Source organism: Aquarana catesbeiana, linkage group LG07 (assembly GCF_042186555.1).
Source record: "Aquarana catesbeiana isolate 2022-GZ linkage group LG07, ASM4218655v1, whole genome shotgun sequence".
Classification (NCBI taxonomy): Eukaryota; Metazoa; Chordata; class Amphibia; order Anura; family Ranidae; genus Aquarana; species Aquarana catesbeiana.
The window spans coordinates 341,345,166-341,417,254 of record NC_133330.1 but is presented as its reverse complement, the minus strand read 5'-3'; the positions used below and the strand labels follow the sequence as shown (position 1 = coordinate 341,417,254).

The window sequence follows — 72,089 nt, the reverse complement described above, 5'->3', positions numbered from 1 at the left end:
TACTCCTGAACTCCACCTGCACTGATCCCGGCTTGCCTCTGATCTCGCTTCTGCCTGTGCCCCTTGCTGCTGCTCCACAGAACTGCTACCAACTCGGCCTGCATCCTGACTTCGCTCCTGCCTACGCATCTGCACTTGATCTCTCTACCCGTGTATGACCCGGTTTGTCTGACTTTGCCTCTGTCTCCATCGCTGCTGGTCTACCTGCTGCGAGCCTCTGGCTATATTTCTCTGGCGCCTGCTCATTGCCTGTCCACTTTAAGCCTGTAGCTGTCTGCTAACGCCAGTGCCAACCTGCTTCTGTCTCCTGCTCATTGTTATCGATCCGGCACTCCGCTGTGGTCTGCTGATGGTCTTCCCCTGCTTAATTCAGAGAGTCTGTCCAGTCCTGCTGCTAACAAGACCAACAGGCACTCATGCCACTCTGTGCTCCTGTGCCTCCTGTCTGCTCTATCTGGGGCCCGATTCAGAGGTGTAAGAGAGGCCTTCCTCATCGTGTCAGGCTCTTCTACCAGGTACGTGACACTGTACCATAAATGAGATGAAAGTGGCCATGGCGCTGTCAATCAGCAGCCAACCACCTGCAATCGCTGATCAGTGTACTCTGATAGTGTTGGGTCGTGCTGTCAGAGTACAATCCCCAGTGGGGATTCCGCTGTGAGGAGTGTCACTTTGGGCGGGGGGCTTGTGGAACCCAGGTTACCTTGGAGACCACTGGAAGCTCCTTGTCCAGCTTCCCTGGCCCCTCCTATGTGTAAGGCGCCCTGTGTCTATTGGGGGCACAGGGTGACTGAGAACCCCAGTCTGACCTCAAGAATATATGAAGATAAAGTCCACAGTTCATCAGAGACCATTGCTAGATGGCTTGAGGTGGGGTGGGGGTAGCTATGTGTTTGTTAGGTGTGGCTGTATCCCATTGTTCTATTGTGTCTTTCTGTCTTGGGATCAACCTATTATGGGATGTATATGTCTATGTGAATTAGCTGTGAGAGGGGAGGGCAGCTCTCCCTGCTGATTGGACAGTCTACCGATGAGAAGTTTGAATATCTCTGTGTGCCTGTGTTCAAAAACAGCTCCATGTTCAAGCTGTGTAACTGAGCTAGTCTCGTCTGGTTCTTAGTTACAATAGATGGGCTGTAATCTGTGATATCTGAAGGTCCAGACTGGAGGAAGAAGTGTGCTGACTGAAGCACTTAAGCGGAGTGCGATGGGGATTCCATGAAATTGGTGGCAAGCAGTGGGAGGCTCCCTGCAGATTGGGACATCCAAACCTCCACCTGAATCCAAGGTCGGGATAGCAGACTTCGGTCGTCCCAGCGGAGATATGTATCTGGCATCAGAGTTGCAAGGGCTGCTGCGGAGCACCCTTTCAGCAATCCCCAGGTCTGCGTCTGCGGATCAGTACCTGGAGATCAGGCAGCAGATTCGGGTGTAGATCTGGATTGGAGCCCCCCAGGTCACAGTTAGGCACCAGGGCAAGTGCTTTCCAACCCCAGAGCAACAAGCCAGTGACCAACGGGAGTTACGGATGCCATTCCTGGGAGAGCGGCCCCAGAACCAATGGGCGTCTGAGTTGGACAGGCTGGTCCAGCAGAATATAGAGCTGGACAATCGATATTGGGCTCTGCAATGGCACGCAGGGCAGGGATATTTAGGGGAGACAACAGAATGCTCTCCGGAGGGATATGACTTTGGCGGCCCTGGATTGCTGTGGGAGAGCGTTACAGATAGTTTTGTGTTTGGCGATGAAGGAGAACCTACCCTTGAGGACCTGTGAGATTATAGAGAGGCTATGCTCGGTCTTGCAGGGGTCTCAGAGCTTAACCACTTCAGCCCCGGAAGAATTGGCAGCTCAATGACCAGGCCATTATTTTTTGCGATACGGCAACTCCATTGCTTTAACTGACAATTGCACGGTCGTGTGACGCTGTACCCAAACAAAATTAACATCCTTTTTTTCCCATAAATAGAGCTTTCTTTTGGTGGTATTTGATAATTTCTGCGGTTTTTATTTTTTGGAAAAAAAACACAATATTTTGTACTATTTACTGTAATAAATAGCCCCAATTTCTTTTTTAAAAAGCTAATTTTTTTCCTCAGTTTAGGCCGATATGTATTCTTCTACATATTTTTGGTAATAGAAATCGCAAAAAGCGTATAAAAATGCACTGATTACTGTATAAATGGTACTGGCAGAGAAGGGGTTAACAATAGGGGGCGATCAAGGGGATAGGACTGACTATAGGAGATGAGAGATAGGAGATGAGAGATGGGAGGAGGCTAGATTCTCTTACCATGGGGGGGGGGGGGGGATAGATTCTCCTACCATAGAGGGAGAGGAGGATAGATTATTCTACCATAGAGGGGGAGGAGACTAGATTCTTCTACCATAGAGGGGGAGGAGATTAGATTCTTCTACCATAGAGGGAGAGGAGGATAGATTATTCTACCATAGAGGGGGAGGAGACTAGATTCTTCTACCATAGAGGGGGAGGAGATTAGATTCTTCTACCATAGAGGGAGAGGAGGATAGATTATTCTACCATAGAGGGGGAGGAGACTAGATTCTTCTACCACAGAGGGGGAGGAGGACAGATTATTCTACCATAGAGGGGGAGGAGATTAGATTCTTCTACCATAGAGGGGGAGGAGGATAGATTCTTCTACCATAGAGGGGGAGGAGACTAGATTCTTCTACCACAGAGGGGGAGGAGGACAGATTATTCTACCATAGAGGGGGAGGAGATTAGATTCTTCTACCATAGAGGGGGAGGAGGATAGATTCTCCTACCATAGAGGGGGGGGAGACTAGATTCTTCTATCATAGAGGGGGAGGAGGACAGATTATTCTACTATAGAGGGAGAGGAGGATAGATTATTCTACCACAGAGGGGGGGGGGGAAAGAATAGACTCTTCTATCATAGAGGGGGAGGAGACTAGATTCTTCTACCACAGGGGGGGGGGAGAATAGATTCTTCTATCATAGAGGGGGAGGAGGATAGATTATTCTACCATAGAGGGGGAGGAGGATAGATTATTCTACCATAGAAGGGGAGGAGATTGGATTCTTCTACCATAGAGGGGGAGGAGGATAGATTCTTCTACCATAGAGGGGGAGGAGGATAGATTATTCTACCATAGAAGGGGAGGAGATTAGATTCTTCTACCATAGAGGGGGAGGAGATTAGATTCTTCTACCATAGAGGGGGAGGAGATTAGATTCTTCTACCATAGAGGGAGAGGAGGATAGATTCTTCTACCATAAAGGAGGGGGGGGGATAGATTCTCCTACCATAGTGGGGGAGGAGGATAGATTATTCTACCATAGAGGGGGAGGAGGATAGATTATTCTACAATAGAGGGGGGGGGAGGATAGATTATTCTACCATAGAGGGGGAGGAGATTAGATTCTTCTACCATAGAAGGGGAGGAGGATAGATTATTCTACCATAGAAGGGGAGAAGGATAGATTATTCTACCATAAAAGGGGAGGAGGATAGATTATTCTACCATAGAGGGGGAGGAGGATAGATTATTCTACAATAGAGGGGGGATAGATTATTCTACTATAGAGGGGGGGGGGATAGATTATTCTACCATAGAGGGGGAGGAGGATAGATTATTCTACAATAGAGGGGGGGGGGGATAGATTATTCTACTATAGAGGGGGGGGGGATAGATTATTCTACCATAGAAGGGGAGGAGGATTGATTCTTCTGCCATAGAAGGGGCACTTTTACTGCATGACATTCATGGGATCCTTATATCATTATATGTTTTCTTATATAACTAAAAATACAAATCACTTATATTTATGCATATTTATATCTTACTCTGACACTCAGTGGAGAGCTAAAAAATTGGAAATTCTAGTTGCTGAAATGAGCAATTGGAAAAATAAAGATGAGGTCTTTTTGTACAGAATAATCTTCATTACTTTGCCACTTAGAGATCTAACTACAAATGTCAATGTGCTTTATATAAGGCCATTGCCAACAAGCAGTAAAATCTCCAGGGTTTGAATAGTTTCTATGGTGCTATGGAGGCCCCGGAAGATTTCTGATCGGAAGTCTTCCAGTCATCAAACTGGGGCAGCCATCGTTCCCGGCTGATGTCCACGTCCCGGGTGATGTGTTTCCTCACAGAAGAAGCAAACATTGCATGACAGGAGTCACAGATTCAGATCTACAATGGTTCGCATCCTTCTTAGGAAATCGCTCTCAGATAGTGAAACTAGGAGCATTCACCTCTGAAACCCGCCCAGTCTCTTGTGGAGTCCCTCAAGGTTCACCCTTGTCACCAGTGCTCTTCAACATCTACATCCGCCCACTCCTCAAAATCATCAGAAAATCGGACCTCTGCTTCCACTCATACGCTGATGATACCCAACTCTACTTTCGCATCACCGGAGAACAAGACCATCATCAGCGACTAGAAAAATGCCTCACTTTGATAGACGACTGGATGACCTCTAGCTCTCTCAAACTCAATGGATCAAAAACAGAGCTTCTTCTCTTACACGCAAACCAAAATTCCAAAACTAAGACCCCATGGACACCGCCCACCATCTTTGGACAGACCATCTCTCCAAGCACCAAAGCCAAGAGTCTTGGAGTCATTTTTGACTCAGAAATGTCAATGGATGCACAAATAGGATCAGTAGTCAGCGGATCTCACCATCTCCTCCACCTGCTATGTAGATTCATCCCCTTCGTCCCAGAAGAGGACAAAGCAGCAGTAGTTGGAACAATCATCAATTCCAGACTCGACTACTCAAACTCCCTCTACATAGGACTACCCCAATATCAGCTTGCGCGCTTACAACTCATCCAAAACACGGCGGCAAGACTGTTAACAGGAAAAAACCCTGGGAATCCATCTCCCCTTCCCTGAGGAGCCTACATTGGCTAACCGTAAAGAATTGGATCACTTTCAAGACCCTCACCCACAACTGTATACAAGGAAACGCTCCTCAATACCTATGCGAGAGATTAAAAAACGCTACAGACCCAATCGCAGACTTCGATCTTCTAACCAAAGCCTCCTCCTTATTCCAAAACCCCACTACAAAACAAAGGGAGAACGAAGATTCGCAGTCCAAGGACCACGGCTATGGAACGCTCTACCTACTCTCATTCGCATTGAAAAAAGAAGACATCAGGCCTTCAGAAAGAAACTCAAGACTTACCGCTTCTAAGAAGCTGGACAACACAGGACAGATCTAGCGCCTTGAGGTGATTCAGTTCACATTTGCAGTGCTATACAAATCATTCATTCATTCATTCATGACTATTACGACAGCATTGGTCTATCACTCAAGACCAAACTGGAAGGCCCAGGGCAAGGAACATTTTTTATGTCCCGGAGTTCAGTACTGAAAGGTCAAATTTAAGAGCTGAGAAGAGATATTAGAGGAATTTGCATTGTAACTTCTAACACTTGTTACATCGGCCAGGAAATAAAACAGGAATAAAAAAAACAGAACAAGGGTCCTACCTGGACTAGAGTTGTAACTTCTAACACTTGACAGAACAAGGATCCTACCTAGAGTTGTAAATACACCAAACAGCTAAAACATTCTGACCACTGACAGGTGAAGTGAATAACACTGATTATCTCATTACAATGGGTGGGATATATTAGGCAGCAAGTGAACATGTTGTCCCTGAAGTTGATGTGTTGAAAGCAAAAAAAAGGGCTTTGAGGGACTTTGTAAGGATTTGAGGGACTTTGACAAGCATCAAATTGTAATATGCAAAAAATGTAGCACTAAAACCAATAATACAATAGTGATGCATATAAAGTACTAAACAATCTAATATCCAAAAACTGAAAAATGAATATTGAAGTCCAACGTGATGAAATAAATGAAATAAATATGTGGAACTGAAATTGTTATTTCAGTCCTATAACATAAATCCAATCCTGTAAAGAAGAAAGTGTAGAAGTCCACAAGAGTGAAGTGATGATCTTCCAATATAAGATGTAATTCAAAACTGGTGAATCCTTAAAGTGAGTAAGAGTAAACACTCTTACCGGAACAGGTGGATCCAGATGTCAGCGACACCGAATCAAACAAGCCTGGATACCCAGATAAGTGGCTCTCCTGAATGAAGGCAGGGACCCCGGATCTCCAATGGTATCTCCTCTTGGCTGGAACGACCTCGTAGATATCGACCAAACTGGAGGGGCGACTATCCAATGGGAACACCACAAAAACTCTCATCCAACCATGATGTATGGGAGAAAAAAGAGAACGCTTGCTCCGATAGTGCAGGTCAAAAAGAGTAGGTTTATTGAAACCAACAAGCATAAAATCGTTAATATTGTTGTCACGATAAAAGATGCCCCTGTGGATGTCCTATTAGGACGAAACGCATCAGGCAAGGCTCATCGCTCCCCACATTGCTTTTATTTTTATCGTGATCACAATTTTAACCATTTTATGCTTTCATTTATTTCATCACGTTGGACTTCAATATTCATTTTTCACTTTTTGGGTATTAGATTGTTTAGTACTTTATATGCATCACTATTGTATTATTGGTTTTAGCGCTACATTTTTTGCACATTACAATTTGATGCTTGTCAAAGTCCCTCAAATCCTTACAATTGCCCTTTTTTTTTGCTTTCAACACATCAACTTCAGTGATAACATATTCACTTGCTGCCTAATATATCCCACCCACTTTCAGGTGCCATTATAATGAGATAATCAATGTTATTCACTTCACCTGTCAGTGGTCAGAATGTTTTAGCTGTTTGGTGTATTTACAACTCTAGTCCAGGTAGGACCCTTGTTCTGTTTTTTTTTTTTTTATTTCCTGGCCGATGTAACAAGTACTAGAAGTTACAATACAAATTCCTCTAATATCTCTTCTCAGCTCTTAAATTTGACCTTTCAGTACTGAACTCCAGGAAATAAAAATTGTTCCTTGCCGTGGGCCTTCCAGTTTGGTCTTGAGTGATAGACCAATGCTGTCGTATCAGTCATGCAATGTTTGCTTCTTCTGTGAGGAAACACATCAGCCGGGACATGGACATCAGCCGGGAACGATGACTGGAAGACTTCCAATCAGAAATCTTCCGGGGCCTCCATAGCACCATAGAAACTATTCAAACCCCGGAGATTTTACTGCTTGTTGGCAATGGCCTTATATAAAGCACATTGACATTTGTAGTTAGATCTCTAAGTGGCAAAGTAATGAAGATTATTCTGTACAAAAAGACCTCATCTTTATTTTTCCAATTGCTCATTTCAGCAACTAGAATTTCCAATTTTTTAGCTCTCCGCAGAGTGTCAGAGTAAGATATAAATATGTGTAAATATAAGTGATTTGTACTTTCAGGGTTTTAGATTGTTTAGTACTTTGGGTACTTTGGGTATCTTTTTGGGTATTAGATTGTTTAGTACTTTATATGCATCACTATTGTATTATTGGTTTTAGCGCTACATTTTTTGCACTTTCCTTTTTGAATATTTGTCACATTCCTGTGTAGCTGCTGTTTAGTTTGCTTTTTATTGGTTTGCGCAGTATTATTACACTTTCCATCAAATTGTAATGTCTAGACGACTGGGTCAGAGCAACTCCAAAACTGCAGCTCTTGTGGGATGTTCCCGACCTGCAGTGGTCAGGACCAACCAGAAGTGGTCCAAGGAAGGATAACTGACCAACCGGTGGCAGGGTCATGGATAGCCAAGGTTCACTGATAGAGGTGGGGAAGGGAGGCTCATTGATGGAGGTGGGGAGGGAAGGCTCATTGATGGAGGTGGGGAAGGAAGGCTCATCGATGAAGGTGGGGAGGGGGGAATGCTCATTGATGGAGGTGGGGAGGGAAGGCCCACTGATGGCGGTGGGGAGGGAAGGCTCATTGATGCAGTTGGGGAGGGAAGGCTCATTGATATAGGTGGGAGAGAAGGCTCATTGATGGCGGTGGGGAGGGAGGGCTCATTGACGGAGGTGGGGAGGGGAAGGCTCATTGATGGAAGTGGGGAAGGAGGGATGGCTCATTGATGGAGGTGAGGAGGGAAGGCTCATTGATGGAGGTGGGGAGGGAAGGCTCATTGATGGAGGTGAGGAGGGAAGGCTCAATGATGGAGTTGGGGAGGGAAGGCTCATTGATGGAGGTGGGGAGGGAAGGCTCAATGATGGAGGTGGGGAGGGAAAGCTCATTAATGGAGGTGGGGAGGGAAGGCTCATTGATGGAGGTGGGGAAGGAAGGCTCATCAATGGAGGTGGGGAGGGAAGGCTCATTGATGGAGGTGGGGAGGGAAGGCTCATCGATGAAGGTGGGGAGGGGGGAAGGCTCATTGATGGAGGTGGGGAGGGAAGGCCCACTGATGGCTGTGGGGAGGGAAGGCTCATTGATGGAGTTGGGGAGGGAAGGCTCATTGATATAGGTGGGAGAGAAGGCTCATTGATGGCGGTGGGGAGGGAGGGCTCATTGACGGAGGTGAGGAGGGAAGGCTCATTGATGGAGGTGGGGAAGGAGGGATGGCTCATTGATGGAGGTGAGGAGGGAAGGCTCATTGATGGAGGTGGGGAGGGAAGGCTCATTGATGGAGGAGGGGAGGGAAGGCTCATTGATGGAGGTGGGGAGGGAAGGCTCAATGATGGAGTTGGGGAGGGAAGGCTCATTGATGGAGGTGGGGAGGGAAGGCTCAATGATGGAGGTGGGGAGGGAAAGCTCATTAATGGAGGTGGGGAGGGAAGGCTCATTGATGGAGGTGGGGAAGGAAGGCTCATCAATGGAGGTGGGGAGGGAAGGCTCATTGATGGACAGACGTGCGGGAGGTAAGGCTCATTGATCTCATCTGACCACAGCACTTTCTCTCAATCCTTCTCTGAATCATTTAGATGTTCATTGGCAAACTTCAGAAGGACCTGTACATGTGCCTTCTTGGGGGGGGGGGGGGGGACCTTGCGGGCGCCGTGGGATTTCAATCCATGGCGACGTATTGTGTTACCAATGGTTTATTTGGTGACTGGAGTCCTAAAAGCGCCAGTTTTAAAAAAATTACAGTATTCATAATCGCCGATCTTGGCGTTTTGAATGCTTTTAAGTGCAAAGGAGGGATTTGCAGTCTTATAGACCCCAGATCCCTCCCTAATAATACCTGACACGTGCCTATTGCTGTCTCAAGAGACATTCTTTGTAAGAGCAAAAAAAGTGATACAATTTTTTTTTCATGGTATGACAGATACTCTTAGAACTGTATGGCTGGGGTATGACAGGTCCTCCTATCACTGTACAGTCATGGTATGACAAGTACTCTTAGAAATGTATGGCTGGGGTATGAAAGGGTCTCAAAGTACTGTACAGTCATGGTATAACAGGTCCTCCTAGCACTGTACAGTCATGGTATGACAGATCATCCTCGCATTGTACAGTAATGGTATGACAGGTAGTCTTAGAACTGTATAACTGAGGTATGATAGGTCTTCCTAGCACTGTACAGTCATGGTATTACAGGTCCTCCTAGCACTGCACTGTCATGGTATGACAGGTCCTCCTAGCACTGTACAGTCATGGTATGACAGGTACTCTTAGAACTGTATGACAGGTCCTCCTAGCACTGAACAATCATGGTATGACAGGTCCTCCTAGCACTGTACAGTCATGGTGTGACAGGTCCTCCTAGCACTGTACAGTCCTGGTGTGACAGGTCCTCCTAGCACTGTACAGTCATGGTATGACAGGTACCCTTAGAACTGTATGACAGGTCCTCCTAGCACTGAACAGTCATGGTATGACAGGTCCTCCTAGCACTGTACAGTCATGGTGTGACAGGTCCTCCTAGCACTGTACAGTCATGGTGTGACAGGTCCTCCTAGCACTGTACAGTCATGGTGTGACAGGTCCTCCTAGCACTGTACTGTCATGGTATGACAGGTCCTCCTAGCATTGTACAGTAATGGTATGACAGGTAGTCTTAGAACTGTATAACTGAGGTATGATAGGTCCTCCTAGCACTGTACAGTCATGGTATGACAGGTCCTCCTAGCACTGCACTGTCATGGTATGACAGGTCCACCTAGCACTGTACAGTCATGGTATGACAGGTACTCTTAGAACTGTATCACAGGTCCTCCTAGCACTGAACAGTCATGGTATGACAGGTCCTCCTAGCACTGAACAGTCATGGTATGACGGGTCCTCCTAGCACTGTACAGTCATTGTGTGACAGGTCCTCCTAGCACTGTACAGTCCTCGTGTGACAGGTCCTCCTAGCACTGTACAGTCATGGTATGACAGGTCCTCCTAGCACTGTACAGTCATGGTGTGACAGGTCCTCCTAGCACTGTACAGTCATGGTGTGACAGGTCCTCCTAGCACTGTACTGTCATGGTATGACAGTTCCTCCTAGCACTGTACAGTCATGGTATGACAGGTACTCTTAGAACTGTATGACAGGTCCTCCTAGCACTGAACAGTCATGGTATGACAGGTCCTCCTAGCACTGTACAGTCATGGTGTGACAGGTCCTCCTAGCACTGTACAGTCATGGTATGACAGGTACTCTTAGAACTGTATGACAGGTCATCCTAGCACTGAACAGTCATGGTATGACAGGTCCTCCTAGCACTGTACAGTCATGGTATGACAGGTCTTCCTAGCACTGTACAGTCATGGTATGACAGGTCTTCCTAGCACTGTACAGTCATGATGTGACAGGTCCTCCTAGCACTGTACAGACATGGTGTGACAGGTCCTCCTAGCACGGTACAGTCATGGTATGACAGGTCCTCCTAGCATTGTACAGTAATGGTATGACAGGTAGTCTTAGAACTGTATAACTGAGGTATGATAGGTCCTCCTAGCACTGTACAGTCATGGTATGACAGGTCCTCCTAGCACTGCACTGTCATGGTATGACAGGTCCTCCTAGCACTGCACAGTCATGGTATGACAGGTACTCTTAGAACTGTATGACAGGTCCTCCTAGCACTGAACAGTCATGGTATGACAGGTCCTCCTAGCACTGTACAGTCATTGTGTGACAGGTCCTCCTAGCACTGTACAGTCCTGGTGTGACAGGTCCTCCTAGCACTGTACAGTCATGGTATGACAGGTCCTCCTAGCACTGTACAGTCATGGTATGACAGGTACTCTTAGAACTGTATGACAGGTCCTCCTAGCACTGAACAGTCATGGTATGACAGGTCCTCCTAGCACTGTACAGTCATGGTGTGACAGGTCCTCCTAGCACTGTACAGTCATGGTGTGACAGGTCCTCTTAGCACTGTACTGTCATGGTATGACAGGTCCTCCTAGCACTGTACAGTCATGGTATGACAAGTACTCTTAGAACTGTATGACAGGTCCTCCTAGCACTGAACAGTCATGGTATGACAGGTCCTCCTAGCACTGTACAGTCATGGTATGACAGGTCCTCCTAGCACTGTACAGTCATGGTATGACAGGTACTCTTAGAACTGTATGACAGGTCATCCTAGCACTGAACAGTCATGGTATGACAGGTCCTCCTAGCACTGTACAGTCATGGTATGACAGGTCTTCCTAGCACTGTACAGTCATGATGTGACAGGTCCTCCTAGCACTGTACAGACATGGTGTGACAGGTCCTCCTAGCACGGTACAGTCATGGTGTGACAGGTCCTCCTAGCACGGTACAGTCATGGTATGACAGGTCCTCTTAGCACTGTACAGTCGTGGTGTGACAGGTCCTCCTAGCACTGTACAGTCATGGTGTGGCAGATCTTCCTAACACTGTACAGTCATGATGTGACAGGTCCTCCTAGCACTGTACAGACATGGTGTGACAGGTCCTCCTAGCACGGTACAGTCATGGTGTGACAGGTCCTCTTAGCACTGTACAGTCGTGGTGTGACAGGTCCTCCTAGCACTGTACAGTCATGGTGTGACAGGTCCTCTCAGCACTGTACAGTCATGGTGTGACAGGTCCTCCCAGCACTGTACAGTCATGGTGTGACAGGTCCTCCTAGCACTGTACAGTCATGGTGTGACAGGTCCTCTTAGCACGGTACAGTCATGGTGTGACAGGTCTTCCTAGCACTGTACAGTCATGGTGTGACAGGTCCTCTTAGCACTGTACAGTCATGGTGTGACAGGTCCTCTTAGCACTGTACAGTCATGGTGTGACAGGTCCTCTTAGCACTGTACAGTCATGGTGTGACAGGCATAGCTCCCAACTGTCCCTGATTTCGAGCTAAAATACTCCTATGATAAAAGTTATAGACTGATCCTTTCTTTGTAAGTGGGCAAACTTTCAAAATCTGCAGGGGATCAAATAATACATTTTCCCCGCTGTATACATTCTATACACCTGTATCCAGAGAAGTGGGGGATGGGCCATGTTTTGGGGCTCCCATCTGCTCTGTACAGTCAGCTCCAAGCAATGATATCTGCTGATATTTTCCACGTGACGAGCTGAGGGTTAAAGGTTGTTGGGAGGGGCTGGGATTTGTGTGGCAGATGTCGCTGTATGGCAGTGTCGCAGTACAGTCCAGAGGACACTGACACTCCTACATTCTATGATTATGGCTTTGCTGAGTGGAGAGGTGCTGTAAGCAGTCACCATGCTCCTGGCACTGTGGAAGGGTCTGCACTTTTCCTGGCTGTCAGTGCAAATTGTGGGGCTGCTGTGTGCTGGGCTGCTGCTGCTGAAAGCCACTTCCCTCCTCTACAGATGGAAGAAGCTGCGATCAGCTGTGAGGGACTTCCCGGGACCTCCCAGTCACTGGCTCTATGGCCATGTCAACCAGGTGAGGATGTCTGCTGTCATTGTATCTGGAGGGTGAGAAGGAGCTCAGACAGTCCATGCTTCAGGTGTCAGTTCTGGACTTATTAAGGTAGGTGCACCACACAGGTTATCTCTCCCAGAATAAATCTCCTACTGGATTGGGAAAAGTGGATGGAGATGTTTTATCATAGGCTCCAGGACAGCTAATGGTGGAGACATGTTGTCAAGGAAAAGACGGGGTATGACAGGTCCTCCTAGCATAGCTCCCAACTGTCCCTGATTTCGAGGGACTGTCCCTCATTTCGGAGCAAAGTCCCTCTGTCCCTCTTTCTCCCTCATTTGTCCCTCATTCTGGTCTGATCTCTATAGTTGTATATAAAATGCACTTTTTATCTTTCAAAAAGTGTTTCCCAGAGCTAAACATTTCATCCAAATTCTAAATTTCTGCATTTGTACACTTTAAAAGCCAATATAAATGAATAGTAGTGGTAAAAAAAACCCTTGTGGATTTAATTAACCTTTTTTTTTTGGTTAATTCTCCTTTAAGGGTGGCGTGACAGGGGGCGTGTCCTATGCCTTGCTAGTAGGTGTCCCTCATTCCCATCTCAAAATGTTGGGAGGTATGTGACAGGTACTCCTAGAACTGTACAGTAGGGTTGCCACCTGTACGGGTTTCTCCCGGACAGTCCGGTTTTTGAATGATGTGTTCGAGTTTTCATCTGCTCCAGACCCGGACACATCATTCAGACCGGACAGTACCGGGATAGACATGTCTACACGATCATCTGTTGCATGTCTCCCCTCCCCGCCGTCCCTGCAGCCTGTCTCACTCACACACACAGCAGAAGGAAGCTGCCTCCTCCTCCTCCTCCTCCTCCTCCTTCTCATTCAGCTCTGTATATACACACAGGAGGAGGGGGGAGCAGGAACACACACTGATATCAGATCTGTACAGAGTTTTCTATGCTTTGTAGATGGACAGGGAGGAGGGGGAGAGAGTGGCTGGGAAGGAGGAAACTAAAAGGATGTACATTTGGTGGAGTGATATAGGTGGTTACGTCGATATGTGTTGGGGGGGCGCTTTGGTATAAGAAAGGACATATACCAGACGCAGTGTGGTATGAATTTGAAACCTGACAGCCCCTTCCAGCACTAGCCCTCTCCCCCCCAGCACATATCCAACCCTCCCTTCCAGCACTAGCCCTCTCCCCCCCAGCACATATCCAACCCCCCCAGCACTAGCCCTCTCCCCCCCCCAGCACATATCCAACCCTCCCTTCCAGCACTAGCCCTCTCCCCCCCCAGCACATATCCAACCCTCCCTTCCAGCACTAGCCCTCTCCCCCACGGAACATATCCAACCCCCCAGCACTAGCCCCCCCCCTCCATCACATATCCAACCCCCCTTTCAGCGCTAGCCCTCTCCCCCAGAACATATCCAACCCCACCTTCCAGCACTAGTCCTCTCCCTCAAAGAGTGCCCCCCTGCACATATCCCCCCCCCCTCCAGCACTAGCCCTCTCCCTCCAGCACATATCCAGACCCCCCCATTTCCAGCACTGACCCTCTCCCCCCAGCACATATCCAACTTCTCACAGAGGGGATGATCATGGCATCTGGGACCCCCGAGAGATGGAGGACATTTGCCCTGGATGCCCACACTAGCTCCTGCTTGGCAAGTTAGTGGAGCCAAGTGCCAGAATTTGTTCCAGCACTGGGCTCCAAGACTCAGCAAAGATTCATGGGACGCTGGGATTTAGTTCAAATCTCAGGAAAGGCCCATTAAAACTGGAACAGTTGGGAGGTTTGGATGTGTATTAGAAGGGGGGAAAGGATTTGTGTTTGTGGGGGAAAAGTTTGTACGGGCAGGGGGGATTTAGGTGGGAGGATATGTGATGGAACTGGGGAGAGGACTTATGTAGGAGGGGCTTGGAGGAAAGAGGATTTATTTACGCTGGAGAGGATGAGGGGAGAGGAATTGTCCCAGGATGGGGAGCATGCTGTGCTGGAAGGGGGGATTTGGGGGAGAGAATGTGTACTGGGAGGAGGATTTATGCTTAGGGGGATGTTGGGGTGGGGTATTTGAGCTGGGATGGGGAGCTGTGTTGGGATAGGGATTTGTGAGTTGGAAGGAGATTTGTGCTGGGAAGGGGGATATTTTTTTTAGGGAGAGGTGTGTGCTAGAAGTGGGATTTTTTTTTTCGTGATTGGGGGGGGGGGGGGGGGGGGAGGAGAAAGATTTACACTGCTAGAGAGATTTTTATTTTTTTGGAGGGGGGGGGGGGGGGGGGGGGAGTGTTCTACTGGAATGGGAGGCTGTGCTGGGAGGTAGGATTTTGTGGTGGCAGAGGATTTATTCCGTGAGGGGTATTGGGGGAAGGAGGGTTTGTACAGGTTGGGGGAAGAGGATTTCTATTAGGAGGGGGGAATTGAGGGGGGCAGGGATAAGTGCTGGGATGGGGAAGAAGGTGGGGGCTAGGACTGGGGATTTTGGGGATAGTGGAGGAGGACTTGTGCTGAAGAAGGGGGAAGAGGATTAGTTTTTGAGGGGGGGTTGTTCTGGGAGGGGGAGAAATAATTTTTGTTGGTGGGGTGAGCATAAAGATTAGTGCTGGCTTTTTTATTTATTTTTTTGCAGAAAGAGGGAGTTTTGATATTTGATTAGAGGGTAACATGGAGGAGAGTATTGCTTGCGGGGGGGGGATTTTAGCTCTTCTTACTGCTACACTGTGTGTTACACACCCCTGACTTCTGTACTCTTTTTGTTTTGTACTCATGACTCCTACTATGCGTTCCACACTCCTGTCCCCTGCATTTTTCACAGTAAATATTGCTGACCCCTGTATTCCATGCATAACACTCACAATTCGGCCACACCCACTGCGCTACGCATTACTGTTCTCCTTGTGGCAACCAAGTGTCCCAAAAAATTTTTTTAAAAATGTTGTGCGCCACTAAAGTGTTCGGGTTTGGCTTGAAGAAAAGGTGGCAACCCTACTCCAACTGCATAGACAGTCCAAAATGTAGGCTATCCTATAGCCTCGTACACACGATCGGACTTTCGGACAACAAAACCATCGAATTTTGACCGAAGGGCGTTGGCTCCAACTTGTCTTGCATACATACAGTCACACAAATGTTGGCCAGCAATTACGAACATAGTGACGTACTTTGTGTTTTTTCAGCTCTTTAGCACCACCCTTTGGGCTCCTTCTGAAATTCCGTGTCAGTAGAAGTTTGGTGAGTGTTGATTCGCGCTTTCGTTTTCGCGTTTTTCATTTAGCGCTTTTCAGTTCGTTTCTGAACGGCCGTTCGTCAACCAGACATGTTTCGGAATCGGAGGAGTTAACATGTTATTTATTATTGGCCTTGGAGTTATTGCTTTGACATTATTTTTTGATTGAAAAATAATGATTTGATTTGATATATTTTCTATATTTTTGGATGCATAGAATGCACTGTTTAGTTAAGTTCTATTGGCAGATAGCATGTCTAATTTTATTTGTTTTCTTTTTTTAATGCACAATAAATAAATTGTGGAGAATAATACTTGGCTTTGTGTTTTACTCCAAATGACAGTTTGGGAGTCGGCAGTTACATTTACAAAAATACAATGTAAAATTGACAAGGGACACCAACATAGTTGTATCTTTGATATAAAAAACTATGGGATAATTGTGTTGTGGTAACTTGCCCAAAACAAATAAAATAAAGCATAATAATATTATTCTTGATATCACTAGAAAAAAAAGCCCTTGGAAAATTTGTTTGCAATAACTTCATCAGTATCACCAGCAAAGCAGCTTCATTATTATCCCATTAAAGAAGAAGAGAATTGTGCTCTGCATTTCCAGATTTCATCATTTGCCGCGTCATGAATGTTAATTCTCCATTATGATCGCCAGTTTACACGACCGACCGCTTCTGCTTCTGAGCATGCCTGTTTGTAATTTGGACTTTTTGTCCGACGGACTTGTGTACACACGCTCAGAAAATCCGACAACACAAATGTGTTGGCGGAAAATTTGAGAACCTGCCATCCAACATTTGTTGGCGGAAAGTCCGACAACAATTGTCCGATGGAGTGTACACACGGTCGGATTTTCCGCCAAACAGCCTGACATCCAACATTTCCCGTCGGAAAGTCCGATCGTGTGTACGCGGCATAAGGGTTATAGTTCACACCATTGCAGCGCAGGGCAGAAAAGTACAGCATGCTGCTTTTTCCCGCACCACAAACGCATCACAGTGCACATAGAAGCCCAAAGAAAGAAAGAAGAGGGAATTGACCTCACAGGATGAATGTAGATAGAAAAATGCACGTAAAAGGGGCATCAAACGCATGCAGAGGTACAAGGAAAAAAACACGCAGTTACTTGCAGTTTCTGGTCGAAAGAGGCCAAAAAACAACAAACAGTTCCCGGTGCTCACAGTCCCTATGAAGTAAAAGTCCAGCATTGGAATAGTGAAGTGGCAACTAAAAGGGAAAAGGCGATCCACTAAAAAGCAAAAAAAACCAAAGTAAGCGTCTTATTGCTTGCAGTACTTTGACTGGTAGAGGTGATGAAAGTCACTGTGGATGGATGGATGGATGGATGGATGGATGGATGGTACATGAAGTGGAGGTGATGAGAAGCTGCAGCTCCCAGGCACAGTGGATCGGGGGAAGGATCCGCAGTAATGTAGAAAAAAATTGGAATTGTCAGAGCGGAGGAGTAATGAAATTGAAGAGCACCCAGACCAGTGGCAGACCGTGCACTGTGGGAGCACAGGCGCCGCCCCACCCATCCATGCGCCCGGCCCCTTTCAGGATGCCGAACGCATGGATTCCTATGGCGGGAGGGGGTAATAGGCAATGGCCAGAGGCTCTAATAGGATTCAAAATTCAAAATAGGGTGGGCTTGGAGCGCAGAGAGTGCGCCCTGATCCCACCCAATTGTGTGACGATAGCAAATACATTTTCACTATTTTGACACTAACCTTCGCCCCCCGCCAATCAGGAGGAAGGGTGTCAGACCTGTTTCCTGATTGGCCAAAGCGCCAGGCCAACCTGTTGGATGCCTGGCGATTAAGAAGAGGAGCAGAGGACTCGGAGACACATGCTGGAGCCTGGAGCGGTGGTCGCGGTAAGTGTCAGAGCCACGGGGGAGGGGGGGGGTTGGATTGTGCAGCCAGAGCCTTGAGCCCCATGGGCACAGTGGCTGCATATGATGGTCTCAAGTGGCTGCATTTGATGGCGTTTGATGGGCACAGTGGCTGCGTTTGATGGGCACAAGTGGCTGCATTTGATGGGCACAAGTGGCTGCATTTGATGGGCACAAGTGGCTGCATTTGATCGGCACAGTGGCTGCGTTTGATGGGCACAAGTGGCTGCATTTGATGGGCACAAGTGGCTGCATTTGATGGGCACAGTGGCTGCATTTGATGGGCACAGTGGCTGCGTTTGATGGCGTTTGATGGGCACAGTGGCTGCGTTTGATGGGCACAAGTGGCTGCATTTGATGGGCACAAGTGGCTGCATTTGATGGGCACAGTGGCTGCGTTTGATGGCGTTTGATGGGCACAGTGGCTGCGTTTGATGGGCACAAGTGGCTGCATTTGATGGGCACAAGTGGCTGCATTTGATGGGCACAAGTGGCTGCATTTGATGGGCACAGTGGCTGCGTTTGATGGCATTTGATGGGCACAGTGGCTGCATTTGATGGGCACAAGTGGCTGCATTTGATGGGCACAAGTGGCTGCATTTGATGGGCACAGTGGCTGCCTTTGACGGGCACAAGTGGCTGCGTTTGATGGGCACAGTGGCTGCGTTTGATGGGCACAGTGGCTGCATTTGATGGACACAATGGCTGCCTTTGATGGGCACAGTGAGGCTGCAATTGAGGGGGTTCAGTATTTTTCAGTTAGTTTGCACCCTCCCAAAAATTTTGAGCACCAGCCGCCACTGATCCAGACTTTCATACAAACAGAAGATGTGCATCCTGAGCGCAGAGGGAGATCTCCTGCAAAAAAAAAAATAAAAGGAAAGCCGGTAGCCGCTGGGCCCGACGCAAACATGGAGGACGGCTGCAGACGCCGCTGTTTGCTGTTGTTTGTGGCGGCCCTCTTGTGTTTCGGCTGCCGGCTTTCCTTATATTTTTTTGCACGAGATCTCCCTCTGGCACTCCGGAAGACAAACGACCTTCTTAGGGGAACAGAACATCAATAACCCAGACAGGAGTATGCAGGCCTTATCTAATAATGCACCTCAGGGAAGCTCACTCTAATAGAAAACAAAGCAGAAAAGAAGGCGCTTCCAAGTGCAGTACTAAAAGGCTTTCATTACCCAAAGCAGTTATAGCGTTTGTTAACCCAAAAAAAAAAAAAATTGAGATTCTGGCCCCTTAAAGCAGATTACACAGCACAGCGCTTGTGCTATGTAATCTGCCCCCCTCTAAAGTGTAAAAGAAACCCCCCTAAACCTACCACTTCCTGTATGCCCAGTCTAAACAGACCACGATAACTAGGGCAGCTCCTCCCTGATCACCGTGGTCTAAGTGCCTCCCTCTGTGATAGGTTCCCTGCTCTCTGCTCTCCCCCCCTCACCCCCTTCCTTCCTCCCTGTCAGCGCCCTCTCTGTCTGTCTCCGGCCCCTGATCCCAGACCCAATATCATTTATAAAGATATTAAAAAGTAAGGGTCCCAGCACTGAACCTTGGGGTACACCACTGATAACCCTAGACCATTCAGAGTAAGGCTACTTTCACACTGAGGGCGCTTTACAGGCGTTCTAGCACTAAAAATAGCACCTGCATAGCGCCTGTAAAGCGCCTCTCCTGTCACTCCAGCGTGAAAGCCCGAGTGCTTTCACACTGGAGCGGTGCACTTGCGGGACATTAAAAAAAGTCCCCCAAGCCGTATCTTTGGGGCGGTTTAGGAGCACCGTATACACGGCTCCTAAAACGCCCCTGCCCATTGAAATGAATGGGCACCACTGCTGATGCCCCTGCAAAGCGCTTTGGCAGCGGCGCTTTTTCGGGTGCTATTAACCCCTTCTTCGGCCGCTAGCGGGGGTTAAAAGCGCCCTGCTAATGGGCAAAAAGCGCCGCTAAAATGGCGGTAAAGTGTCGCTAAAACTAGCGGCGCTTTACCGCCGTCGTTCTCACTGCCCCAGTGTGAAAGTGCCCTCAGACTCATTAACCACTACTCTCTTCGATCTTTTAGCCAGTTTTCTATCCATTTACAAACTGATATTTCCAAGCCTGTAGACTTTACCTTACACATGAGCCGTGTGTGGCAAACTGTGTCGAACGCTTTTGCAAAATCCAAGTATACCACATCCACAGCCACCCCTCTGTCCAAGTATATGAAGTCCACAGCCACCCCTCTGTCCAAGTATATGAAGTCCACAGCCACCCCTCTGTCCAAGTATACCACATCCACAGCCACCCCTCTGTCCAAGTATATGAAGTCCACAGCCACCCCTCTGTCCAAGTATACCACATCCACAGCCACCCCTCTGTCCAAGTATACCACGTCCACAGCCACCCCTCTGTCCAAGTATATGAAGTCCACAGCCACCCCTCTGTCCAAGTATACCACAGCCACACCTCTGTCCAAGTATACTACGTCCACAGCCACCCCTCTGTCCAAGTATACGAAGTCCACAGCCACCCCTCTGTCCAAGTATACCACGTCCACAGCCACCCCTCTGTCCAAGTATACGAAGTCCACAGCCACCCCTCTGTCCAAGTATACCACGTCCACAGCCACCCCTCTATCCAAGTATACCATATCCACAGCCACCCCTCTGTCCAAGTATACCACGTCCACAGCCACCCCTCTGTCCAAATATACCACGTCCACAGCCACCCCTCTGTCCAAGTATACGAAGTCCACAGCCACCCCTCTGTCCAAGTATACCACATCCACAGCCACCCCTCTGTCCAAGTATACCACGTCCACAGCCACCCCTCTGTCCAAGTATATGAAGTGCACAGCCACCCCTCTGTCCAAGTATACCACGTCCACAGCCACCCCTCTGTCCAAGTATACGAAGTCCACAGCCACCCCTCTGTCCAAGTATACGAAGTCCACAGCCACCCCTCTGTCCAAGTATACCACGTCCACAGCCACCCCTCTGTCCAAGTATACGAAGTCCACAGCCACACCTCTGTCCAAGTATACCACGTCCACCGCCACCCCTCTGTCCAAGTATATCACGTCCACAGCCACCCCTCTGTCCAAGTATACGAAGTCCACAGCCACCTCTCTGTCCAAGTATACGAAGTCCACAGCCACCCCTCTGTCCAAGTATACCACGTCCACAGCCACCCCTCTGTCCAAGTATACGAAGTCCACAGCCACACCTCTGTCCAAGTATACCACGTCCACCGCCACCCCTCTGTCCAAGTATATCACGTCCACAGCCACCCCTCTGTCCAAGTATACGAAGTCCACAGCCACCCCTCTGTCCAAGTATACGAAGTCCACAGCCACCCCTCTGTCCAAGTATACGAAGTCCACAGCCACCCCTCTGTCCAAGTATACGAAGTCCACAGCCACCCCTCTGTCCAAGTATACCACGTCCACAGCCACCCCTCTGTCCAAGGTTTTACTTACCTCCTCATAAAAAGAAGAAGTGCCTTTCTTTGGCTTGAATGAGCCTGGGAAAAGCTTCATCATGTATACTGACCATAAGAATCTCAAATATATTACAACAACAAAACGTTTTAACCCTGTCCAGGCTGGGGTGTTGGTCTCTGTTCAGTTGCTTTGACCTCCAAATCACTTACAGACCCTTGTCCAAAAAAACTCTCCAGTTAACCAACTAGCATCTTTGCTTATACAGGACATTTTGTGGGTTACATGGTATTTCTTTGGATGTTATATCTGATTGGGGTTCACAGTTTGTCTCCAAGTTTTGGCACGCTTTCTGCTCTCTGCTGGGGTTTTCCACTTTTCTTTTCTTCTATCAACCCCCCTATCAAATGGGCAGAATGAAAAGAGCAATGAGCCTCTACAGCTTTTTATTTGATGCTCTGTATCAGAAAACCAATTAGACTGGACTTTCCTTTTGTTGTGGGCCAAATTCACTCATAAGGGTCACCCTCATTCTTGTTCTGAGATGTCACACTTCGTTCTTTCGTGTCTATGGTTATCATCTGAAGCTCTGTTCATTTTCCAACCTGTCATGCTGTGTCCCTGGCACCACATCAGTAGTCCGAAACACCAAGTTTGGAGAACAGACCATGATTATCTGACTCCCGCCATGCTCCCAGAAAACATCTGCTGATACTCCTTATCGACCATCTCCTGTATTCCTTGGTGGCTCTCAACCAAAAACATCTCCCTCAAATTCTCTCAAATCTCCCGCCTTCCCAGAAACTGACCTTGAGGTTTATCGGCTTGTACCAGATTATTTAGAAGATATTCCCCGCTTCTTTCTGTCTCAGGCTATTTACCTCCTTTAATATACCCAACAGGTCACCTAGCTGAAGCCTGTGTGTCCTCAGACTACTGTGGCCTCCAGATCTCATGTACTTGTGGACACATAAGAAGAATATGAGGTACAAAAGATCATGGATTCCAGAAGGGTCAGAAATTGCCTTCAGTACCTCATGCCCTGGTTTCGGCTATGGTCCTGAAGAATGCTCCCAAGTCGCAGTAGATTTCTCACGTCTCATCCATAGAAACCTGCTCCAATGGCCCTCCTCAATGGGGTGTAATGTTAGGCACCCTTGCCTCTGCCAAAGGATGGTGTATGTGTATATCTGGTCTGATATGTGATGTTGGATGGTGTATGTGTATATCTGGTCTGATATGTGATGTTGGATGGTGTATGTGTATATCTGGTCTGATATGTGATGTTGGATGGTGTATGTGTATATCGGGTCTGATACGTGATGTTGGATGGTGTATGTGTATATCTGGTCTGATATGTGATGTTGGATGGTGTATGTGTATATCGGGTCTGATACGTGATGTTGGATGGTGTATGTGTATATCTGGTCTGATATGTGATGTTGGATGGTGTATGTGTACTAGACATGTGCACACGGAAATATTTCGTTTTAGAATTTCGTTTTTGTCTGAAAAATAAATTTATTTAGTTACTCCCAAAATTCGTTTTTATTTATTTTGTTTCATTAAAAAATGCATTCGTCGGAAAATCCAAAATAATTAAGGTTGAATCTGTCATTGAAGGCTAATGGTGTCTATCGAATGTTCTAAGAAGATTCGATGGAGCAGCTAAACTGTACAACGCCGCGATCGTACATTTCCGGTCGAATGTCCCGCCTACAAGCTATAGTAGAATTCTAATGTTGTATGACACTAGTGATAATTATATTTTTTTTTAATTATTATTACTAGTCAACCAACACTAGAATTCTTCTATAGCCTATGGGTGGAGCATATGACCAGAAATGTCCGCTCGCGGTGACTGCTTCGTCGAATCGTCATGTCGAATGTTTTCTCTCTATATCGAATAATCTTGGACTAATAGAGTTAGGTTAGGCACATTCAACCTTTTTTGCTATTGTCTCTATAATGTCGAATCTTTTCTCTCTATGTAGAATAATCTTGAACTAATAGAGCTAAGGTTAGGCACATTTGATCACAGATTCGATGGACACAGATCGCTATTGTCACCGTCATGTCGAATCTTCTGTCTGTATCAAATTGTCACAACGAAAACGAAAATAAAGCATTTATTTATGTTGGATCTTTCGGTTTTCGGATTCTGCACGTTCGTTATCGTTTGTTATAATGATAACGAAAATACCCAAAATTCAGACGAAAATGCATTCGGACGAAAACGAATGCACATGTCTAATGTGTACATCGGGTCTGATAAGTGATGTTGAATGGTGTATGTGTATATCTAGTATAAGTGATGTTGGATGATGTATTTGTATATCTGGTCTGATAAGTGATGTTGGATGATGTATTTGTATATCTGGTCTGATAAGTGATGTTGGATGGTTTATGTTGGATGGTGTATGTGTACATCTGATCTGATAAGTGATGTTGCATGGTTTATGTGTACATCGGGTCTGATAAGTGATGTTGGATGGTTTATGTTGGATGGTGTATGTGTATATCGGGTCTGATAAGTGATGTTGGATGGTTTATGTTGGATGGTGTATGTGTATATCTGGTCTGATAAGTGATGTTGGATGGTGTATGTGTACATTGAGTTTGATAAATGTTCTCTACTCTACGTCTACTCTGGATTTGCAGCAATATATTATTGGCAGATGAGGTTCGACATCTTGTATTCTGGTGACATTCCTCCTCTAGGTTTCCATAACTAACAAGATGAGGGTCACATAAAACAAGGACCTCGTGTCTCTGGGAGTCCAGCAGATGTTGGGGGGGTCCGATGCCTGTGATTATACGGTGTTCTTAGTTTAAACATGGGAATGTTTTAGTATTTTAATATAATTCTTATTTATGTATTGGATATGTCTTTGTGATGTGTTGTTTTAGGTTTTTTTGTTTATTGTTTATTATTTTACAATGTCCATAAATTCTATCTATCTATCATCTCTCTATCTTTACAGTTCCGCAGGGATGGATTTGATCTGGACCGGTTGATGGTTTGGGTGAAGAAATATCCCAACGCCTTCCCTTTGTGGATTGGAAAGTTTGTGACGAGTCTGATCATCACTAACCCGGAGTATGCCAAAGCGGTGTTTGGGCGATCAGGTGGGAACCAAGAAAATACTGTATTTGAAATAAGAACTCACTGTGGTCTTCCCTCTTTGAGGCTTTCAGATGAAATTTAGGATCCAACCAGATTCCACCAGCCAGTAGGGTTTTGTTCTTTGGAATTTGATAAATTGGGGTGATTGTATCCTCTACAAGGAGGATGATTGGGTGTCCTCAGTATCAATAACCATCAGATGTGGGCCATACATGGAATTGTCAGACCATTTCTACCACATCACAGTCTTAGTAATGACCAAATCAATGTCCTGTCGCCAATCACTGGTTTTCTGTCACCTGATTGGCTGTTTATTGGATTTAAAAACTAGCTGAAATGTGCATCATTGGAGGAACCCATAGAGACATAAAGATGTACAGTATATACCAGATACTGTACATAGACAGATCTGTAGAGACAAATATACCAGATACTGTATATAGAGCGATGGTAAGTGGGGAAGAACAATGGTAAGTGTGCAGATGAAGGCAGTTCCAGCCACTCTATGGGGAGAGAGTTGGAGCATTACATCCATATGATCCAGGGCTATGGGGTGAAGGCCATATGTGTGCTCTTTCATTCATTCTCCCCATAGCTAATGAGACCTACCTGCAGCCCATACTCAGGATTATTTACATCTTTCCTTGTTTTTTGACACATTGAGTGCCTGGAACTGTTTGTTTCTCAGCCAGGAATGGCCGAAGGGACCACTAGGAAGCCATATGGGCACAGGCGTGAAATGTTTTTTGATATACAGTGCCTTGAAAAAGTATTCGTACCCCTTGAAATTTTCCACATTTTTTCATGTTACAACCAAAAACGTAAATGTATTTTATTGGGATTGTATGTGATAGACCAACACAAAGTGTCACATAATTGTCAAGTGGAAAGAAAATGTTAAATGGTTTTCAATTTTTTTTACAAATAAATATGCGAAAAGTGTGGTGTGCATTTGTATTCAGCCCCCCTAAGCCAATACTTTGTAGAACCCCCTTTCTCTGCAATTACAGCTGCAAGTCTTTTTGGGGATGTCTCTACCAGCTTTACACATCTAGAGAGGACATTTCTGCCCATTCTTCTTTGTAAAATATCTCAAGCTCTGTCAGATTGGATGGAGAGCGTCTGTGAACAGCAATTTTCAAGTCTTGCCACAGATCCTCAATGTGATTTAGGTCTGGACTGTGACTGGGCCATTCTAACACATGAATATGCTTTGATGTAAACCATTCCATTGTAGCTCTGGCTGGATGTTTAGGTTCGTGATCCTGCTGGAAGGCGAACCTCCGCCCCAGTATCTTTTGCAAGATTGTCCTGTATTTGGCGCTATCCATCTTTCCATCATCTCTGACCAGCTTCCCTGTCCCTGCTGAAGAAGAAAAGCATCCCCACCACATGATGCTGCCACCACCATGTTTCACGGTGGGGATGGTGTGTTCAGGGTGATGTGCAGTGTTAGTTTTCTGCCACACATAGCATTTTGCTATTAGGCCAAAAAATTACATTTTGGTCTCATCTGACCAGATCACCTTCTTCCACATGTTTGCTGTGTCCTCCACATGGCTTCTCACAAACTACAAACAGGACTTCTTATGACTTTCTTTCACCAATGTCTTTCTTCTTGTCACTCTTCCATAAAGGGCAGATTTGTGGAGAACACGACTAATAGTTGTCCTGTGGACAGATTCTCCCACCTGAGCTGTGGATCTCTGCAGCTCCTCCAGAGTTACCATGGACCTCTTGGCTCTTCTCTGATGAATGTTCTCCTTGCCCGGCCGGTCAGTTTAGGTGGACGGCCATGTCTTGGTAGGTTTGCAGTTGTGCCATACTCTTTCCATTTTCGGATGATGGATTGAACAGAGCTCTGTGAGATGTTCAAAGCTTGGGAGATTTTTTTATAACCTAACCCTGCTTTATACTTCTCCACAACTTTATCCCTGACCTGTCTGGTGTGGTCCTTGGCCTTCATGATGCTGTTTGTTCACTAAGGTTCTCTAACAAACCTCTGAGGGCTTCACAGAACAGCTGTATTTATACTGAGATTAAATGACACACAGGTGGACTCTATTTACTAATTAGGTGACTTCTGAAGGCAATTGTTTCCACTAGATTTTAGTTAGGGGTATCAGAGTAAAGGGGGCTAAATACAAATGCCCCCCCCCCCACACTTTTCACATATTTATTTGTAAAAAATTTGGAAAATCATTTATTATTTTCCTTCCACTTCACAATTATGTGCCACTTTGTGTTGGTCTATCACATAAAACATGACAAAATCTGGAAAATTTCAAGGGGTATGAATACTTTAAGGCACTGTATTGTAGTAAAAAAATATTTGTGAAGCCATCGCTTTGACAGCTGACTGAGGGTACACCTACCGTTGCTCTTCTTCATTTACCATCATTCTTCTTCATTTACCATCGTTCTTTCTCATCTACCATCGTTCTTCCTCACCTACCATCATTCTTCTTCACCTACCATCGTTCTTCCTCACCTACCATTGTTCATCCTTACCTACCATCGTTCATCCTCAACATCGTTCATCCTCACCTACCATCGTTCATCCTCACCTACCATTGTTTATCCTCACCATCGTTCATCCTCACCTACCATTGTTCATCCTCACCATCGTTCATCCTCACCTACCATCGTTCATCCTCACCATCGTTCATCCTCACCTACCATCGTTCTTCCTCACCTACCATCATTCTTCTTCACCTGCCATCGTTCATCCTCACCATCGTTCTTCCTCACCTACCATTGTTCATCCTCACCTACTATCGTTTTTCTAACTTTTTCTAACCATTGTTCTTCCTTACCTAACATCATTTTTCTTCACCTACCATCATTCATCCTCACTTAGTGTTGTTTTTCTAACTTACCATCTTTCTTCCTTACCTACCATCATTTTTCTTCACCTACCATTGTTCTTCCTCACTTACCATCGTTCTTCCTAAGATATGTCAACTTAACCCTTAAAAGGGTTAAGTTGACATAAATTTGTTTTTATATGAATTGCACTTTGATATGGTTATGTTGCTTATAATAATCCCGCCACTGTCAGTATCTGGCCACTAGAGAGCATGTGAAGGGTTAATCCCGCAATACCGAGTCAGGACATTTAAGGATGCTTACAGTAGTGCTGGGTGACAATCTGATGAAAACTCTTCCAACAAAAACTCTACCAACAAAATCTTCCAACATGGTGCGATCTCTGTTCATTGCTCTGCCTGTTTGTGTCTGGGTCAGATCTAATTACTGTGCAGCTCTCACCTGCACAGGAAGTGTCAGTTCTCACACTACAGGGAGTGGTCATGCATTAACCTGTGCAGTGTCAGTTCCTGCTGCAAGTCTCATGTGTGAACACAAACAGAAATGTCTGACACAGGAATGTGATGATTTACTCTACTATTGGCTATATGTACAGGGCAACATATGACACCATGACACTACATGATCGACGTCCATCCTGTGAACTAGGGTTGCACCGATACCACTTTTTTAAGACCGAGTACAAGTACCGATACTTTTTTTTCAAGTACTCGCTGATACCGATTGTCGATACTTTTTTTTAATGTCATGTGACAGTGGACTGTGTCAGTAGTTATTTATTTTATTATTATTATTTTTTTAAATTTTAGTTTTTAAAATTTATTTTTTACAATTTATATTTTTATCGTTATTTTTTTTTTTAAAATGCTTTTTTTTTCTTGGTGGGGGTGGGGGGGGGAGTGTCAGTGTTTATTTTATTTTATTTTCTATTTTATTTTTACAATTTTACCTTTAAATATATATATATTTTTTTTTTTAATCCCTCTTTTGAGGCAGAGAAAGGGACTGAGGACACAGATTCCCCAGTACCTTTCTCTGCAGCCTCACCTGCACTGAAGATGAATGGACAGGTGACAAAGGCTCCTCTCCATTCATAAACTGAGACATTGTAGGCACAGATTACTATGTTTCAGTTATGGACAGTGATCACTGACTCTGTGCAATCAGAAAAGGAAGGAGCCGGTAAATGACAGATTTACTGGCTCCTTCATCCGCTCTTCATCCTGACAGATCTGGGACAGGGAGGGACCGGAGGAGGACAGAGGGGGGCCGGAGGAGCATGGAGGACACATAGGGGGATTGTAGGAGCACAGAGGACACGGAGGGGGACTGGAGGAACATGGAGGACACAGGGGGGGGGATGGTACCGGAGGAGCACACAGAGGAGCACACAGAGGAGCACACAGAGGAGGACACAGAGAAGGACACAGGGGACAGTCAAGGATGATCAGTGCGGTGGTGGGGGGAGTTATCAGTGCTTGTAACTCCCCCCACCACTGCACCGATCACCCCTGACTGCCCAGGTATCGGGTCAAGCATCAGAGCATTTGCACGAGTACAAGTACTCATGCAAATGCTCGGTATCGGCAACTAGTATTGGTATTGATGCAACCCTACTGTGAAAGACACAATGACACTACATGATCAACGTCCATCCTATGAATGACACCATGACACTACATGATCAACGTCCATCCTATGAATGACACCATGACATTACGATTGATAATGCCTTTGAATGTGATCTCTGGTCACAGCTTTCACTTTCATTGTATTACATCAGCATTATAACAACAATATAAACAATACTTATTCCTGACAATCCAATATAAGATTACTTGAAAAATCTCCTTTCATGTTGTGAGTGCTGCCTGTCTGCTGGCCTTCTTTTTCCCCAACTTCCTGGATTCCCAGCACGCTTTGCAGCTTATCCTTCTCCATTCCTAAGGACTACATAACCTATGGTCCCTAGCTGATTCCGGTACTGACTCCGCCTCCTGAAACTCCTCCCCTCAGAAGGCGGGGCTCTGTGAAATGTGGGACACAGCAGTGCCTCCTCACAGGACACAGTGACTCCGTGTCCCAGAATTCCAGGAAGGATATGTGTAGGGTCTTCACAAACTTCCAGATGGTTCAGAGTGAGAGGTGGGGGCTGGAAATCATTGCAGGACGATGCTGAGATGAAGATCAGATTTTATATCCTCACCATAGATTCAGTTTTACACTTATGAATGAAATATTCCTCCGCTCCTCCCAGGACCTCCTGCTCTCTAGCTCCCTTGTTACCTCCTCCCATGCTCGCCTTCAGGACTTCTCCAGAGACTCTCCCATCCTCTGGAATTCCCTGCCCCAGTATATCCGATCAGCCCCTACCCTGTCCACCTTTAGGAGATCCCTGAAAACTCATTTATTCAGGGAAGCCTATCCCACACCCACATAACTGTCCCTGAGCCACCCCCATCAAATCATTCTTTGCAGCTATTACCTTTTGTACCACCACCTCCTCCCTTTAGAATGTAAGCTCTACGAGCCGGGCCCTCCTGTACCTTCTGTATTGAACTGTACTGTAATTGTGTTGTCCCCCTTATACATTGTAAAGCGCTGCGTAAACTGTTGGAGCTATATAAATCTCATATAATAATAATAATAAAAATATGAATAATAGGTGAAAAATGTTTTCTTTGCTTTATCTGCAGATCCAAAAGCCTCAACCGGCTACGATTTCCTGGTTCCATGGATCGGTATGTTCGGTATCAGTATATATATATATATACACAGTGATGGTTTTACCATCAGCACTCTGTCGGGTCTTCCATTCCCCTTTAGGCCGGGCCATAGACGGGGGGATTTTCTTTCCTGCAATCCCTCCCGCGGAGCCATTGTGTTCACAGTGAGGGGGTGGGGGAAGCTGTCCCCACCGGGAGAACATAATGATTATTGCTGCCAGCTATAACAGCCACTGCCAATAATCGCATGTAAAATCTGACAGGCTGGTTTTACCCAAGTTGATTGATCGAGCAGTAGGCGTGCCAGCTGTCCAGGATCCACCCATTATTCAGACGGGGCTGTGGCTCCCCAAGCAACCGAGATAGTCACACACAGATCTGTTGCCGCCCGGGAGCTGTGGGTGGCTCTCTGGGGGGGGGGGCAGGTTCCACATCACTGAAAGGGCAGGGCGACAATGTCAGCAACAGCAATTTGGCCATACCACCGGCCGTTCACCGTGGCGCAATATGAGCGCCGCATTAGTACTCTCCTTGGGGCAAAGGTGTCCCAGGTCTTTTATAATCCCATGTTTACTGCAAAAAAAATATTTGCCCTGTGCCACTAAAGTTTTTGGGTTTGCCTTGATAAAAAGGCGGCAACCCTATTGGTCAGCCTGCCCACACATGGTTTGAACCGCCTATGGCCCGGCTTTAGTGGTGGAATAAAAAGCACCGGAGGCTCGGCAAAATGCAGAATTTTCCTGAATAATTAGGAAAGAAGCCAGTTAACAAGGCCTCGGGCCAAGGCAGGGTCTTAGTGCAGAGGGGGCCGCATACTTTCTTGCATAAGCACCAGTAGAGCTGTGCTGAGAGCGCGCGCCGCTTCTTACAACCAGGAGCTTTCCGATCATGTGACCGCTGAGACAGCCAATCGTGGTGATCACATGGTCACAAGCCCCGCCCGCCTCCTGGAATGTCAAACCCCTTAAAGGGCCGGCAAGAGGCGGCGCCAAGGTGTTAAAGTCAGAAGGATCATTGATGGTCCCCATTCTACAGCACGATCCATGCAGTCGGCATTGAGTAGCTCTAATTTGTTACATGGACTTGTCATCGGTGGAATTTTTTTTTTCCACCTCATTATGGAACATTGGAACAGATACAGAAAGCATGGCGGATACTCTATAGTACAATTCAGAAAATATGAAATATAACGAGGACAGTGACAGGATTAAGGCTCTCCCTGTTCTAACCACCCAACACACCGATCTCACTGCCCCTTTATAAAGATGAGAAAAGACTCCGGACCATCCAGTCCATCCCCCCCCCCCCGTGTCATTTTAATTCTCAATTAACCGCTTCAGCCCTGGAAGGTTTTACCCTCTTCCTGACCAGAGCACCTTTTGCGATTCGGCACTGCGTCGCTTTAACTGACAATTGCGCGGTCGTGCGACGTTGTACCCAAACAAGATTGACGTCCTTTTTTCCTCACAAATAGAGATTTCTTTTGGTGGTATTTGATCGCCTCTGCGGTTTTTATTTTTTGCGCTATAAACAAAAAAAGAGCTACAATTTTGAAAAAAAAGTAATATTTTTTACTTTTTGCTATAATAAATATCCCCCAAAAATATATAAAAAAACCCCATTTTTTTCCTCAGTTTAGTCCGATATGTATTCTTCTACTTATTTCTAGTAAAAAAAAAAAAATGCTATAATAAATATCCCCGTTTTTTTATTTAAAAAGCACACTTTTCCTCAGTTTACGCCGATTTGTATTCTACATATTTTTGGTAAAAAAAAAATCGCAATAAGCGTATATTGATTGGTTTGCGCAAAAGTTATAGCGTCTACAAAATAGGGGATAGTTTTATGGCATTTTTATTATTAATTTTTTTTTTTCATTAGTAATGGCGGCGATCTGCGATTTTTGTCGGGACTGCGACATCGGACACTTTTGACACTATTTTGGGACCATTGGCATTTATAGAGCGATCAGTGCTATAAAAATGCACTGATTACTGTGTAAATGACACTGGCAGGGAAGGGGTTAAACACTAGGGGGTGATGAAGGGGATAAGTGTGTCCTAGGGAGTGATTCTAACTGTGGGGGGGATGGGCTTCCACTCACATGACAGCGATCACCACTCCAGATGACAGGGAGCGGTGATCTCTGTCATGACACAAGGCAGAACAGGGATATACCTTGTTTACATAGGCACTTCCCCGTTCTGCGGCTCCGTGACAGGATCGCCGGGAGACTGGCGGACATGGAGTCTGCCGGTCCCGCAGGCACGGTCATGCTGTACGTGGCGGGCATGCGCCTGCTATCCCCGCCTCTTAAAGGGGACGTACAGGTACGCCCATTTGCCCACCGCTGCCATTGTGCCGACGTATATCGGCAAGTGGTTAATCCCCATTAGACATGTGCACTGCCGGAAAATGCGTTCGTTTTTGTTTCATTCGGTTTTTTTTCTTTTTTGTTTTCCAGGTCATTCGTTATGATCGCAATTCATAAATTAAAAATTCGTAAACTTGATAATTAGTAAATTTGAAAATAAGAAAGAAAATCCGAAAAATTCGAAAGAATAACTAACTAATAATACCTAACTATTAAATTATAGATATTGGAATTTCCGCATCTAAACAAATGGAACGGAACAAATTAATATTAAATAATAACAATAATTTGTTTAGTTATTTATTATTATTCATTCGTTACGTTCCATTCGTTTAGATGCGGCATTTGTTACTTCGGATAAATTCGTATTCGTTACGTTCGCTAACAGCCAAATTTGAAAGGAAATTCCTATACCTATAATTTAATAGTTAGTAATAGCTAAGTTATTATTAGTTATTATTTCAGATTTTCAGATTTTCGGGTTTTTGGATTTTTTAAATTACGAATATTCTGAAAAATACAATAAATATTTCCGAATGTACGAATTTGTTGAAATTTGTTAAAAAAACTAATTTGGAACTAAACGAATTGCACATGTCTAATCCCCATAGCTCTGTATATTCTGCTTCCTTCTCAGCTAGTACTACTTCCTGGGGGCGGGAAGTTCCACATTTTAATGCTCTAACAGTAAAGAACCCCTTTCTGCAATCTATGGTTAAAGTGGATGTAAATCCTCACATATACCCAGTGAAGTGACCAGCCTCAGATGATACACAGAGATAAAACAAATCTCCCTACATAAGTTTTACATGTATATCTGCTGTCTTTCCCTTTCCATATTATTTAGAATCCCTACATCATGTTACAGATTTTCTCTTCCTGTTCAGCAAACAGTAGGAGTGGATTATTGGCATACAGCCAAGGCAGCTGATTGGAGGAAAGGAACTCCCCCCCCCCCCCCCCCGACTCCACATGGTGGTTTACATCCACTTTAAACCCCTTCTTACTTCCAACCTCAAATTGTGGCCACGTGTCCTCTGTGGGGACCTTAGCCACTTGCCGACCGCAATGCATATATATATATATATATATGTATACACTTATAAATATATATATACGTTGCAGTTTGCAAGTGGCTTACCAGGGTTATACATGAAGCTACAATGCCTTGAAAAAGTATTCATACCCCCTTGAAATTCCCCACATTTTCTCATGTTACAACCAAAAACGTAAATGTATTTTATTGGGATTTTTTGTGATAGACCAACACAAAGTGTCACATAATTGTGAAGTGGAAGGAAAATTATAAATGTTTTTCAACATTTTTTACAAATAAATATGTGAAAAGTGTGTGTGTGTGTAGTGGTGGGGGGGGGGGCATTTGTATTCAGCTCCCTTTACTCTGATACCCCTATCTAAAATCTGAGGGGGAACCAATTGCCTTCAGAAGTCACCTAATTAGTGAACAGAGTCCACCTGTGTGTCATTTAATCTCAGTATAAATACAACTGTTCTGTGAAGCCCTCAGAGGTTTGTTAGAGAACCTTAGTGAACAAACAGCATCATGAAGGCCAAGGAACACACCAGACAGGTCAGGGATAAAGTTGTGGAGAAGTATAAAGCAGGGTTAGGTTATAAAAAAAATCTCCCAAGCTTTGAACATCTCACGGAGCTCTGTTCAATCCATCATCGGAAAATGGAAAGAGTATGGCACAACTGCAAACCTACCAAGACATGGCCGTCCACCTAAACTGACCGGCGGGCAAGGAGAGCATTCATCAGAGAAGAGCCAAGAGGTCCATGGTAACTCTGGAGGAGCTGCAGAGATCCACAGCTCAGGTGGGAGAATCTGTCCACAGGACAACTATTAGTCGTGTTCTCCACAAATCTGCCCTTTATGGAGGAGTGACAAGAAGAAAGACATTGGTGAAAGAAAGTCATAAGAAGTCCTGTTTGTAGTTTGTGAGAAGCCATGTGGAGGACACAGCAAACATGTGGAAGAAGGTGCTCTGGTCACATGAGACCAAATTTGAACTTTTTGGCCTAAAAGCAAAACACAATGTGTGGCAGAAAACTAACACTGCCCATCACCCTGAACACACCATCCCCACCGTGAAACATGGTGGTGGCAGCATCATTTGGTGGGGATGCTTTTCTTCAGCAGGGACAGAGAAGATGGTCAGAGTTGATGGGAAGATGGATGGAGACAAATACAGGACAATCTTAGAAGAAAACCTGTTAGAGTCTACAAAAGACTTGAGACTGGGGCGGAGGTTCACCTTCCAGCAGGACAACGACCCGAAACATCCAGCCAGAGCTACAATGGAATGGTTTAGATCAAAGCATATTCATGTGTTAGAATGGCCCAGTCACAGTCCAGACCTAAATCACATTGAGAATCTGTGGCAAGATTTGAAAATTGCTGTTCACAGACGCTCTCCATCCAGTCCAAAAATGTCACTCTCTAGATGTGCAAAGCTGGTAGAGACATCCCCAAAAAACTTCAAAGTATTGACTCAGGGGGGCGCCATACAAATGCCCCCCACACTTTTCACAGATTTATTTGTAAAAAAAAAAAAATTATAATTTTCCTTCAACTTCACAATGATGCAGCACTTTGTGTTGGTCTATCACAGTGATGGTGAACCTTGGCACCCCAGATGTTTTGGGCCTACATTCACCATGATGCTCAACTACACTGCAGAGTGCATGAGCATCATGGGAAATGTAGTTCCAAAACATCTGGGGAGCCAAGGTTCCCCATCACTGATCTATCACATAAAATCCCAATAGAAAACATTGATGTTTTTGGTTGTAACCTGACAAAACGTGGAAAATTTCAAGGGGTATGAATACTTTTTCAAGGCACTGTATCAGCCATAACCCCGTTATCAATTTTTTTCTGATGAAAGAGCTCCGAGAGGCTCATTAGCCGCTTTCAGACATTGCCTCCCGCCGCTTCCCGGACTTTTTACCGGCGTGCCTAAGTAACGATCTGATGGTGCGGCCGGCTGGTCACAGAGGGGAACAGAGACTAAGTTGTCTATGATCGCCTCTATGGCCTTGGAGGACAGGAGCAACACAATGAATCCACTTATGGTCTAGGGCAGAAGTAAACACATTTTTTATTTTTTTTTAAAGCATAAGATCCTTTTCTTTTAAAGGTAAAGGAGAGATTTGGGGTCTTTTTGACCCCAGATCTCTCCATAAAGAGGACCTGTCATCTCTTATTTCTATTACATGAGATCTCTCCATAAAGAGGACCTGTCATCTCTTATTTCTATTACATGAGATCTCCCCATAAAGAGGTCCTGTCATCTCTTATTTCTATTACATGAGATCTCCATAAAGAGGACCTGTCATCTCTTATTTCTATTACATGAGATCTCTCCATAAAGAGGACCTGTCATCTCTTATTTCTATTACATGAGATCTCTATAAAGAGGACCTGTCATCTCTTATTTCTATTACAAGGGATGATGTAAAAATGAAAAATAAAATAAATAAGAAAAAACATTTTTTACAGCGTCCCCATTCCTACGTGTTTACGCGCATAAGCGAACGCATACGAAAGTCGCACACACATATGTAAAAGGTGTTCGCACCACACATATCTCTGCTAAAAAAAATATGTATATAATGTTTGGGGGTTAGAGATAATTTTCTAGCAAAAAATTCTGATTTAAACTTGTAAACAAAATGTGTCAGAAAAAGCATGGTAGGCGAGTGGTTAGTGTAATCGGTTTATTACAGTTACTTGAGTGCCCTTTATACACACTATATTGTCAAAAGTATTGGGACGCCTGCCTTTACACACACATGAACTTTAATGACATCCCAGTCTAATAGGGCGTACACACGGTCGGACTTTGTTCGGACATTCCGACAACAAAATCCTAGGATTTTTTCCGACGGATGTTGGCTCAAACTTGTCTTGCATACACACGGTCGCACAAAGTTGTCGGAAAATCCGATCATTCTGAACGCGGTGACGTAAAACACGTACGTCGGGACTATAAACGGGGCAGTGGCCAATAGCTTTCATCTCTTTATTTATTCTGAGCATGCGTGGCACTTTGTCCGTCGGATTTGTGTACACACGATCGGAATTTCCGACAACGGATTTTGTTGTCGGAAAATTTTATCTCCTGCTCTCCAACTTTGTGTGTGTGGAAAATCCGATGGAAAATTTCCGATGGAGCCCACACACGGTCGGAATTTCCGACAACACGCTCCGATCGTACATTTTCCATCGGAAAATCCGACAGTGTGTACGGGGCATTAGGCCGTAGGGTTCAATATTGAGTTGGCTCCGCCCTTTGCAGCTATACCAGCTTCAACTCTTCTGGGAAGGCTGTCCACAAGGTTTAGGAGGGTGTCTATGGGAATGTTTGACTCAATATTGAACCCTACGGACTAAGACTGGAATGCCATTAAACGTCATGTGTGTGTAAAGGCAGGTGTCCCAATACTTTTGGTAATATAGTGTATGTGTACATTGTAATCGGATCCCCTCCTAAATTGTCCATTTAAATTCACTTGCTGTATAACTTGCTGTATATCCACCACACAGTACTGATTATAATGAGCCCATTGCCCGTCACTCTGAGGATTCTTCTCTCTGTACAGGGAAGGGATTGCTGATCCTGTCGGGGAACACCTGGTTTCAGCACCGCCGGCTCATTACTCCAGGCTTCCATTATGATGTTCTGAAACCGTACGTCAAACTCATCTCGGATTCCACCAATGTTATGTTGGTATGTACAGCGCAACGGCCGATTTCTGTCCCTCCGATATCTCACCTGCAGGATTCCTCCATCATCGTACATTGTTTTAGCTGACTCAGCATACAGCTCATGTATGTATTAAATATTTTGCTGTGTGATTTGGGGATGGGATTTTCGGGGGTAAACCTGTTCTAATGGGACCATCCTCTAGGTTTCTGTTTGCTGGTATCCTATCGGCTACTTTGTGATAAAGCAAGAAATGAAAGACCGTGTAGTATATTATTTTGCTTTTACTAAATAAGAATGTTGCATATATAAACTGCTACCAATTGTAGGAAAATACAGGGCATACACAGTACAACCAATATACAGTGGGGGGAAAATAATGATTGGATCCCCTGCAGATTGTGTAAGTTTTGCCCACTTACAAAGAAATGAAGGGTCTATAATTTTTATCAGAGGTGGATTTTATATGATAAAGACAGAATAATAACCAAAAATCCAGAAAAAACACGATACAAATGTTATAAATGGAGTTGCAGTTTAGTGAGTAAAATAAGTATTTGATCCCCAAGCAAAACATGACTTAGTAATTGGTGGAGAAACCCTTGTTGGTGATCACAGAGGTCAGACGTTTCTTGGAGTTGGTTATCAGGTTTGCACACATCTCAGGAGGGATTTTGGTCCACTCTTCTTTACAGATCTTCTCTAAATCCTTAAGGTTTCTTGGCTGTCTCTTGGCAACTCTAAAGTTTCAGCTCCCTCCATACATTTTCTATAGGATTAAGGTCTGGGGACTGGCTAGGCCACTCCATGACCTTAATGTGCTTCTTCTTGAGCCACTCCTTTGTTGCCTTGGCGGTATGTTTTGGGTCATTGTCATGCTGGAAGACCCATCCATGACCCATCTTCAATGTTCTGACTGAGGGAAGAAGGTTCTCATCCAAGATTTTACAATACATGGCCTCTTCCGTTAGCCCCTCAATTGTGGCAAAGTCGGCCTGTACCTTTAGCAGAGAAACAGCCCCAAAGCATCATGTTTCCACCTCCATGCTTGACTGTAGGGATGGTGTTCTTAGGGTCATAGTCAGCATTTTTCTTCCTCCAAACACGACGAGTCGAGTTAAAGCCAAAGAGCTCAATTTTGGTCTCATCTGACCACAGAACTTTCTCCCAATACTTCTCTGAATCATTTGTTCATTGGTAGACTTCAGACGGGCCTGTACATGTGTCTTCTTGAGGAGGGGGAACTTGCGGGTGCTGCAGGATTTGAATCCATGGCGGTGTATTGTGTTACCAATGGTTTGTTTGGTGACTGTGGTCCCAACTGCCTGCAGATCATTCACAAGCTCCTCCCGTGTAGTTCTGGGCTGATCCCTCACTTTTGTCATGATCATCCTCACCCCATGAGGCGAAAAACCAGACCGAGGACGATTGATGGTTATTCTGTATTTCTTCCATTTGCAAATAATCGCTCGAACAGATGTCTCCTTTTCACCAAGCTTCTTGCTGATGGTCTTGTAGCCCATTCCAGCCTTGTGCAGGTCTACAATCCTGTCCATGACGTCTTTTGACAGCTCTTTGGTCTTCCCCAAGATGGTGAGGTTTGATTGGAAGAAAGAGATTCTGTGGACTGTCTGTAGCCAGTCTGTGGGAGCCAGAATGCTTGGTAGGGGATCAAATATTTATTTTACTAACTGAACTGCAATATAATTTATGACATTTGTATCATGTGTTTTTTTTTCTGGATTCTTGGTTGATATTCTGTTTCTATCACTCAAAATACACCTATGATAACAATTATAGACCCTTCATTTCTTTGTAAATGGGCAAACTTACCCAATCTGTAGGTGACCAAATCTTTATTTTCCCCACTGTACATACAACACACATGCACACACTACCTAACCTTTCTCGCAAATGAGCATTGACAATGTACAGGGATACACTAAAATAGTCACTTAGCTTGCGTTATAGCTGGTCCGTGATTTCTGTAGCAAACAGGATTCCAGGCATCTCAAGTGATTGCAGGGAACTGGGTTCTTGCTATTATTTCTCTCTTGCAGTGTGGCTTCTAGTGTTATCCCTCTGGCAAAGTCTTCTTGTGTAGTCCCCCTTTCAGCTTGTCCTGTTGGCCTTTTGTCTAGAAAGTTTGGGTAGCAATTCCCACAACGTAGCGTATCCCCCTTCTGCCTCTTCCTTTCTACATCACTTTCTATGAGAGAAATATTTTCTACAACAGAAGTATTTTCTAACTCCAAACTTTAGATGGCACTGTAGTATCATGCGTGCCATGGGTCACACATATCAAAAGGTCAAGGTACTGTTTATCGTTATTGACATAGCTTTGGGTCCAGTGTTTGACAGAAGCTCCTCTAAAGCAATGGCAATAGATAAAAATGTGTGCACTGACCAAATATACAACAATTGTATCTATTCCCCCATTGGATTAGGGGACAGAAAACTAGTCAGGTGCAAATATGTTTCCTGATAGAACAAGGATATGTTTAGAAGCTGATGCTGTTTACTCCTGAAAAACAATCAAGTTTTTTTTATGTAAGGCTGCAAAAAAAAAAAAAAAAAATCACAGAACTTATAACCTATGACCTGTAACCCTAAGTGCCTGTGCTCTGTAGTGCAGACCAAGCTTCCTGGTCACTAACATTTGCTCTGCCCACTCACATCCTTTATTATTGGCCTGTCACTGTGATGGGCAGCCCTACTAACCAATCGTAAAGCATAACAGGAGGACTTAGGGCCAGTTTTCGGGAATCCCCGGGAATTCGAGAAAATATCTTCCTGACATACATGATGCTTCATTCTTGTGTGTCTGTCACCTCCTGGCAGGACAAATGGGATCCATTGTGCAATAAGGAGGAATCGGTGGAGCTTTTCCAGTATGTCAGTCTGATGACCCTGGACAGCATCATGAAATGTGCCTTCAGCTACAACAGCAACTGCCAGACTGACAAGTGAGTTCCATCAGCAGCAGCTGCTTCCTTCTATACACTGTCATGACTTTCTGGGACTCCTCCTATTCTGATCATGTATATTCTTCCATTCATATATCTTCCGTTATTCCATTGATGTTCTTTCCATAGCATGTTACTCTCCTAATGTCCATAGAATGTATCTTCCCTTTCTTAAAGTTAAGCTGTCATCTATATACATAGTAAAGTAAATGGTTCTCTTTTTTTAGGGATGCACCAATATATCAGCCGCCGAAAATGATCGGCCGCAAATAGGGTTATCGGCGTTCTGCTGATAAATAATAATAATTTAAAAAGTGCTAATAATGGCATGCTGCGTCCCATTGACTTCAATGCAAAAACGCCCCTTATTGACTTCAATGCAAAATCACATTCCATTGACTTTATTGCAAAAACGCCACCTATTGCCTCCAATGCCAAATTGCGTCCCATTGACTTTGATGCAAAAACGCCCCCTAGTGACTTCAATGCAAAATGTCATCTCATTTGCTTCAATGCAAAAACATACAATAGTGACTTTAATGCAAAAACGCCCCCTAGTGACTTCAATGCAAAAACGCCCCCTATTGACTTCAATGCAAAATCGTATCCCATTGACTTCAGTGCAAAAACACCCAATAGTGACTTCAATGCAAAAACGCCCCCTATTGACTTCAGTGCAAAATTGCATCCTATTGACTTCAATGCAAAAACGCCCCCTAGTGACTTCAATGGAAAAATGCCCCCTAGTCACTTCAATGCAAAATCGCATCCCTTTGACTTCAATGCAGAATTGCGTCCCATTGGTTTCAATGGAAAAAATGCCCCCTAGTGCTTTCAATGCAAAATCGCATCCCATTGACTACAATGCAAAAACACCCCCTATCTACTTCAATGGAGTATCGCGTCCCATTTACTTCAATGCAGAATTGCGTCCCATTTACTTCAATGCAGAAATGGGTCCCATTGACTCCAATACAAAGCCGCCCCGTATTGTCTGTGGGACCGTCACACACACACCTTCTGTACGGATTTTGTTTTCTGCTGTTTGGTTTTATTGTCCCGTTTGATGTGATATTTAACGCCCGGATAATAAGAGGTTTTTATTCCCGAATCTTTTCCCCTTCAGTGATAATTCTTACACCGGCGCTGTGTACGACCTCGCCAGACTGACGCAACAACGAATCCGGACGTTCCCCTATCACAGCGACTTCATCTACTACCTCAGCCCTCACGGCCTGCGTTTTCGCCGAGCCTGCCAGATCGCCCATCAGCATACCGGTAAATGATGAGTTTTGGCATTTTTATAAATTTCATTTATTTTTCAGCAGAAATATTTATAGATCCGAATATGGAAGAGGACAGAGAAGAGGAGAAAGTGGAGAGAAAGAGATAGAGGGGTAAGGGGCGAGTAGGAAGGAGGGGGAGGGGGGGTGCCCGGAGCCCCCCAGGCTTCAATACCGGGCACTTTTACCCCCTTCCTGCCCAGGCCAATTTTCAGCGCTGTCGCACTTTGAATGACAATTGCGCGGTCATGTAACACTGTACTCATATGACATTTTATAATTTTTTTCACACAAATAAAGCTTTCTTTTGGAGGTATTTATCCACTTGCCAACCGCTGCCGATATAAGTCGCCACAACGGCAGCGGTGGGCAAATGGGCGTACCTGTACGTCCCCTTTAATTGGCGGGGCGAGCGGGTGGTAAAATCTTCTGGGGCTGAAGTGGTTAATCACTGCTGGTTTTTTATTATTTGCTAAAAAAAATGAAAAAAGACTGAACATTGTGAACAAATATTTTTTTTTCTTAGTTTCTGTCAGGAAATGTTGTAAATAAGTATTTTTTCTCCTTCTCTGATGGGCACTGATGAGGCAGCACCAGGGCTTTTTTTTGCAGCGGGAACCTGGGGGAACCTGGGGGAACGTGGGGGAACGTGGGGGAACGCGGGGGAACGTGGGGGAACGCGGGGGAACGCGGGGGAACGCGGGGGAACATGGGGGAACGCGGGGGAACGTGGGGGAACGTGGGGGAACGCGGGGGAACGCGGGGGAACGTGGGGGAACGCGGGGGAACGCGGGGGAACGCGGGGGAACGTGGGGGAACGCGGGGGAACATGGGGGAACGCGGGGGAACGTGGGGGAACGTGGGGGAACGTGGGGGAACGTGGGGGAACGCTGGGGAACATGGGGGAACGTGGGGGAACGTGGGGGAACGCGGGGGAACGTGGGGGAACGTGGGGGAACGCGGGGGAACGCGGGGGAACGCGGGGGAACGCGGGGGAACGTGGGGGAACGCGGGGGAACGCGGGGGAACGCGGGGGAACGCGGGGGAACGTGGGGGAACGCGGGGGAACATGGGGGAACGCGGGGGAACGTGGGGGAACGCGGGGGAACGTGGGGGAACGTGGGGGAACGCGGGGGAACATGGGGGAACGCGGGGGAACGCGGGGGAACGCGGGGGAACGCGGGGGAACATGGGGGAACGCGGGGGAACGTGGGGGAACGTGGGGGAACGCGGGGGAACGTGGGGGAACATGGGGGAACGCGGGGGAACGCGGGGGAACGCGGGGGAACGCGGGGGAACTCGGGGGAACTCGGGGGAACATGGGGGAACTCGGGGGAACGCGGGGGAACGCGGGGGAACATGGGGGAACTCGGGGGAACGCGGGGGAACGCGGGGGAACTCGGGGGAACTCGGGGGAACGCGGGGGAACGCGGGGGAACGCGGGGGAACGTGGGGGAACGTGGGGGAACGCGGGGGAACGCGGGGGAACGCGGGGGAACGCGGGGGAACATGGGGGAACTCGGGGGAACGCGGGGGAACGCGGGGGAACTCGGGGGAACGTGGGGGAACGCGGGGGAACGCGGGGGAACGCGGGGGAACGCGGGGGAACGCGGGGGAATGTGGGGGAACGTGGGGGAACGTGGGGGAACGCAGTTCCGGCACCTTCAGCATTGAATGTATGTAATGGCAAGGGGTGCTGGGATGTCTACTGTTGCTGGCTGCTGGGGGATCTCTTGTTGCCAGTGGGGGATCTATTGTTTCTGGGAGGGTCAGTTGTTGCTGGGAGTGATCTACTGTTGAGGGAGGGGTCTATTGATGCTGGGAGGGGGGGGTCTGTTGTTGCTGGCTGCAGGGGATCTATTTTATTGTTATCATTAACACATTCTATACAAATGACTTAGGACCATGTGATTCCAAGGGACGGTGCGTAGGGGTGGGTAGGAGACAAAGGCAAGGGGTGACTTGGAAGAAGGGAGTACCTGCACCTATTCTCTGAGAAAAAAAGCCCTGGGCAGCACTGATGAGGAGGCACTAATATGCAGCACTGATCGGCACTGATAGGCGGCACTGATGGGCGCTACTGATGGACACTGAAAGGCAGCACTGACTGGCATCACTGATGGGCACTAATTGGCATCACTGATGGGCACAGACTGGCATCACTGATGGGCACTGTTGGTGCTGCACTGATAATCAGGGCAATGATGGGCATCACTGAAGGGCGGCAATGATTGGGGGCACTGATAGGCACAGACTGGCATCACTGATGGGCACTGTTGGAGCAGCACTGATGGGCAGCACTGATAGGTGGCAATGATTGGCAGCACTGATGAGCAGGCATTGATAGGCACAGACTGGCATCACTGATGGGCACTGTTGGGGCTGCACTGATGATCAATAACCTGATTATCTGTACAGGTCTCTCCTGTAAGCAAATGCCGCTGATCTGCTCTCCTCTCCTCTCACGCTGTCAGTGTGAGGAAAGGAGAGCCGATAACCTGCATTTCCTTGTTTACATGTGATCAGCTGTGATTGGACACAGCTGGTCACATGGGTAAAGAGCCTTGTCATTGGCTCTTTACCGAGATCAGAGTTGCGCCATGTCCCAGGGACACAGTGCCGCCGCCGATCACTGTGCTGTGCGCCTTCCGCGGGCAAACAAGTACAGTGAGACTGGGGTGACGTCATCTGACAACGTCCCAGAACGAGAGCGCCTCCCTGCCGCCATCAATAGTCTATAAGGTGGGTGGGAGGTGGTTAAATAAAGGCTTTAAAAAGCAGATGGAAGAAAATGCCCAACCCAAGTGGTCCAGGATTGGTCAGATTTGTCCATTCAGTTTATTGATAACATTCCCAGTGTGTGTAATATAATATTGTGCCATGTGTCCATCCATATCCGACATGTAATTCCCAGAGCACTCCATATGTCATATGATGGGTGACGTTCAGGGGGTAGAGCAGCACTTCCAGGAGCAACTCGAGTTCACTTCATTCCAGAAAACACAACATAAAACTCCACTTATCTTCAACACAAACAGTATAAAAGAAACGTAAAGAAATGTAAAGTTCATAGACGGGATTTACCCCAAGATCAGCCCCGGCCAACTCGGGCTTGGCAGCTCCCCGCAAACATGCAGCACTACAACAGGTCTCTCTCCAACTCCTACTACCCACTACACCTAATACTACCCACTACACCTAATACTACCCACCACACCTAATACTACCCACTACACCTAATACTACCCACCACACCTAATACTACCCACCACACCTAATACTACCCACCACACCTAATACTACCCACCACACCTAATACTACCCACCACACCTAATACCACCCACTACACCTAATACTACCCACTACACCTAATACTACCCACTACACCTAATACTACCCTCTACACCTAATACTACTCACTACACCTAATACTACTCACCACACCTAATACTACCCACTACACCTAATACTCCCCACTACACCTAATACTACCCACCACACCTAATACCACCCACTACACCTAATACTACCCACTACACCTAATACTACCCACTACACCTAATACTACCCTCTACACCTAATACTACCCACCACACCTAATACTACCCACCACACCTAATACCACCCACTACACCTAATACTACCCACTACACCTAATACTACCCACTACACCTAATACTACCCTCTACACCTAATACTACTCACTACACCTAATACTACTCACCACACCTAATACTACCCACCACACCTAATACTACCCACCACACCTAATACTACCCACTACACCTAATACTACCCACTACACCTAATACTACCCACCACACCTAATACTACCCACCACACCTAATACTACCCACTACACCTAATACTACCCACCACACCTAATACTACCCACTACACCTAATACTACCCACCACACCTAATACTACCCACCACACCTAATACTACCCACCACACCTAATACTACCCACCACACCTAATACTACCCACTACACCTAATACTACCCACTACACCTAATACTACCCACCACACCTAATACTACCCACCACACCTAATACTACCCACTACACCTAATACTACCCACTACACCTAATACTACCCACTACACCTAATACTACCCACCACACCTAATACTACCCACTACACCTAATACTACCCACCACACCTAATACTACCCACTACACCTAATACTACCCACCACACCTAATACTACCCACTACACCTAATACTACCCACTACACCTAATACTACCCACCACACCTAATACTACCCACTACACCTAATACTACCCGTTACACCTAATACTACCCACTACACCTAATACTACCCACCACACCTAATACTACCCACTACACCTAATACTACCCGCCACACCTAATACTACCCGCTACACCTAATACTACCCGCTACACCTAATACTACCCACCACACCTAATACTACCCACTACACCTAATACTACCCACCACACCTAATACTACCCACTACACCTAATACTACCAGCTCCCTGTTTTATGTGCTGCTTCCTGGAGGCTGCTTAACCCAATAGGGACCTGAGTCCCTGTAGTCAGGAGTGGAGATTCTTTTCCCACCCAAATGTCACTCCGAACCTCCAAAATTCCAGGTCTCAAATACACTATATTGTCAAAAGTATTGGGACACCGGCCTTTACACACACATGAACTTTAATGGCATCCCAGTCTTATGCTGGCCATACACTATACAGAAAATCGGCCGTACCCATTTTCGAAAAACGAACGTTCGACCGTGACCGCAAACGATCGTGCCATCATATAATGTCCGATAATCTGTTCAGTGGACATGAATAAATAATTTTGTGTTCGTTTTTTTACATATACCTAGTGCAGGCAGTTCGGACGGGAAACACATTAACCTTGCAATTTATCGTACGTTCGGCAGAAATTTTCCAAACATGCCGTTCGTTTTTTTTCCACAAAAACGTCACAAACGATTATCGATTTGTACTCACTAACTTGCCGAAAAACGAACGAAGTGTCCATACGAACGATTTTTCGGCCGATTTTTCGTATAGTGTATGGCCAGCATTAGTCCGGAGGGTTCAATATTGAGTTGGCTCCGCCCTTTGCAGCTATAACAGCTTCACCTCTTCTGGGAAGGCTTGTCTATCGCACACGTTCCTGGAAAACAAGGCTCATCAATGGTGGGTGCTGCAGCAATTACCAGCTGAATCCTGAAGACATCAAGAAAGTGTATATATTCACCAGCGCACCATGGATCTACAATCACCGTCCAAAGGCTTTTATTGCAGAGAGATCACATCACAAAGACAAGTGCAACGTTTCGGAGTCGCGTTACTCCAAAACGTCACACTTGTCTTTTTGATGTGATCTCTCTGCAAAAAAAGCCTTTGGACGGTGATTGTAGATCCATGGTGCGCTGGTGAATATGTACACCTTCTGGGAAGGCCGTCCACAAGGTTTAGGAGGGTGTCTATGGGAATGTTTGACCATTCTTCCAGAAGAGCATTTGTGAGGTCAGGCACTGATGTTGGATAAGAAGGCCTGGCTCACAGTCTCCGCTCTAATTCATTCCAAAGGGTGTTCTATCGGGTTGAGGTCAGGACTCTGTGCAGCAAAATCAAGTTCCTCCACCTCAAACCCGCTCATCCATGTCTTTATGGACCTTGCTTTGAGCAGTAGGTTAACAGTCTGTAAAACCAACCCTTCATATTACTCGCCAGGCATCCAGTACTAAACTAAAGCAAATAACCCAAAACTCAGAAAGTCCAGCCAATTCTCCCAACCTCTCTCCATCGAGAGTCCCCCTGTTATGAGTTCTCATCCAGAGCCTTCTGAAGCTCTGGATGAGAACCCAGGAGTGACCTGTTCTCATGCTCCCATCTGATTAGGGCTCCACCCACCAAACTTCCCAGGGAGGGGCTTTACTAAAGGGGAAACTAACCCCTGCTTACACAGGTGTCTCCAAACTGTGGCCTGCTGCAAGATTTTTTCCTGCCCACAGCTGATGTGCAGATTCTCTAACTTTGATAAAAGGAGGAAACTGATGCAACGGGGAACTCTGATAGGGACCCTGATGTATTGGGGGGGGGGGGGGGGGGGGGGGGGGTGATAAAAGGAGTACCCTGATGTAAGGACTTTTCTTTTTCAATAAAAGTGGGAAACAAGCCCTCACACGTCGTATGGTCTGAGCACTGACAGGCTGACCCCCCACCCCTACAACCTCTGCAGCAATGCTGGCAGCACTCATACGTCTATTTCCCAAAGACAACCTCTGGATATGACGCTGAGCACGTGACCTCAACTTCTTTGGTGGACCATGGCGAGGCCTGTTCTGAGTGGAACCTGTCCTGTTATGGTCTTGGCCACCGTGCTGCAGCTCAGTTTCAGGGTCTTGGCAATCTTCTTATAGCCTAGGCCATCTTTATGTAGAGCAACAATTCTTTTTTCAGATCCTCAGAGAGTTCTTTGCCATGAGGTGCCATGTTGAACTTCCAGTGACCAGTATGAGAGAGTGAGAGCGATAACACCAAATTTAACACACCTGCTCCCCATTCACACCTGAGACCTTGTAACACTAACGAGTCACATGACACCGGGGAGGGAAAATGGCTGATTGGATCCAATTTGGACATTTTCACTTAGGGGTGTACTCACTTTTGTTGCCAGCGGTTTAGACATTAATGGTTGTGTGTTGAGTTATTTTGAGGGGACAGCAAATTTACACTGTTATACAAGCTGTACACTCACTACTTTACATTGTAGACAAGTGTCATTTCTTCAGTGTTGTCACATGAAAAGAGAGAAGAAAAGATTTACACAAATGTCACTGAGGGGTGTACTAACTTTTGTCAGATACTGTAGGTAGATCTCAGTGGACATAACAAGAGATTCATGAAGATTCAGAATATATTTTTATTTTCTTCAATTAGACAAAGTTATTGAACAAAGAAAAAAACTGCTGGAAAAAAACGAGGAACTGGAGAAAATCCAGCAGAAGAGACACCCGGATTTTCTGGACATTCTTCTGTGTTCGAAGGTCAGTTTTCACCACTTCCCATCGGTATGTCTGGGGAGACCTTTGTGTCGGAGTGTTAGATCTTCATTTCCAGAAGAGCCTGGAACCGGCATCGCTCCTGAACCTTCAGATAATCAATGATACGCTGAAGGAAATCATTCAGAGATACTTCAGGTGCTGCCCATAGATACCACACTACTGTGACTATTAATTACTGTACCCCTCAATCTGAGGGTGACTATTACTGTACCCCTCAATCTGAGGGTAACTACTCATTACTGTACCCCTAAATCTGAGGGTGACTATTATTGTACCCCTCAATCTGAGGGTAACTACTCATTACTGTACCCCTCAATCTGAGGGTAACTACTCATTACTGTACCCCTAAATCTGAGGGTGACTATTACTGTACCCCTCAATCTGAGGGTAACTACTCATTACTGTACCCCTCAATCTGAGGGTGACTATTACTGTACCCCTCAATCTGAGGGTAACTACTCATTACTGTACCCCTCAATCTGAGGGTGACTATTACTGTACCCCTCAATCTGAGGGTAACTACTCATTGCTGTACCCCTCAATCTGAGGGTGACTATTACTGTACCCCTCAATCTGAGGGTAACTACTCATTACTGTACCCCTCAATCTGAGGGTAACTACTCATTACTGTACCCCTAAATCTGAGGGTGACTATTATTGTACCCCTCAATCTGAGGGTAACTACTCATTACTGTACCCCTAAATCTGAGGGTGACTATTATTGTACCCCTCAATCTGAGGGTAACTACTCATTACTGTACCCCTCAATCTGAGGGTGACTATTACTGTACCCCTCAATCTGAGGGTAACTACTCATTGCTGTACCCCTCAATCTGAGGGTGACTATTACTGTACCCCTCAATCTGAGGGTAACTACTCATTACTGTACCCCTCAATCTGAGGGTAACTACTCATTACTGTACCCCTCAATCTGAGGGTGACTATTACTGTACCCCTCAATCTGAGGGTAACTACTCATTACTGTACCCCTAAATCTGAGGGTGACTATTCATCACTATACTCCTCAATCTGAGGGTGACTATTAATTCCTATACCCCTCAATCTAAGGGTGACTATTCATTACTTTACTCCTCGATCCGTGGGTGACTATTACTGTACCCCTCCATCTGAGGGTGACTATTATTGTACCCCTCAATCTGAGGGTGACTACTCTTTACTGTACCCCTAAATCTGAGGGTGATTATGACTGTACCCCTCAGTCTGAAGGTGACTACTCATTACTGTACCCCTCAATCTGAGGGTGACTATTCATTCCTACACCACTCAATCTAAGGGTGACTATTCATTACTATATTCCTCAATCTGTGGGTGGCTATTACTGTACCCCTAAATCTGCGGGTGACTATTACTGTACCCCTCAATCTTAAGGTGACTACTCATTACTGTACCCCTCAATCTGAGGGTGACTATTCATTCCTATACCCCTCAATCTAAGGGTGACCATTACTGTACCCCTCAATCTAAGGGTGACTAATCATTACTATACTCCTCAATCCGTGGGTGACCATTACTGTACCCCTCAATCTGAGGGTGACTACTCATTACTGTACCCCTAAATCTGAGGGTGACTATTCATCACTATACTCCTCAATCTGAGAGTGACTACTCATTACTGTACCCCACAAGCTGAGAGTGACTATGACTGTACCCCTCAATCTGAAGGTGACTACTCATTACTGTACCCCTCAATCTGCGGGTGACTATTACTGTACCCCTCAATCTGTGGGTGACTATTACTGTACCCCTCAATCTGTGGGTGACTATTACTGTACCCCTCAATCTGTGGGTGACTATTACTGTACCCCTCAATCTGCAGGTGACTATTACTGTACCCCTCAATCTGTGGGTGACTATTACTGTACCCCTCAATCTGCGGGTGACTATTACTGTACCCCTCAATCTGCGGGTGACTATTACTGTAGCCCTCAATCTGCGGGTGACTACAGCTCTTGTGTAATGTCTCCTATTGAATGGAATGTATAAATTGCTTTGTGTTGTTTCTGTGTGATGCAGGATGAGAACGGTCAGGGTCTGTCCGATGAGGACCTCCGAGCTGAAGTTGACACTTTCATGTTTGAAGGCCACGACACGACAGCCAGCGGCATCTCCTGGATCTTGCACTGTATGGCCCAATATCCAGAACACCAGCAGAAGTGCCGGGAGGAGATCCGGGAGGTCTTGGGGGGCCGAGGCACCATGGGATGGTGAGTTACCTTTATCACCTTTCTTGTGACAAACTTGATGAGTATCGATGGGATGGATGAAACCTAAGTGCTGAACTTTGTGTTTTCCTCCAGGGAGGACCTCAGCAGACTTCCCTACACCACAATGTGCATTAAGGAAAGCCTACGCCTTTATCCACCAGTGCCCGCCGTGTCCAGGGAGCTCTCCAAACCAATCACATTCTTTGATGGGCGATCCCTACCAGCAGGTATGATCCCTTCTTCTACCTTTTTGTGTGGGTGGTTTGAGGCGGAAGCATTGCAGCAAAGTCGCTGTCATTGTCCCTGCTAGTTACTGGGCTGCGATTTCTCACGGACCTGTATAATGACCAATCTGCCAGAACCTCACATTGATAGGGTGGGATTCCTTTCATACCTCCTTATAATGTCATCTCATCAATAAAATATACTAGAAGTATCGTAGTATTCATGTCTGAGGAAAACGTATACGTTACGGGCTGACACCGAAATGCGTAAAATCAGCTCATTTATCTATCTGTATGTGGTGACGGGGGAAGGGAGTGGCCAGAATCATGTCATTCATATAATCTTCAGGTGACTCCGGTGTTATAATCGGCGCCCGGGCTGCAGGTACGGCAGGTGTTACCCTGCGGATAGTACATACACTGAGCACCATTCTCTTATATGATGAATACAGAAGATTGGACGGTGGATTAGAATTCTCTTCAATCACCTTTCTGAGATTTTACTGAATACATCCAAAGCACCTTTGCGGATTTGGCTCCTGAGGGCTCTTACATTTGGCGCCGATTTCCATTCAGATTATTGTCAGGCATTTCATTCACACGACATTAAATACCAGAATATATATTCTTCTAAGATCCCAGGCAGCAGAGCTTCCAATGAGCGGCTCCGGCCTCTACTGGCCTCCTCCGTACTCAGATCCATGAGACCGTCCATCTTCTACTCCAGGAGTCGCAATGAGGACGGTCAGGTGGCTGTTTCTTTGTGAATGATCGGGACGCAAATTATTACAGCGGTGAAGACTTTAGATGCACATTTACATTTTCAGTAATATACATCAGGGGGTCTCCATACGTTTGAAACAGAGGGCCAGTTTACTTCGCTTCAGACTTTAGGGGGGAGCAGAGTTTGGCCAGTGGGAGTAGAAAATGCCGGAGGCATGGTGGTCAGTGAGCGTAAAAAAATTACATTGGCGTAATAGTGTCAGTGGGAGGAATAGTGTCCCATCATTGGTATCAGTGGGAGGAATAGTGTCCCATCATTGGTATTAGTGGGAGGAATAGTGCCCCATCATTGGTGTCAGTGGGAGGAATAGTGTCCCATCATTGGTATTAGTGGGAGGAATAGTGCCCCATCATTGGTGTCAGTGGGAGGAATAGTGCCCCATCATTGGTATCAGTAGGAGGAATAGTGCCCCATCATTGGTGTCAGTGGAAGGAATAGTGTCCCATCATTGGGGTCAATGGAAGTAATAGTGCCCCATCATTGGTGTCAGTGGGAGGAATAGTGCCCCATCATTGGTGTCAGTGGGAAGAATAGTGTCCCATCATTGGTATTAGTGGGAGGAATAGTGCCCCATCATTGGTGTCAGTGGGAGGAATAGTGCCCCATCATTGGTATCAGTAGGAGGAATAGTGCCCCATCATTGGTGTCAGTGGAAGGAATAGTGTCCCATCATTGGGGTCAATGGAAGGAATAGTGCCCCATCATTGGTGTCAGTGGGAGGAATAGTGCCCCATCATTGGTGTCAGTGGGAGGAATAGTGTCCCATCATTGGTGTCAGTGGGAGGAATAGTGTCCTATCATTGGTATCAGTGGGAGGAATAGTGTCCCATCATTGGTGTCAGTGGGAGGAATAGTGTCCCATCATTGGTATCAGTGGAATGAATAGTGCCCCATCATTGATGTCAGTGGGAGGAATAGTGTCCCATCATTGGTATCAGTGGAATGAATAGTGCCCCATCATTGATGTCAGTGGGAGGAATAGTGTCCTATCATTGGTATCAGTGGGAGGAATAGTGTCCCATCATTGGTGTCAGTGGGAGGAATAGTGTCCTATCATTGGTATCAGTGGGGGGAATAGTGCCCCATAATTGGTGTCAGTTGGAGGTTTAGTGCCCCATCATTGGTGTCAATGGGAGGAATAGTGCCCCATCATTGGTATTAGTGGAAGGGATAGTGCCCCAAGGGCCAGATAAAGGCAAGCAAAGGGCCACAGTTTGGAGACCCCAGTTATACATCATTAACCGCTTCAATACCGGGCCAATTCTGACACTTTGCTCCTACATGTAAAAATCATCATTTCTTGCTAGAAAATTACATAGAACCCCCAAACATTATATATGTTTTTTTAGCAAAGACCCTAGAGAATACAATGGCGGTTATTGCAACTTTTTATCTCACACAGTATTTGCGCAGGAATTTTTCGAACGCGTTTTTTTTGGGGAAAAAACTGTTTTGTGTTAAAAGAAAAAACAAAACAGTAAAGTTAGCCCAATGTTTTTACATTTTGTGAAAGATGAAGTTGCGCCGAGTAAATAGATACCTAACATGTCACGCTTCAAAATTGCACACGCTCGTGGAATGGCGCCAATGTTCGGTACTTAAAAATCCCCATAGGCGACGCTTGAAATTTTTTTACTGGTTACATGTTTTGAGTTACAGAGGGGGTCTAGGGCCAAAATTATTGCTCTCGCTCCAACGTTCGCGGCGATACCTCACATGTGTGGTTTGAACACCGTTTTCATATGTGGGTGGGACTTACGTATGCGTTCGCTTCTGCGTGCGAGCACACAGGGACAGCGACGCTTTAAAAACTTTTTTTTTTATTGTTAATTATATATATATTTTTTTATTTTGACACTTTTTTGAAAAAAAAAAAAAATTGATCACTTTTATTCCTATTACAAGGAATGTAAACATCCCTTGTAATAGCAATATAACATGACAGGTGCTCTTAATAGTGAGATATGGGGTCAATAAGACCCCATATCTCACCACTAGGCTGGGAAGCCTGAAATAAAAAAAAATAATAAAACGATCGCCGCTTCCAAGCCGAAGCGGCGCCGTTTTTTTGAATGGAGAGGCCGGGCGTGACGTCATAACATCGCGCCCGGCCTCCGACGATCATAGAGACTCCGGGGACCATCTGGTCCACCGGAAATCTCTATGATCTACATCCGGCGCCGGCGGATCCGCTCTCCGCCTCACCGATCGTAACGGTGAGTCGGAGCAGGCACCGGAGGGCGGCGGGAGGGGGGGGGGGACGTCCCCTCTCGCCTCCCATAGGAACGATCAAGCGGCGGAACGGCCGCTATGATCGTTCCTATGGTGTAGAGATTCGCCGGCTGAAACCGGCAATATCTGAATGATGTCTGTAACTACAGGCATCAGATATACCCGCTCAAAGCCAAGGACGTCATATGACATCCTTGGTATTGAAGTGGTTAAACAAGGCTTTGGCCAGGTTAGGAAGCCCTGGAATTGGAGTCCCGGGATTGGCTGTAGTCAGGGCGGTAGAGATCAGAGAGCTGTATTCATACAATCTCCAGGGCCTAGACTGGGTAAGTTGTGTCCCCGGAAAGTATTTGTATTGTGGGGGGTCTGGCTGGAAAGGTGATGTGTCTTCAAAGTACACTTCTTCTCCAGACTTTGCTGCTTCCAGGTAGTTGTATAGAAGGGAATCAGTAAGTTGTAACCCCGACCTCTCCATTGACATGTAAGGGCCACTTCTTCCATGAAAAAAACTAAATGATCAGCAGTTACCAAAAACCCACACCTGAGGAGATACAAATATATTGTTGCCCCCCCCCCCAAAAAATCTGCCCCTAGCACCCAGGAGTGATGTCACAGGATGTCCAGGGAGATCCTGGAACCCTGAGAACCCCAAATCCTGGGAGAAGACACCCCTGACCAGTATGCTGTAGTTGATGGTAGAAGACACCCCTGACCAGTATGCTGTAGTTGATAGGAGAAGACACCCCTGACCAGTGTGCTGTAGTTGGTGGGAGAACACACCCCTGACCAGTGTGCTGTAGTTGATGGTAGAACACACCCCTGACCAGTGTGCTGTAGTTGATGGTAGAAGACACCCCTGACCAGTGTGCTGTAGTTGATGGTAGAAGACACCCCTGACCAGTGTGCTGTAGTTGATGGTAGAAGACACCCCTGACCAGTGTGCTGTAGTTGGTGGTAGAACACACCCCTGACCAGTGTGCTGTAGTTGATGGTAGAACACACCCCTGACCAGTGTGCTGTAGTTGATGGTAGAAGACACCCCTGACCAGTGTGCTGTAGTTGGTGGGAGAACACACCCCTGACCAGTGTGCTGTAGTTGGTGGGAGAACACACCCCTGACCAGTGTGCTGTAGTTGATGGTAGAACACACCCCTGACCAGTGTGCTGTAGTTGATGGTAGAAGACACCCCTGACCAGTGTGCTGTAGTTGATGGTAGAACACACCCCTGACCAGTGTGCTGTAGTTGATGGTAGAAGACACCCCTGACCAGTGTGCTGTAGTTGATGGTAGAAGACACCCCTGACCCGTGCGATGTAGTTGGTAGGAGAAGGCGCCCCTGACCAGTGTGCTGTAGTTGGATGTTGATAATAAGATGTTGTCTTTTCTTTAATGTTGTTTTTTTATGTACTTTTTAGGTTCTATCGTCAGTTTAAATATTTATTGCATTCATCGGAACCCAGCCGTGTGGGAGGACCCCGAGGTACGGCCCCTTACCTTCACTACTATTGTAGATTGGGAAATTGGTGGACAGGAGGAGGCCGGCCGATTTACTGACAATTTGATTACATCTTTTGGAAATGTTGATAAATCAGTCGGCTGTTTGGAAGATGAATCCACTTCTATTATAGAAAGTTTCATTTATACATTATACATTATACAATGTATAATGTATAACCCCCCCCATTCTGCACCCTCCCAACCCCAATAATAAACAGTACAATGTATAATGTATAACCCCCCCCATTCTGCACCCTCCCAACCCCAATAATAAACAGTACAATGCACAATCCCCCCCCCCCATTCTCTGCACCCTCCCAACCCCTATAATAGACAGTACAATGCACACCCCCCCCCCCCCCATTCTATGCACCCTTTCAGCCCCTGTAATAAATAGTACAATGTATAAACCCCCCCCCATTCTCTGCACCCTCCCAACCCCTATAATAGACAGTACAATGCACACCCCCCCCCCCATTCTGCACCCTCCCAACCCCAATAATAAACAGTACAATGCACAACACCCCCCCCCCCATTCTGCACCCTCCCAACCCCAATAATAAACAGTACAATGCACAATCCCTGCCCATTCTGCACCCTCCCAACCCCAATAATAAACAGTACAATGCACAATCCCTGCCCATTCTGCACCCTCCCAACCCCAATAATAAACAGTACAATGCACAACACCCCCCCCCCCCATTCTGCACCCTCCCAACCCCAATAATAAACAGTACAATGCACAATCCCTGCCCATTCTGCACCCTCCCAACCCCAATAATAGACAGTACAATGTATAACACCCCCCCCCCAACATTCTCTGCTCTCTCCCAACCCCTATAATAAACGGTACAATGTATAACACCCCCCCCCCCACACACACATTCTGCACTCTCCAAACCCCTATAATAGACAGTACAATGTATAACCCCCCCCCCACATTCTGCACCTTCCCAACCCCAATAATAAACAGTACAATGCACAACCCCCCCCCCATTCTGCACCCTCCCAACTCGTATGATAGACAGTACAGTGTATAACCCCCCCCCCATTCTCTGCACTCTCCAAACCCCAATAATAAACAGTACAATGTATAACCCCCCCATCCTCCTAACCTTCCCAACCCCTATAACAAACAGTACAATGTACAAACCCCCCCCCCCCCATTCTATGTACCCTCCCAACCCCTATAATAGACAGTACAATGTATAACCCCCCCCAACATTCTCTGCTCTCTCCCAACCCCTATAATAGACAGTACAATGTATAACCCCCCCCCCCCCCACACACACACACATTCTGCACCCTCCCAACCCCAATAATAAACAGTACAATGCACAACCCCCCCCCCCCCATTCTGCACCCTCCCAACCCCAATAATAAACAGTACAATGCACAACCCCCCCCCCCCATTCTGCACCCTCCCAACCCGTATGATAGACAGTACAGTGTATAACCCCCCCCCCCATTCTCTGCACTCTCCAAACCCCAATAATAAACAGTACAATGTATAACCCCCCCATCCTCCTAACCTTCCCAACCCCTATAACAAACAGTACAATGTACAACCTCCCACCCCGTTCTGCACCCTCCCAACCCCAATAATAGACAGTACAATGTATAACACCCCCCCCAACATTCTCTGCTCTCTTCCAACCCCTATAATAAACAGTACAATGTAGAACCCCCCCTCCCCATTCTGCACCCTCCCAACCCCAATAATAGACAGTACAATGCATAACCCCCCCCCCCCATTCTATGCACCCTTTCAGCCCCTATAATAAACAGTACAATGTATAAAACCCCCCCCCCCCCCCATTCTCTGCACCCTCCCAACCCCTATAATAAACAGTACAATGTATAAACCACCCCACCCCCATTCTGCACTCTTTAAACCCCTATAATAAACAGTACAATGTACAACCCCCCCCCCCCCCCATTCTATGCACCCTTTCAGCCCCTATAATAAATAGTACAATGTATAAACCACCCCCCATTCTCTGCACCCTCCCAACCCCTATAATAGACAGTACAATGTACAACCCCCCCCCATTCTCTGCACCCTCCCAACACCTATAATAAACATTACAATGCATAACCCCCCCCCCCCCATTCTCTGCACCCTCCCAACACCTATAATAATAAGTGGTGGAGGGATCAGCGCTCCCTATCATAGGCCTGGGTGTGCACCCATTGTGGATCTGGGTCGGGGACATCTTTTAGCCAGCACTATAAATTGAGAATACAATTTTTAAAATGAAGACGGGACATTAACAATAAAAAAAGACTTCCCTTCTGATGTCAGGAAATGTCACCTTCATTGTCGGTGATGGTTTGTGAAGGATTTGTCTTCTTCCCTCTACCCTCCCCCCATGTGATATCATTTACACCGAGTAACATTCATCTCTGTATTGCAGGTATTCGATCCTCTTCGGTTTTCCCAGGAAAATTCTGCCAAGCGTCATTCCCACGCCTTTGTTCCCTTTGCAGCCGGACCCAGGTACATCATGAATCTCTATGTCGGGTTTCCTCCTAACCCTATAGAGAGGTCCATACATGACAGTCATGGGCAGTCATATTGGCACCTCCGCATTTCTGTCAGATAATGCCCCACTTCGCCCAGAAAATTGTATTTACAAATGTTTCGCCATTCTGATGTTTATTTCTTTTGTTTGTCACAAAAATCTGACACATTCCACAAAAAACCCCAAAAATGGACTGGACAAAATGATTGGCACCCTCAATGTAATATTTGGTAGCACACCCCTTGGAAAAAAATAACTCAAATCTATGGTTTCCTGTAACCATCAATGAGTTCCTTCCACCTCTCTACTGGAATTTTGGACCACTCTTCTTTTGCCAACTGCTCCAGGTTTCTCAGATTGGAGGGGTTCCTTTTCCCAATTTCTCCACCCACAGTAGCTCTATGGGATTGGGATTTACAGTAGATCTGAACTCATTGCTGGCCAGTTAGGTACTTGGTCATAAACCATTTCTGGGTGCTTTCTGACATGTGCTTTGGGTCATTGTCCTGCTGTAAGACCCATGACCTTCGACAGAAACCCAACTTTCAGACAGTGGGCCCTTCATTGCACCCCCGAATTCTTTGGTAGTCTTCAGATCTCATAATGCCATGCACATGGTCATCCAGTGCCTGAAGCAGCAAAGCAACCCCAAAACATCAGTGAACCTCCACCATGTTTGACTATCTGAAAACCGTAGAATGATGAGCTTTACCAAAAATCTGGAATTTTGTTCCGTCTGTCCACCACACATTCTCCCAAAAGGATTTTGGCCTCCTCAGGTAAGTTTTGGGAAACTCCAATGTGGCTTTTTATGTTTGTGTGTCAGCAGTGGGGTCCTCTTACCATAGTGTCCCTTTTTATTCAGATGGCGACGTTTAGTGCGAGCGGACAAAGTTGTACCCTGTGCCTGCAGGTCGGCTTGAATTTGTCTGGAAGTTGATGGAAGTACTTTATCCACCATTCCAACAATCCTTCTCTAGCAAAGTCTTTTACCTCTTTTGGTCTGATGAGAACCTCCAAGGCCAAAGACAGCTGAAATCCTTCAATATGTGGTGGGGTGTGAGGCATAGTGTGTGCAAAGATGATGAAAGTCATTGGGCGCAAAAGACACTTCTTGGATGTAAAAGAGGTTTTATTTCTTTTAATTGTTCTTTTTTATATGTTTTGAGGGAAAGAGGGTTAGGGCCCGGACACCCTTAGATAGTTGCAAACGCAACTGGCAGACTCTGAGACTTCAATAGGAGGACAGCCATACAGGGAAAAGCCCCAGCAAGGCGCTACTTCTGCACGTGCAGGATTGCTGTCTCCTATGGTAACAGCCCTTTAACAGTTCCTAACTCAAATGTAACAGTTCTTTCAGCTCCACTACAACTGATCCTTGTAGTTCTTCAATACTGAGCTCTCACTGGACCCTCTGATTCACTGACTCTGAATCCCTTGAGTTCCTCAAGGCTTCCACGGCGGTATCTCCCTCAAGTGTCACCCACGCTTCCCTGCTGGGTCCCTAGCTTGGCACTTCGGATACCTTCAAGCTTCACCCCTGCTGACCGGTGAGGTCCCTGGCTTGGCACACAAGGCTGCTCTGCAAGTGTCTCATCCGCTGGTTGGGTCCCTGACTTGATCACCGCCTGAAGTTTCCCGATTCTCCACTGTGCCCCTTCGGTGAGAATATTGCTCTGGTACTTGCTTCAGTTACTCACTGTGGTCCCCAGGTAAAGGCGATTGGACCCATCGTGGCGACAGCTTCCCTTCTACCTCCGACCACTGACAGGTTGGCAGAACCGTCAGTTTTGGTTGGACTGCAAGCCACAATCCCAACCCTGTGCTGCCCTCTTACTTCTAGATAGGCCCTCACACAGCCTGTCAGCTAGATGACCCCAGGGATAGGCCCAATCTCCAGCCTAGCGGCCCGGGGCATACAACAAATATCCACCCAGACAGCGGTCCAGGTGGCACAGAACATAGATCACCTGACTCCACCCGGATATATAGGCTCTCCCAGCAGGCCAAGGGATTAAAGAAGGTTTTGGCCTATTGGCTGGGATGCCCCATATACCCATAACCTGACCTTAGATTGCCCTTCTCATATCTAATACCACCAAGTACCCGGCCACCTAGTGGTAGAAGAGAAAAGTGCAACAAGGCCAAGCTTGGGGAGAAATCAATAGAACCCTATCAATCAACCAGGACAACTACTCCTGGGAAGTAAATTTGTGAGGAGCTCCCTGACTAAACTCCAGGGCTCTAGACTTCGTTGCAATCTTTGATGAATCTTTCTCTTTGGTCCACGCCCAGGGAGATTAGCTACAGTTCCATGGGCTGTAAACTTCTTGACAACGTTGCACACAGTGGCCACAGAAACATTAAGATCTCTGGAGATGGACTTGTAACCTTGAGATTGCCCATACTTTTCCTCAGGCAATTCTTTCCTGCTATTTCTCTTCTCCATGCTCCGTGTGGCACACAGAGACACACAACTGAAAGGTTGAGCCAGTTTTTCACCATTTTAACTGGATGCCGGTGGGATTTCTTTATTATCAGCACCTGTTAATTGATACAGGTGAGTTTGATTACAAATTACAGGAGCATCACAAGCTTGGAATGCAATTATTTCTTACAATTCTGAGAGGGTCCCAATAATTTGGTGAAGTCCATTTTAGGAGTTTTGCGTGGAATGTGTCAGATTTGACTTTTTTGTTTCTCCACTTTTTTGTGTCATACCGATACAAACAAAAGAAATAAACGCGACAATTGCCGAAACATTTTTATTTGCAACAATTTTCTGGGCAAAATGGCCCATTATCTGACAGAAATGGAGGGGTGCCGGTATGACCGGCCATCACTGTACATGCCAATCAGTAAGTATATCTTAACCACTTGACTTGAGATTTACCCCCCTTCCTGGCCAGGAATTCTTTTTGCTTTTTGGCACTGTATTACCTTCACTAATTGCGCAGTCGTGCAATGCTACCCACAAACAAAATTTATATCATTTTTTCCCCCACAAATAGAGCTTTCTTTTGGCGGCGACCAGCGACTTATAGCGGGACTGCGATATTGCAGCGGACAATCTAACCCTAACTGACACTTTGTGGGAACCAGTGACTCTAATACAGTGATCAGTGCTAAAACTATGCACTGTCACTGTACTAGTGACACTGGCTGGGAAGGGGTTAAACATCTAGGGCAGGGAGTCGGCAATCTTTTTCCTCTTAAGGGCCGGGTTCAATGTAAGTAAATGCATGGATTGCCGCATTCACCTGCTAATAAATTAAGATAAAAATCTGGACCCCTTTACATTACCCAACCCCCCTGCATATTACACCCCCCCCCCCCCCCCCTTTACAAAGTTACAGAGGAGGTTTAGTGCTAGAATTATTGCTCTTGCTCTAATGATCGCGGCGATACCTCACATGTGTGGTTTGAATTGTGGTTTACATTTACGGTCGCGACTTACGCATGCGTCTGCTTCTGTGCACGAGCGCAGAGGGGGGCGCTTTAAAAAGTAAATTTTTTTATTTTTACACTATCCCTTTACAAAAAAAAATTCTGATCACTTTTATTGCTGTCAGAGGGAATGTAAACATCCCTTGTGACAGTAATAGGCAGCGACAGGTACTCTTTATGGTGGGATCTATAAGACCCCAAATCCCTCCTTTGCACTTAAAAGCATTCAACAGCCAAGTTTGGCAGTTTTAAATGCTTTCATTTTTAAAAATTTGGCGCCTTTAAGTCCTCTGTAAACCGCAAGTGATGTCATGACTTCCTGTTTACTAGTTTCAAGACCTGATCAAAGCCGATTACGGCTTCCTTAGGGTCTCTGGCCAGCTGGCGGACCCCCCCACCCCCCCCCCGCCCGCGCGCGCTGCTTGGGATAACAGGTAGACATGTGCAATTCGTGTTGTTACGAATTCGTTTTTTTAACCACTTCAGCCCTGGAAGATTTGGCTGCTCAATGACCAGGCCATTTTTTGTGATTCGGCACTGCGTCGTTTTAGTTGACAATTGCGCGGTCGTGCAACGTTGTACCCAAACAAAATTGACGTCCTTTTTTTCCCCACAAATAGAGATTTCTTTTGGTGGTATTTGATCAACTCTGCGGTTTTTATTTTTTGCGCTATAAACAAAAAAACAATTTTGGAAAAAAAAGCAATATTTTTTACTTTTTGCTATAATAAATATCCCCCAAAAATATATAAAAAAACACATTTTTTTCCTCAGTTTAGGCCGATATGTATTCTTCTACATATTTTTGGTAAAAAAAAATCGCAATAAGCGTATATTGATTGGTTTGTCCAAAAGTTATATTGTCTACAAAATAGGGGATAATTTTATGGCATTTTTATTATTAATTTTTTTGTTAGTAGTAATGGCGGCAATCTGCGATTTTTATCGTGACTGCGACATTATCGCGGACACATCGGACACTTTTGACACTATTTTGGGACCATTGTCATTTATAAAAATGCACTGATTACTGTGTAAATGACACTGGCAGTGAAGGGGTTAACAGTAAAAATAGTGTAGCGCTATGTGTATATATCATTCATAATAGTAACGAATGTGAACAGTGGATCAGTTCGTCCTTTGCGGGACAAAACCAGTATTGAAACAACACTAAGTGATACAAATAGGCATATAAAAGTGACTACAATAAAAGAGTAGTATAAATCCGTATTATAAACACCACCAAAGATCTATAAGGAAAAATTGAAAAATAAAAAATTGAAAAAATTGAAAAATGAAATATAAAAGTTCCCAGGGTTTCCTCCTAAGCGAAGTGGTTCACTTCTAGTAGATGAATGGATAGATCACAGATGGGTGGAAGGTCTAGATAGGTGGCAGGACCATCACCAAGGCATCTAAGGAGGCTTACCGGAATCAGATGACTTGAGAAGACTTACGTCTCACAAGTCTAAGAGGGCTTAATGACCACCAGGTCTGGCGGGGTGTATCATCAGATGATCCTCTGCTTCCAAAGAAAGGGGGGAAGGGGGGGTTTCACCGCGGCTTCAAACGTCCCCAAGACAGTCCAACAGGCCCAATGGATAATTCAAATATCATGCGAGAAAGAAAGCTCACATGGCATAATAATGTTTTTAAAAAAACATCAATTTATTAAAATAGAAAAATGAACACTCACATGATAGGAGATCAGAAATGGCTCATATAAAATCATTCGCGGTAATAGTGAGGGGTCCACCCGACATGTTTCGGCTACCAAGCCTTCATCTGGGGTGTGGAGCCCCCCCACCTCACCGCTATTTAAACAAAGAGTGACCCCCACTGGGAGTGTTGGTAGACCGGAAGTGACGTAATTGATGCCACTTCCTGGTTATTAAAAATGGTAACAGATTTATTGTATGAAGACATGAAATAAAAGGGGTAATGAGCGGTGTGATACCGCTATGATTAGCAAGTGAAAAATCTGAAATACATGTTAAAAAATAGAATGATTGCTTGGTCGGCTATTTCGGAAATATCCGAGCGCATACCAAGCCTCGCTTTCATTATAGCCAGATCTCATTGGTTAAAGCGCCATCCGGCTCCACCCAATGGATCCAGCGTCATGGACGTGCGCAGTGACGTCATCCGCAATGCTGCTGCGGCGCCGGTGCACTCCACTTAGGGAACCAAGCCTCTCTCCCACAACGGAAGCTAAGACACTTCCGGTAAGGGGAGAAAGGCGCTGATAGGCTGGGGGGGGGCCCGGAAAAGGTCATGATGATTTGACACCGCATAATAGGTGTCAGCAAAGGTGGATTAAAACAACCGATGTTTGGATCATACAAGAGCAACTTGGGATGGATGTCAAAACTAGTTATAGTAGTGAAAAACGTCAATCATGACCAAATGGTGATTGAAAATATTAACTAGAGGCTGAAATGACACTGCCAATGAGGGGCATGACATAGCATGTAAAATACTAAAATATGGCAAAATCTCAACGTAAGATGACATACTTATTAAAATATTCACTGCACAGATATTGCATATTTTAGAATAGTAATACATAATTAAATGATGGTGTACAGAATTTGATCTGGAATTATATCAATATGTGGATACAGACTGAACATGAGAAATATGAATAATTAAAATAAAGGTAAAATTAAATAAACCAAAATGTATATTCTATGAATATAAAGGAGAGACCACAAGCTAAATGGCTAAGCCTGATTAATGAAAGAATTGATATCCCACTCCACGTTAATCCCCCGTGGGGAGTGGGACCCCAATTCATAAATCCAGTAAGTCTCCAGGCGGGAGACACACCTAAGGGTCGAACCGCCCCGCCAGGGAGCAACGTATTTGTCGATGATGAGAAACTGTGTACCCTCAGGGTTTCGGTTATGGAATTCCCTATAGTGGCGAGGCACAGTATGTTTGGTACTACCTGCTTTAATAAGGTTAATGTGTTCAGATACTCTTGTTCTGAAAGATCTGATGGTCCGCCCTACATACTGCTTACCACATGGGCAAGTCAGAAGATAGACTACCCCTGTAGTAGCGCAAGTGCAGAATTGTTTTATCTTGTAGAAACGGCCGGTCACGGTAGAGGAGAAACTGTGGCTGGCCCTCCTACCACTGGTGTTAAACTGGCAGACCAAACATTTTTTACAGGGGTAGAAACCAATCAAATTATGAAAGAAGGAAGGTTTAATTGGGGGGTTGATGACATTAGGTGCCAACTTATTTTGGAGAGAAGGAGCGCCTTTGAAAACCACCTTGGGGGTCTTGGGCAACAGAGGGCCCAAAACCTTGTCAGTTTTGAGGACATCCCAATGGTGTTCAAAAATTCTTTTAACGTTTTTATGTTGAATAGAAAAGGACGTCAAAAAGGACCATTTAAAGTCCTCATTTATTTGTCGAGGTTTATCCTCTAGTAGTGATTGGCGATCGATCACACAGGCATTGTTAATCTCCTTATCTAGATCCGAGGGGTTGTATCCCTTCTCCAGAAATCTATCCTTAAGGGATGCGGCTTGGATCCTGAAGGTGTTAAGGTCAGCACAGTTCCTACTTAGTCGCAGGAACTGACTCTTAGGAATTGACCTGATCCAAGGCGCATGATGGCAGCTATCGATGGGTATATACCCATTCCGATCGGTAGATTTAAAATAGGTACTGAATATAAATTGGCTTTCCTTTCTTTCGATAACTAAGTCCAAAAAATGGACTGAGGTGGTGCTCGATTCAAATGACAAAACAATGTTCCTATTGTTGTTATTAAGGGTCGTCATAAAATCGACTAGATCATCTGGACTACCAGTCCATAGGAGGAGGATGTCGTCTATGTACCGAGCCCACAACAAAAGGTGTGGGTTTCTCATGGCATAGACGACATCCTCCTCCCACTTGGCCATAAATAAATTGGCCAGACTGGGAGCGAACTTAGCTCCCATCGCGACCCCCTTATGTTGACGGTAGAATCTACCATCGAACCAGAAGTAATTGTGCTGCGTTGCAAACTCAATTAGTTCGATAATATAGTCCACCTGGGGTAAAGCGAGCGAAACATCCCTATGAAGAAAGCATTTAACCGCATCTATACCCTGACGGTGCGGAATACAGGTGTAGGGGGATGCAACATCCGCAGTTGCCATAATGAGATCACCTGAATAGGAAACATTAGAAAGTGTTCTGATGATATCTTTGGTGTCTTTTAGATAAGACGGCATCTTTGATACGGATGGTTGAAGAAAAAAATCTATGTATCTCCCGATTTTTGAAGTGACCGAGTTGATGCCACTGATTATAGGGAAGGGATTAACCACTAGGGGGAGATGAAGGGGTTAAGTGTGTCCTAGGGAGTGATTCTAATTGTGGGGGGGGGGGGGGGGCTGGGCTACAAGTGACACGACAGCGATCACTGCTCCCGATGACGGGAAGTAGTAGATCTCTGTCCTGTCACAAGGCAGAACGGGGACATGCCTTGTTTACATAGGCCTGTCCCCGTCCTGCCTCTCCGTGAGACGATCACGGGCAACCGGCGGGACCCGCGGGCGGACTCACGGAGCACGCGCTGGCACGGTGGCAAATTCAAAGGGACATACAGGTACGCCCATTAGCGCAGCCGTGCCATTCTGCCAACGTAAATGTACATGTCCTCTGATTCCTCCTGTATTGAACTGTATTGTAATTGTACTGTCTGCCATAATGTTGTAAAGCGCTGCGTAAACTGTCGGCGCTATATAAATCCTGTATAATAATAATAATAAGTAATAATAATACATGCGGCGGTCGGCAAGCGGTTAACAAATTTTGACAAATTCGTTAATTCAGAAATATCCAAATTAACGAAAACCCGTTTAACAAATTTTTACGAATATTCGTAAATTTGAATATTCGTAAATTCATAAATTTGAGAATTCGTAAATTCAAAAATTCGTAAATTCAAAAACCCGAAAATTCGAAAATCTGAAAAAATAACTAATTAAGTTAACTATTAATTATAGGTATTGGAATTTCCTTTCAAATTTGGCTGTCAGTGAACGTAACAAATACAAATTTATGAAGTTATGAATTATCCAAAATAACGAATGCCGCATCTAAACAAATGGAACGTAAAGAAAATAATAATAACAATAATAATAATAAAAACTTTTTAAAATTCTTATTTATTATTCATTAGTTCCGTTTTATTCATTTAGATGCGTCATTCATTATTTCGGATAATTCGTAACTTCGGATAAAATCATATTCGTTACGTTCGCTAACAGCCAAATTTGAAAGGAAATTCCAATACCTATCATTTAATAGTTTGTTATTTTAATTTAGTTAGTTGTTCTTTCGAATCTTCTCATTTTCTTTCCTATTTTCTCATTTTCGTATTTACGAATTGCGATCATAACGAATGACCCGAAAAACTAATGAAACAAAAAAAGAACAAATTTTTCGGCAGTGCGCATGTCTAATAACAGCCGAGCGGCTTCTTAGCCGCATCGGTTGCTATCCCAAGAAAGCCGGCCGCCGGCTCTAAAAAAACTGTACCGGAGTGATGCCTGCAGCTTGCAGGCGTCACCCCGGTACAACCCTGTCAAGCCGAGGGCACGTATTTGCGTACGGTCGGCGTGAAGGTTGGCTTGTGCTGTGACTAATCAGTTTGACAGTTTAGTTGAGGACACAAGCAGATGTGACAGTTGGCAATCCCAGTGTTCTGCCGAGAAAGTTCCCCTCGGCGGATAAGGACCCCGGCGGAAATAGCCGAAGCCAAATAGAAGAGAAATCAGCTGTACACGACGCCTGTAAGAGGGCCACTCGCGGGCTCGCTCCGCTCGCCACGCTTCGGGCACGATTCTCCCTCTAGGTCCATTTGGATGGTGGGGCTTGAACCTGGACCTAGGGCGCAGGCGCCGTGTACAGCTGATTAATGTTTTTCAGCTTCGGCTATTTTCGGCGGCTCCTAGTCATTCGTACTGCGCAAGCGCAGCGCCTGCACAGTACAGGGGGGGTCCTTATCCGCCGGGGGAACTTTCTCGGCAAGACACCGGCATTCCAGGAAGGTAACTGTTTTTTTGAAACGGTTAAATCGATGGGTTTAGTTCCGCTTTATGGTGGACTGCTCCTCAGGGGCTCTGGGCTACAGCAAAATGGCCGCCTCCAGCAAGAAGAAACAGGAGCAATGCCGGAGGCAATTTACAGCCCACACTAAATTTGGTAGCAGAATTATTAATGTGGAATGGATGTTTCTTCTTATAGAACATTATTTTTTTTATCAAATTGTTATGGGTAGAGTTCTGCTTTAATATGAATTTTTTTTTTTTTATCCTGCCCAGGAATTGCATTGGACAGAACTTTGCCATGAACGAGATGAAAGTAGCTGTGGCGCTGACCTTGAACCGATTTGAACTGTCGCCCGATCTCTCTCAACCGCCCCTGAAACTGCCGCAGCTGGTCCTGCGCTCCAAGAACGGCATTCATGTGTTCCTGCAGAGAGCCGAGTGAAGGGGGATTTTACTGTCAGATCCACACAGAAGATTTCCTTTCAGTTTATTTCCCTGTAATGATAACCCAGCAAAGTACAATAAAGAAATCCTGTTGTTGGCTCTTCCCTGCGTCTGACCTTTTCAGCCTTGCTGTCATAGTTGCCCCTCTTTTCAGGGCTGCAATAACAATGCTGTAACCTACCTGCAGTGCTTGATAAGGTAAGTTTCTGCCAGAAGCGTGTAGAGCTCCCGTTCCTCATTCCACCATCCCGGTTTTCGGTTTTGGCTGTGGCATTCTCCCTATCTGTCTGTCCACCTGCAAGGTGATTGATGTGGCCAGTCTCTGGGTGAAGACCAAACCTGATATAAGCCAGCCAAGCCTGCAGTCTCGTGCTTGTGATAAGAGTGTGTAATACCTGATCAAGCTGCCTGTTTGTCTGCCCTGCTCTGCTATATTGGATTTCCCTGTGTATGACCTCGGATTGGATGACGACTATTCTCTGAACTCTGCCTGCCTTTTGACTACGGGTTTTGACCCTGACTATTCTGAACCTGGCCTGCCTTGTACCTGGACTGTCATTGAACCACTTTGCCTGTCTGACAACCGCAAGTACCTGTCGTGGTAGCCAGGCACTGTAGAAGTGTGTGTAACTCCTGTGGGCAACCGAGTACAGGTAGTCCTGCTTGCCTTATGGGAAAGGTGGCTGCTATAGGTGAAGAACACAGAAGCCAGCTACCTGCGTTAGGGATAAGCGTGAAAGTGTCCTGTACAGACCCCGCCCAACAAAGCATGCAGATGGAGCGGACATCTTCCCCATTCTAATTGCCTGGCGCTCCTCGTGACAAAATAGTACGAGGTCAGCTCTGCCCTCTGACCCCTCTTAGGACCACCTACAGTGCTTTGAAAAAGTATTCACACCCCTTGAAATGTTCCACATTTTTTTCATGTTACCACCAAAAACCTAAATGTATTTTGTTGGGATTTTATGTGATAGACCAACACAAAGTGGCTCATAATTGTGAAGTGGAAGGAAAATGATAAATGATACAAATAAATATGTGAAAAGTGTGGGGGGCATTTGTATGGCGCCCCCCTGAGTCAATACTTTGTAGAACCACCTTTCTCTACAATTACAGCTGTAGGTCTTTTTGGGGTTGTCTCTACCAGCTTTGCACATCTAGAGAGGACATTTCTGCCAATTCTTCTTTGAAAAATATCTCAAGCTCTGTCAGATTGGATGGAGAGCGTCTGTGAACAGCAATTTTCAAGTCTTGTCACAGATTCTCAATTGGATTTAGGTCTGGACTGTGACTGGGTCATTCTAACACATGAATATGCTTTGATCTAAACCATTCCATTGTAGCTCTGGCTGTATGTTTCGGGTCGTTGTCCTGCTGGAAGGTGAACCTCCGCCCCAGTCTCATATCTTTTGCAGACTCTAACAGATTTTCTTCTAAGATTGTCCTTTATTTGGCTCCATCCAACTTCCCATCAACTGACCAGCTTCCCTGTCCCTGCTGAAGAAAAGCATCCCCACCACATGAAGCTGCCACCACCATGTTTCACGGTGGGGATGGTGTGTTCAGAGTGATGTGCAGTGTTAGTTTTCCCCCCACACATAGTGTTTTGCTTTTAGGCCAAAAAGTTCAATTTTGGTCTCATCTGACCAGAGCACCTTCTTCCACATGTTTGCTGTGTATCTCTGCAGCTCCTCCAGAGTTACCATGGACCTCTTGGCTCTTCTCTGATGAATGCTCTCCTTGCCTGGCTGGTCAGTTTAGGTGGACGGCCATGTCTTGGTAGGTTTGCAGTTGTGCCATACTCTTTCCATTTTCTGATGATGGATTGAACAGAGCTCCGTGAGATGTTCAAAGCTTGGGATATTTTTTTTATAACCTAACCCTGCTTTATACTTCTCCACAACTTTATCCCTGACCTGTCTGGTGTGTTCCTTGGCCTTCATGGTGCTGTTTGTTCACTAAGGTTCTCTAACAAACCTCTGAAGGCTTCACAGAACAGCTGTATTTATACTGAGATTAAATGACACACAGGTGGACTCTATTTACTAATTAGGTGACTTCTGAAGGCAATTGGTTCCACTAGATTTTAGTTAGGGGTATCAAAGTAAAGGGGGCTGAATACAAATGCCCCCTACACCTTTCACATATTTATTTGTAAAAAATGTTGAAAACCATTTATCATTTTCCTTCCACTTTACAATTATGTGCCACTTTGTGTTGGTCTATCACAAAAAAGCAATAAAATACATTTACGTTTTTGGTTGTAACATGACAAAATGTGGGAAATTTCAAGGGGTATGAATACTTTTCAAAGCACTGTACGTGTGATGGACTTCATACAAACATAAACCACAATTGCATGTGTAAATTGTATCACTGACGGAGCGCTACTAGAGTGTTTTAAAGTTTTAAGCTATGGACACTCTACATTATATACTCCTCACAAAGTCTTCAGTGTCTCAACAGTTGCTGGTTGCTATGCAGTCCCTGAATATAGTAATGACGTTCTTGACAAGCATATAACTACACCCCTCAGGCCCCTTCCACTGTTAAAAGTTTGGCCACACCCACATTTTGCCACGGCGCAGTATGCGTTGGGAGGTATGTGATGGATTCAGTGACCCCCCCCCCCACTATCAAGAAAGAGAGATGCATGGTCACATGACTTGTAAAAATGATCATTTCTGAAGCTAAACCAAAAGTCGTTATGGTGCCGGCACAGTTATAACTGTCTATAAGATTGTATGTTCACAAGGATGACTCCATTACAATAAAGAATGTGTTCTTACATAATAGGGTGTGAAAGTCTCCTATCCCCCTAACGCATTTCATGGCTAATAGCAAAAGATTTATTGAATGTGATGCAGCATACATCAGATTCCATTAAATACAGAGAAAGATTCAGCATTCTTGTCAGGGAAGACGCATGCATGTGTGTAGAGGCACGGTTCCTGTAGGCCCTGTTCATGGCTGTTTAGCGGGTGCGCCAGGCGGGCTATATAAGCTGCACTAGTGCCTTGTGTCAGAGCCGTTTGGTCTGTTATATTCCTGAAGTATCTGTGTATCCGTCCCTGTATTGGTCACCCGTTGAACTCTTCCTGCATTGACCCCTGGCTTGCCCCCCCCCCCCCCCGGTCTGGTCTATGCTTCTGCCTTATCCTTCCTCTCATCTGCATTATTGTTACTGACCCTGGCCTGACTCCAAACTACGCTTCTGGCCTGTTATGTTTCTGAAGTATCTGTGTATCCGTTCCTGTATTGCTCACCTGTTGCCGATCTACTCCTGACTCTGCCTACACTGACCCCCGGCTTGCCACCCCCCCCCCGTCTATGCTTCTACCTTATCCTTCCTCTCATCTGCCTTGTTATTACTGACCCCCGCCTGACTCCTCCTCTGCCTTATCCTTCCTCTCATCTGCTTTGATGTTACTTACCCCGGCCTGACTCCTGATTCCTTTTCTGCCTTATCTTTCCTCTCCTCTGCCTTCTTATTACTGACCCCGGCCTGACTCCTGACTACTCCTCTGCCTTATCCTTCCTCTCATCTGCTTTGTTGTCACTTACCCCGGCCTGACTCCTTTTCTGCCTTATCCTTCCTCTCATCTGCCTTCTTATCACTGACCCCGGCCTGACTCCTGACTACTCTTCTGCCTTATCCTTCCTCTCATCTGCCTTCTTATCACTGACCCCGGCCTGACTCCTGACTACTCTTCTGCCTTATCCTTCCTCTCATCTGCCTTCTTATTACTGACCCCGGCCTGACTCCTGACTACTCCTCTGCCTTATCCTTCCTCTCATCTGCCTTCTTATCACTGACCCCGGCCTGACTCCTGACGACTCTTCTGCCTTATCCTTCCTCTCATCTGCCTTCTTATCACTAACCCCGGCCTGACTCCTGACTACTCCTCTGCCTTATCCTTCCTCTCATCTGCCTTCTTATCACTGACCCCGGCCTGACTCCTGACGACTCTTCTGCCTTATCCTTCCTCTCATCTGCCTTCTTATCACTAACCCCGGCCTGACTCCTGACTACTCCTCTGCCTTATCCTTCCTCTCATCTGCCTTCTTATCACTAACCCCGGCCTGACTCCTCTTCTGCCTTATCCTTCCTCTCATCTGCTTTGATGTTACTTACTCCGGCCTGACTCCCGATTCCTTTTCTGCCTTATCTTTCCTCTCATCTGCCTTCTTATTACTGACCCCGGCCTGACTCCTGACTACTCCTCTGCCTTATCCTTCCTCTCATCTGCTTTGTTGTCACTTACCC

At 45.8% G+C, this 72,089-nt stretch overlaps 1 protein-coding gene across 2 annotated transcripts; it reads left to right on the top strand.

Moving 5' to 3' along the window:
- The first annotated feature begins 12,411 nt into the window (after nucleotides 1-12,411).
- Nucleotides 12,412-67,926, top strand: LOC141103876 (cytochrome P450 4B1-like). 2 transcript variants are annotated; one of them, XM_073593934.1, is made up of 12 exons: nucleotides 12,412-12,750; nucleotides 24,275-24,419; nucleotides 29,943-29,987; nucleotides 36,976-37,103; nucleotides 39,921-40,045; nucleotides 41,172-41,323; nucleotides 48,260-48,366; nucleotides 50,419-50,609; nucleotides 50,703-50,836; nucleotides 55,266-55,330; nucleotides 57,765-57,847; nucleotides 67,652-67,926. In XM_073593934.1, the coding sequence occupies exons 1-12, from the start codon at nucleotides 12,565-12,567 to the stop codon at nucleotides 67,818-67,820; spliced, it is 1,530 nt and encodes a 509-aa protein (XP_073450035.1). In that variant the 5' UTR covers nucleotides 12,412-12,564; the 3' UTR covers nucleotides 67,821-67,926. The 2 variants fall into 2 exon arrangements, with proteins under 2 accessions (XP_073450035.1, XP_073450036.1); XM_073593935.1 differs by having other exon boundaries at nucleotides 12,731-12,837.
- Nucleotides 67,927-72,089: the final 4,163 nt, after the last annotated feature.

Bases quoted from the DNA above. Each gene is read 5' to 3' on its own strand.
- LOC141103876 (XM_073593934.1), top strand. From the start codon at position 12,565: ATGCTCCTGGCACTGTGGAAGGGTCTGCACTTTTCCTGGCTGTCAGTG. The intron at 29,988-36,975 runs GTATGTTCGGTA...CTCTCTGTACAG, and splicing joins TTTCCTGGTTCCATGGATCG to GGAAGGGATTGCTGATCCTG. The intron at 50,837-55,265 runs GTATGATCCCTT...TGTACTTTTTAG, and splicing joins TGGGCGATCCCTACCAGCAG to GTTCTATCGTCAGTTTAAAT.